The sequence below is a fragment of the Cylas formicarius genome, unplaced genomic scaffold, assembly GCF_029955315.1.
Source record: "Cylas formicarius isolate icCylForm1 unplaced genomic scaffold, icCylForm1.1 PGA_scaffold_4__25_contigs__length_36172078, whole genome shotgun sequence".
NCBI lineage: Eukaryota > Metazoa > Arthropoda > Insecta > Coleoptera > Brentidae > Cylas > Cylas formicarius.
Window position 1 is genome coordinate 32,462,962 of NW_026844334.1, and position 72,089 is coordinate 32,535,050.

Sequence of the window (72,089 nt, forward strand, 5' to 3'; positions counted from 1 at the left end):
AACAATAATATCGTGTCCTATGGACTTCACAGTATTTGTGTGCAGATGATGCTGAAAAGGTATAGTTAAACAGTTAAATTATAACTATTTACAAATCTTCTGGATTCCTTCTGCGTCGGATGTTTCTAACTCAAACTGTTTCAGTTTCACTATGAAAAAGTCAACTGGATAATTGACGGGACATCAGCAAGTTTGATTTATAAATTGCGGTAAACGGCATTTGACTTAAAAAGTATACCAATCGTGTTGCATGCTATACTTTTTCTATTACCATTAGTTTTTGGGTACATGTATGCAAAACAACACGAATATATTCACTGACATGACTGTCCGAATTAACAAACGTCAAGCCGTTCTATATATATCTCCGAAAATATTCGATTGTCCCAATATCGCGAAAATGTCCGAAATGGCTCGTATCCGCGGGAAACGAAAGTCACGTGGTAAATTGACGCTTTTAGAGAAAGTAGTAGGAAAAAGTTATTTATTTCAAAAGGAAACACTCAATTTTTATAAATTCATCTTATTTGGCGTTGAAAGAAATGTTGACCTTGCATAAATTTTTCTGTTACAAAAAATGTAAAAATATCCATTGCAAAAATGCTAACGGCGAAACATTGTAATAGAATATCATAGTTCGATAAATAGTTAACTGATGGCTAGTGCTTAAGTTATTATCACAAAAGTTTTTTCTACTCCAAAATACCTAATTATACACCGATAAAGCGGGCGGAAAGTGTCATCTTGCCATGTGAGTTTCCACGGATCCGAGCTGCTCGGACATTTCAGGGATATTACAGCACGGGTTTTGGAGGAATCGGATGTTTTCGGAGATTTTACGACACGGCTTGAAGTTTGACGTTTGTCAATTCTGACGGTTACGTCAGTGACTGTATTCCTGTTGTTTTGCCAAAAAGTGCCCAAAAAATAACGGTCGTAGAAAAAGTAAGCTATGCAACACATTTGGCAAAGTTTTCAAGTCACTCGCTTATTAAACACTCGCTCCGCTAGTGCCAAATTCCGTTTACCGCACTTGTTGCATAATATGCTATTAAGTTGTTTAATGTCTAAGCATGGAACAAATCAAAATCAAATCAATTAAAACAATTGCTGAACAACATCCAAATAGACAAAACTCGATTAGAAACATTGTTTTAAATTATAAATTTACGGCAAAAATCTGGAACAAATTCATTTAAAAATCAGATATGGGGTTTCAAGAAAAATGCTCATACACGTCCATCATAATTTTTTCTTGCGCATCTTTTGCAGTAAATAGAAAATATACAGGTTACGGCAAAAAAAAGAAGGCGATACCAAGATTTTTTTTTAGTGCAACACCATTTTTGAAAATCCGTTTTTGAATTTTATTAGCAAAAGAATAAAAAACATGTCAAAGAAATTATTTTATCAGATGTTGAAAAAAACGCCCACCATTAATATCTTGACATTATGCTAATAAATTTAAAATCCCTAAACCAAACCAAAACACTACCAAGGATATTTTAACTAATTTGCCTATTTCGTATCTAATTCTAAATGTGACATCATCTAAATTTAGTGATTTTACCTTATCTACTTTTAATTTTAAATATTCCCAAAATGACAAATCCAGTGAGGTAATAGCTGAGATCTTTTATATTTTGTTAACGCGCTTGTGGAGCAAAATGGGGCTGAACTCCATCCTGCTGAAAGCAGATCTGTCTATCTGGCATGTCATATCAATAAACTGTTTACCATACTATATCTTTCCTACGAACACGAACACATTCACTGACATGACTGTCAGAACTGACAAACATCAAAATTCAAGCCGTAGCTAAAATATCTCGGAAAACATTCTCTTATTTTCAAACCCGTGTGACAATATCCCGAAAATATCGGAAGTGACTATCAGCAATAGGAAACGAAGCTTTCCATACGCTAGATGTGTAAAATGTTTTTTTTTAAGAATATTTTGCAAATTCCGAAATCTAATGGGTTACAAAACAATACAATACAATTTGTGGACTGCATATTGAACAACATTATTTTTTGTTTTCAGTATTTAAAGATTATCAACTATATAGACAGATAGACAGAGTGGTTATACAATTCGTACTAAGCACAGAACCAAGTTATTTTACTGTTTATTAGTCACTGCTTGAGTTAATTTTAAATTTTATGAAATGGTTGATTCTTAAATTCAAATTAGTTAGTCTTGCATTTGGAATATTACAGTTTGTGTGGGTTTGTGCAAGCATTTGTGTTTTTTTAAGCAAATCTCACCGCTGATTCTATATACAATTGATTTTGAAATACTCGGACACCATTAAATAAATCTATATCACACAAGGTTCAATTATGGTTTTATTGCACACAGTTTTGCATTTTGAAGTCATAACTTGTTTGTAATATTTGTATACTAATTTTGCAATTTTATTAGAGATATATTCAATCCGCTCTTGCCATATTAAATTTGAATCTATTAGTTATATTAAATGTATTTTCTGACAGTCAATGCCAACTTTTTTCATGTTTCAGAATCTCTTCGGACTATAGCCGGTATTATCTGCAAAACAGATTATGTCTGCCTGTTCCTTGGATATTAGGCTAAATAGCTCATTAACGTCCACAGCAATGTTTCCAGGGGAACACCAAGACGCATCATTCGAAAGCTACTGAGAGCATTGTTAATTTTTACACTCGAAGTTCTATTTCAAATGTAATCTCAGTTTTTCCATTTAGTGAACCCCTGTGTCAAATTCTTTCCCCAGGTCGAGAAAAATTCCCTTGCATATAACAATTTTTTACATGGTTCGTTAGGCAGACTACAGCGTCCTCCGTACTAGTTTCCTCTAAAGGCATATTGAAATAAAATTATTCTTATCAAGATATTCATTTAAGGGTAATTTAATACATTTTTCATTATTTTTGATAAGTTGCTGTTTGTAGCTATAGATCTATAATTGTTGGTTATTTTTTATCTCCTAGTCTTAAATATTAAATTTGCTAGAGCGGTAGGAGAATAAGACGCGGAATCTTGTTTTATTCTATTTATTAGAATTTTCATTTCATTTACTTTCATTTCGACACTTACATCACTGAAATATTTACTAAAAGTTTCAGTCATTTCCACATCAGAACTTCATTCATGACGCTCTCATCAATTACCCGACACAAGACTGTTCCTCGTGATTTCTTTTTTATTTGTTGTTTTTGTTTATCAGTTTCCATATTTTGTGGGAGTCAAACTTTTGTGAATAGTAATCATTTTTCGTTTTCCTTATCCAAGTACTCAGCCGATCGTAAAGGTTTTTGTATATTTGCTTGATTTACCCAATACCAGTATGTTTGCATGCTTTTTAATAACTTAATAACTCCATGTTTTTTATTGTTTCTACAAAAAAATCAACAACAAACATCGACATCTTGTGATTGTAACAGGAGCTCCCAACTTTCGTATCTTCAATTTTTTAGCTTTCCTCCCACATGATAACCTCATTGGAAGCCCGACAAGCAGATATAGAGCTGTTAATAGCAGTCTAGGTGGTCATACTCTTTACTAAAATGTTACACCATTTGTTTATAATGCGTTTGTTTCTATGCGAAAAAAAAAATGGCGATAATACTCACTTTTGCACACTATATATATATTGTACCGTTTGTCTTAATTGAGTACAGTTAAATGATATTGTCTTATTGATTTTTGTTTGTCATTTATAAACTCTATTTAATTTGTAAATCTCAAACCTTGTCCACTATTTAGTTTTGATATGTACTACAAATTGGCAAGACTTAAATTACGCAGTTGCACATTGCAGATTATTTTTATATTAAATTTTTATAAAAATTTTAGGCCGTTGTCTTTAAATTTTTTGACTTGAATGCTGTGGCGTAACTTAGATTTCCTCTATAATTTTCTGTTTTTCCACAAATTACCATATCATAGTTGATTGTGTTCTGAAAAAATGCTCGTGAAGAGTCGTCAATGATTGTTGGCACTTGCTATGAGAAATGGTGGAGGTTTAAGGCATAATTTGTTAATGTATAAATGAGCCCCTTACATATGCTGTTTTATCATCTATACTACTCTATACCATCTGCATCTGTAAATGAAGGAGCACTTGGGATTCAGCATTACATCAAGCCTAATACCCAAACAAGAGGTGACGACATTCTCACAGAATGTTCTACTGTCTGAATTGGTGTTAAGAATACTTGTGGAAACGTTCATTTTCTCTCATGGGTATAAACAGAAATTGTTTGGCTGCTGTTTCATTTGGATAGCTCAATAGTGTATTAGCTAGCTAACAGGTTTCTGTCTCATGAAAATTGTTTCCGGGAGTTTTCCTTTATCTGTTCTTGGATAACTGACGTAGCCAGACCAACAGAGGGCTCTGCTAATATAAAGTTTAGTCGGACAGCTTTCTTGGCTAGGGAATCGGCGGAATGATTTCCGCTGGAATCCGCAAGTCCTTTAATCATCCAGCCAAGGATGATGACATTGGCAAGGTGCTATTCTAGTGCTAGTTCTGAGGTGGTCTATGAAGTACCAGAACTGCCAAAGTGATAATTTTTTGTTAACCACATTTTCGTAACCCCCCTTCGTTTTTAACATTCAAGCCGCGTTATCCATAAGCTTAACGAAGAAGTAAAATAATATAGATTTTTTTAAAATTATTAACTTACCTTTTTTTACATCAAGATAAGCAAAAATAAAGTCACATATAAATGAAGGAATAAAAATAAATGTGAAATATTTGTCCATTTTATGTTTCATTTTGGGCAGACATATAGTTTGTTGGACTGAAGTAAGCTTAGAGTACGTAAGTACTTAGCCCAGTATAATGTTGCGAGATAGTTAGATCTTAAATCTGCGATTGAGATCGATGAACCTTTTTAATGCTTTTCAAAAAATCCAAAATATGTGCTAATTGTTTATTGCAGAAAATGGCTATCATTTTAATCATCACCTTTGGAAATATGGCATTGTTGACATTTGGGTTGTTGTTACATACTTACTGACATAAAAGGACTCCATAGATATTTTTGATAATGGTAAATGCCATAATAAAAATATCTATATGCGAGGTAATCGATTCTTCGTGCGTAATATCTAACTTTCATTTGTGTATTATTAAAATAAAAGGGTAAGAAAGAAGTATTAGGGAAACAAGCAGTCCAAGATATTTAAAAAAAAAATGAAGTAAATCTGTCAGAGAAAATACTGGAAATTATTCTAGAGTATCTGAAATGACCAACCACTAGGTGGCGCAATTGCTACCTTGAATGCTAAAACACGGATTCTACTAAAAAATTTATTGTTCACCATAGTTCTAGTAAGTAATGTTTTAAAACTGACACAGGATCACATTTTTTTTGCTTAATGCTGTTAGTGCTATCGCGTCGAGGAAAGTAGTTGGGTATTCGAACTTTTTCTTTATAAATGTCCATATTCCTAAAAAGTTTAATGGATTTTAATAAACTCGGCGTAGTCAAAAAGAACTTTTCCAAAGTTGCTGTGTGAAGCAGTTGTGATTGAGTACCTTGCCACTAGGTAGCTCTTTCTGACATATTTGCATAAATTTGTATTATTTATTAGAAAGTGAAATAAGGGTCCTACAACCCTGCGAAAACCGCATCTGAATATCTTTATTATACGTTGCAAAATGAAGGGCAACGCTGAAATAAAGTTGGAATCGTTATTAACTTAGACTATCAAATGATGTTTAAAATAAAACTACCTTATTATTTTTTACGTTTCTTTCAAAGTTCCCTGCGCTGACATTACTGTTGTGTTTTGACATGCTCAACCGTTTTCAGTATTACCACTTTATTGTCGAAACTAATTCTATTAACTTTACATTGCCATGCAACAAATTTTATTCATGCTTTTCTTGTTTAAAAGTATCATAATAAATTACCTACTTAAGCAATTCAATAATTGATAAAATTTGATATTTTTCAAGAAGTTATCTCTTTTAGTTAGTTGAATAAGCCTAATTATTCATGAAAAAATTATTTGAAGACGGGCAATATATATCTAATCGTAATGTCAGCCACTGGCATTGTAAGAAAAATAAAGGATAAAAGCAACATTTTACAAACTTACTGGGACACCCTGTAAGTTTTAGAAAAATGTCAGTTATTTGCGTATTTTTGAAAAGATAAACTGGTTTCATAATCCATAAATACGCAGAGCGTTGCATAAAAAATACTTTTTTTTATAACTCAGAAACAGTAAATATGTAACAAATCTACACCACTGCATTTTATTTTACCTATTAGATCAGTTTAAGGACAACAAAGATACGAGCCGCAAACCCGAAAAGCGCAACTTTCCAACAAATATTTTGCAGTGTTTTCTAAAGCGTGTCAGAGGCTTAATAAATTTTTAATAAGCCAATTTTTCAAAAATATATTTCCGAACTCAAACACTCATTTACAGAAATTCCTACTGGCTACATAAATATTCATTTTTATAAACATTTATTGGAAATTTATTTCTGCATTTTTCAAAAAATTATTATATTATTAGAATGCCTATAATTTATTTTTCACATAGCCATAAATAAGTAGTAAATTATTATTATATCATATTACTTTTACAATTTTTGTCTCGCAACACAAAAGGCCATATTTATATTCATATTCATATTTACTCTGGCTAGGTAAACACATTTTCAAAAATTTAAGTTATGAATAACGTCGTTCGATATACAAGAGAGGCAAATCGTGATCGATTTTCGAATTAGATATAACATGGCGGCAATGCGCAGTTTGCCGTTGCACTCCTGGCCGGGATCCCAACGTCATCTTCCGCATTTTCCAGGGAGTTTTGCTGTTTTCGTCGGTTCAGCTCGACGTTCGCTTCCTGTATGGCTTCCCACAATTTCGCTTCCGACATAATTTGCCGCGAGAGGTCCTCCACTGCCGGTTCGGCACTTAATTCCAGTAAACTGTTGATCGAATCCTCGATTTCTATACCATCGGAGGTGAGCGCCGGAAGATTTGATCGCTTCTTCCCACATCCTGCAAAAATAATAATTGTAATAATAATAATAATAATAATAATAATATAAATAATAATAATAATATTAATAATAATAATATTTATTGATAATTAAGCTTCATTCGGAAATATGTCAACTCTATAATCTATCTATTATACACCTTTTTGCCACAGAAAATACATTCAGGGTGACTTAACGATAGAGTAAAGTTGGCTTCAAAAGTTTGTTGTTAGGGCATACAATTTAAAATTTTAAATTAAATTTTAATTTTTTTTTTAATTGGTTTTGAAATAAAAAATACAAATTTTATTATTATTTACATTATACATTATTGTTATGCTTATTTCAAATAAACGAATACATTTGGATCATTTTAAAACGAAAAATCTCGATTTTCTATAATGGCAGACCATATAGATTATTATTATTTCTGAAAGATCCTACAAACACCTAAACCTTTTTTTAAGTGTGTCATATACTTATTTTTAATACTTTGCGATATGTTTCAACTTTTCCAATATTTATCCTTCTTTCTATCTAAGACGTTTGATATAAGATTTGTTGGTCATGACAAAACTGTTGGCCAACAAGATTCTGTTAAGATTAAAAAATGAATAGGAGTAAGAACTTTGTTGGAACCGCAAATAAAGCAACAGACAGCTATTGGCAATCTTGGTGAAAATAACGCCCAACTTTTAAATTCACAGAAAAAGTAAATGTTATTAATTTTCTATTACTACAAATAACTACAAATTAACAAATTATTTAATTAATATCAATTTTTACACCTTTTGTTTTTACCGTTTTCTCATAATTGTTGAAACCAATGAGATAATGAACTCTGCTCTATCGTTGGCTCACCCTGTACATTTTGTGATGACAAATAGACAGATTTGTGATAATAGATTTAGTACTACAAGAAAAGCTGTAGTAAAAAAAAATAAAACAAAAATAAAAAGAGAAGAAAGTAATTAAATCAATTATGTAACTATTAAAAGTTAAACGAAATCATGAAGCAAACGTTCAATAAATCCTCGATAATAACTAGCACGCCACCATTTATCTAACGACTAAATACGTGGATTCCAATTTGTCATTTTATCTAAACTATTCTAAAAAGTGTATGTAAACCAGGCAAAAATTTAAAAGTTGTGATTTCTAAATTTTCACCAAAAATATCATTGTTTTTTTTGCAGCCAAGTGTAAATTTAATAATAATAATAATAATAATAATAATAATAATAATAATAATAATTATAATAACAATAATAATAATAATGGCAATAATAATAATAATAATAATAATAGTGTATTTGCGGTGAGTATTTATATAATTAGCATCCACATCCAATAACCAATTTGACAAGCAAAAAGGAGGCAGAAATTCAAATTAAAAAAGATTATAGTTCAGCCCCCAAGGTAAACTATATATAATGTCTATTAATGTTGACTGACGATACCAATTACGCAAAAAGACAAAACAGAGTCACTCGTACGATGCAAATTTAAAAAAAAACTGTATATAAAAAACAAAAGAAGTCACTCATAACATTAACTTAAAAGAAACTGTTTATATTTTGTTTATATTATGTTTTTAAATATTTTTAAACAAAATATAAATATCATAAGTAAAACGCCTTTCATAGTGGCAGCGAAATCTTAAATTAAGCGTGTGCACATCTGGATATCGAATTTTATTTGTTAGATACGATGACCGATCTGTAGTAATACTTTTATGAAACAACTCAGCTGCTTGTAAAGTTCTGCGCTTCTCCATAGATGGCCATTTCGTTTCTTCTCTACAGCGAATGCCACAAATGAATTGAAGTTATGCTTTCTGGACGCGCTGTATTCTCTGGTTGTCTATACTAAGGAGACAGGGGCCATATACAACATCCACAAAGTTAAAATAAATAAGAAAAAAAGAATCCGTAAGTCTAATCTTATCACTTCTAAACCAAAGATGTTGATGGAGAAAAGATTGGAATATGCCATTTGGATACATTTGTGGAGATGAAATTAAAAACTCAGAATCAAAAATTAGCCCAAGATTCCTGCTCTGGTTGGAATAACATCATCGTTACCGATTTTGTTTTTAATAATTCCACACACTCAATCATTTTGTGTCCCGAATAATAAAAATTTTGGCTTAGATGCATTGTTTAAGGTAGCTTATTAATATATATGCAAATATTAAAATAATAACTTGCGCAAAATTGACAAATTGACCCCTATGGTACTCCACAAATTTGTTTAGTTAGCGGCGACACACCAACATATGTCTCTACATACTGAAATCTATTTTTATTTTTTATCTTAAAATCGAAAATAGATAGAACAATAAAATATTTCGGAAGGATTGCTATTTTGAAAAGCACCTAACTGCAGGTTAATTGGATGGAATTGAATTGGCCCTTTCAATCTTCCTAACTAAATTTATAAAAAAATCATACGCAATAACAATAGGCTGTTGAGTGAATGCCAAGATTTGTACATGTAGCGCAAGCGTGGATATCCATTGAACACATATCACACTTTTGAATGTCATAAAAATTTTGAAAATCCGTGGATTACTTTACAAGATTCCTATAAGAAATATTCAAATCTTAAAGTTTTTGAACTATACTAGTAAGTGTTTGTCGGAATGTTAAGATTCAACAATTAAAGCATATGAACTTTGGTTTGTGGTTAGTAACGATTCTTCTTATTCTGTGAATGCATATTAATTATAACCCGTGACGTCACATGATACCTATAACGTAACAGCATTGTGACTACATCGGTCTGACATTAATTTTCAAATTTTGACGTAACGGTAGTCTTCAACTAGCATAACGAATAATCCAACAAAAACATGTTGTTTTAACCCCTGAAATTAGGTTTTGGTGTTGTTTTCTTTATATTATCCTTATCCAATGTAACATAAACATTTAGTTCTGAAATATCGTGCCAAAAATTTCTATTATTTTGTATCGTATCCGACAATGAATGTACTGGATGTCCAGAAGTTGTACAAAAATTTTAGTCCATTTAATGTCCAGAGAGTTTCCTGGATTGCAGCATTACGAATAATCCAACAAAAACATGTTGTTGGAATTAGGTTTTGGTGTTGTTTTCTTTATATTATCCTTATCCAATGTAACATAAACATTAAGTTCAGAAATATCGCGCCAAAATTTTCTATTATTTTGTATTATATCCGACAGTGAATATACTGGATACCCAGAAGTTGTACAAAATGATAGTTTTGGTTAGTTTTAGTTAGTTAGTGTTTCAAAGAAACGTCCACAGGGTCATGCCTCTAAAATTCCTCGTCTCTACGGACTCCCTGAGATTCACCAACCAGGATTACCCCTTCGACCTATTATCGGCACCATTGGTTCTCCAACATATTCTCTAGCAAAATATCCATATCATATTAAAACCCTTAAAACATTACATTAGATGGGCAGGATATTCTGGTTAGTTTCGACCTAGAATCTCTCTTTACTTAAGTCCCTATTCCTAAAACACTGAACTTTATTTCAGATATATTAAAATCTGAGAATCTGGAACCAAACCGTCTCATCTTAATTGAAAAATGCTTGTCTGGGATATATTTTTCTTATAACGGTCAAATTTTTGAAGAATCGTTTAAGGATTCTGCATTACCCCAGTCATAGCGAGTATATTTATAGTCTTTGAACTAACCAAAATTATAGAAAATCTACGTTGATGATATTTTTGCTATTTGGCCTCATGGTCGACAATCCTTACTAGATTTTATTTGCCATTTAAACTCTATATACTCTATCATACGTTTTGCAATTGAACTAGTAACTAATAATAACCTCCCATTCTAAGATATTTTTATCAATAGAAAAACAGACCTAACATTGGGTAATTCAGAAAAGCATGTCACATCACCATCCGGCCCAAAAATCATCGGTTATTAATTTTCTTGTCTACAGAGCCTTAACACTATCTCAGTTCGAGTCACTGAACGCAGAATAATAACTTCCACAGCTCTCCATGCATATACGGCAAAGTTTACATTGGAGGGACAGGGCGAAAAATATCAATTATGCTCAAAGAACACGAATGCCTCTTAAGACTAAGACAAATAAACTCATCAGCAGTTGTCGAATACAATTACGAAACCGAACAAAAAATTTTATTCGATAAAAATAAAATTCTTCCGTGTAATTATTTCTTCTGCCAACGAAACAAACAACCCTAACCGCGACTCAGGTCTTTCCTATTTCCAATATGAGAATCAGTCATCCGGGACGGTGCTCATGCAATTTGCTATGTATGTGTGCAATCTGGGATAAAACTTACAGTTTGCAAAAAAAAATATAAAGCACATTTACATTACTATTTATTCTATATTATTTGCAATATGGATATACGATTGTTCTGCTTTTTCTATATGTTTAACAGAATTTGCCCACCTTTGTGGAGGGATGTTAAAAACTTCGGTTTCTATAGGTTTGAGGACATTGGAGTAAATACAGGGAAAAACATTGTTACGACGAATGGCAAATTTCAGTTGGTGCCAAACATGTTCAATGGGATTAAATATACAGTGGTAATGCGGAAGCCTTAATACTGTATGCCTTATATTTTTTGCATAATTATCACAGGCATGAACTGTAAGTGTTTTTGTTCGGGCTTAATAGCCGTCGTTGAGTGGAATTTCTTCATGACGTTTCGCTAGCACGAGCGGCTAGCTTCTTTTGAGGAGCTTCCATCTCCGATGTTGGATGCAGACTGACGCGCTCCCGGCCGTAAGTTGTATTTATGCCTGGTGAGTCGTGGAGAGGAGTGGGCGGGGCATTTTAATGCATGAGTGGTTGTGACTACCGGGGCTATCCTTGTGTTTCTTAAGATGGGGTTCCAAATTTGTTTGAGCTGCAGTGTCTCTTCTTTTCTATTGAAATTATTTGTATGTTTATGAATTTCTATTGCTTCTCGTACGAGGCGGGCATGATAGCCCGAAGTGGGCGCAAGAAGCCTGGCTTCCCCAACAAGAATGTTGTGATCCCCTTCACTGAGCGCGTTTTCCGCTACTGCCGATTTGTCCGTTTGTCCCAGTCTGCAGTTTCTCTGATGCTTCTTTATCCTGGTTGCGACAGATCTTTTTGTCGTTCCAACGTACACCTTTCCAAACGTGCATGGTATGCGGTAGACTCCGGCGGCTGACAGTGGATCTCTCTTGTCCTTGGCTGATTTTAGCGTTTGTTGTATTTTCATTGTTAGTTTAAATATTGTGTGAATATTATGCTTTTTCAATATTTTTCCGATCCTGTCTGTCACTCGAGGAATAAAAGGTAGATAAGCACTCGCAACCGTTAGTTGTTCACCCGGGTCTTGTCGTGAAGCAGTTCTGGGCCTCATAGCCTTATCGATATCAAATATCCTGTATCCATTTGATTGGAAGGCTTCTTTGAGGTGATCTAGTTCTGCTTCCAGGTGTTGTGGATCACAAATCCTCCAGGCACATTCTGTTAAGGTTGTAATGATTCCTCTTTTTTGGCTTGCGTGATGGTTGGATAAGGCATGTAGGTACCTGTCTGTGTGAGTCGGCTTGCGGTACAATATGTGGCTTAGTTTCCCATTGCATCTTTTTATTAGAACGTCCAGAAACGCTATTAGCGGATTTGTTCTGTCTCCATGGTAAATTTTATACTTGGATGTTGAGCGTTTAGGTGGTCCAGGAAACGATCAAGTCTGTCTCTTCCATGACTCCAAATTACAAAGGTGTCATCCACGTATCGGAGCCATTTTGATGGTTTATATTCAGACGAGCTAATCGCTTTCTGCTCGAATTTCTCCATAAAGTAGTTGGCTATCACCGGGCTAAGTAGGCTTCCCATAGCTACCCCATCCGTCTGTTCGTAGAAGTCCCCATCCCATAAGAAGTAACTGCCCGTTAGGCAAGACTGGAAAACCTTGACAATGTCATCTGGGAAAATTCTTGCGATCAGGTCTAAAGATTCTTTCACCGGGACCTTTGTGAATAAGGACACAACATCAAAACTGACAAGGGTGTCATCTGGCTGAAGAATTATGTCCTGAATTTTGCTGATAAAGTGTGTTGAGTCCTTGATATACGACTCCGAATTTCCTACGTGGGGTTGGGGCAATGATACGAGGTGTTTGGCTAGGCTGTACGTGGGTGATCCAGGTGCACTTACTGGTAAATTTTACGCCGTATTATATCTTGATCACTTTCATCTACACTCGAGATAATGTCAGCATCGCTGAAATGAGATTATTCACAATTTTCCATACAGTTGATGTTGGAATTTTCGTCAATGTAGCCGTTTCTTCTAAAGATGTTTGCTTGCTGACACCACGTTCAATGAGAGTCAAATAAATATTGTTTATAACTTCCTTAGTCTCAATAGAATAGTGTTTTCTGCTTTTGGGCGAGAGCATCTCCTGAGATACGCTAAACGCGCACATATTTTGCATAATTCGCACACGATTCAACACACGCTGTATTAGACACGAAATAAGAATGATTACTAATAAACTTAAACTAAGTAGTATTCCAAACCAAAGAATATTAAACACAAGTAGGTATAAAATTATTTTCTATTACGGACCAAAATTTTACTTGAATTTAAATACCGAAACTTTAGGTAATAATCTTGTTGCATTGTATGTTAATGACCACCCTTGGATAATCCCATTCAAAAGCAATTGGTCACTTTCTTATATTTATGAACAGACCATACTTGTCTCCGACTGCCCTTCAGTAATATTTAGCACAGCAACTTCCAATCTGGGTGCTCGACTTCGTATCAAAACTTTTTTTTCGAAACTTCCAGACTCATGTAGCCTTTGATGAAATCTGATAAATATCTGTGATAATAGGGTCTGCCCATATAGCCATTAGATAATATAGTAGATATTAGTAAATATTAGATAATATTTCGATATTTTCGTAGAGCACATGCACATGCCTCTACATTTCACCTAATAACCTGCACTTTGCGCCATTTCCTTTCTAAACGGCGATTTCTAGATATCTCGTTTTATAGTTGCTTCATAAGTCCTTGTTTTATCGGCATAGAGAGGGCAACTATATCTCTAGTAGCTATGTAAATCTACCTCCTATGATATACTTGTGTATAAACATGAAAAACTTAAAAGTAATTTCCGTTTGCACGCCTGTACATAAAATAAGAAGTGAAAGCAGCTCACTATGCTTAATAAAAATTATTACCTATTATGTAGAAGACAAAATTTTCTAAATAAAATATAGACTGAAAACATATTATTTGTTGTATAAGATTGTCCTCAAATTTAGAAGAATGATGTGGGTGGACAAGTTCCCCTTTATGAAAAAATAAAAAAAAAATCCGAACGTGAGTTTTTATAATATCATAAAAAATATAACAAAAAAAATAAAAACATTAATTTTTCCGTCACATTTATAGCTCCGTAACTCCCTAATTTTTGACTTTCGACCGAAAGTTTATATAGTGAACTACACTTTATTTTAAACACCCTGCATATGCAAAATTGAAATATATTCATAAGCTGACACAAAACATCTGACAAAATGTAACAACATCAGAGCAATGGAAGGAAGGGGTTGTTGTACCAATCCACAAAAAGCAATTTACCAACTACAGAGAAATCGCGCTTCTCACAACAACTTATAACGAAAGCCCTACTGGAAAGAACCGAACTAGATACTGAAGAATTACTTAGGGACTATCAATCAAATATTGGCCAGATTTTCAACTTCAAACAGATAATGAAAAAATGATAGGAATATGATCGAGAGTTCAAACGCTTCAAACATGCATTTGATAGAGTATGTAGAACGAAACTGTGGACAGCAATGCAAGAACATGTTTTCCACAAAAAACTGGTCGGTCTGATAAGAATGTGTATGGAAGAAGCACAGTGTATAGTTAGGATAAAACAACAATACTCAGAGCCATTCGCGATAAATAATAGTTCAAAGCAGGGAGAAACACTTTCACCACAACTCTTCACAAATAGCTCTGGAACATATAATCAGAAGAGAAAGTCCCAATCTACTACTGTTCTTTGCAGATGATGTAGATCTGACAGGAAGTAGCATAATAAAAATGAGGAAAACTTTCATTGGATTCGAGAAGGAAGCAGAAAAAACGAAATCAACGAAAACAAAACCAAATATATGTACCACAACCGGAAGGTCCAGAAAAGAGATAGAATTGATAGGATATAACTATCGGGACCAAAATTTTGGAGGAGTTAAGGAATTGAAATATCTCGGAATAGCCACGACATCGGATCCCAGGAAATAAACAAGAGAATACATGCAGGAAGAAGATGTTTATACGCCCTTTAAGACCTTAGATTGAAAAAACTCACCAGGCTAACCATGATAGGCAGATTATAATCCAAAAAAACGTCTTTCTCTAATTTGGGCATTGTACTCATGTGGACCACTGTGTAACATTCGCAAAATAGTTAAAATCGTATCGTATAAGTACCTCAAAATTCCTCCTGGGTCCGTTTTTGCTTAGTCCAAATCATCCTGTTGGCTTCTTCAGAGCTTGACTGAAACTGGCTTGTATTTTACTCTCTTTACTTTTGCTTTTACTTTCACTTTACTTTACTCTTTACACACACTCATCAGCTGTTGCCAAACACACTCATGAAACCGGGCATAAAATTTTATTTCATAAAACTAAAATTCTAGCATGTAATCAGTTCTTCTACCAACGAAAAATCCGAGAGTCTATAGAAATCTATAAACAACTTAACAATCTTAATCGCGACTCAGGTCTCTATCTGTCACCAATTTGGGAATCAGTCATCCGAGACGGTGTTTATGCCCCTCATTAGCTTCCTCCCCCATCTCAAGCAATATATAAGCAGGTACAGAGTAAAATACGAGCCAGTTTCAGTCAAGCTCTGAAGAAGCCAACAGGATGATTGGCGAAACGTCAGCAATTTCGACTAAGCAAAAACCGAAGTAGGAGGAATCCAGAAGTTTTGTAAAAAGCAATGCAGTAGCCTATGGAAGTTTCTTAAAAAAAAAAAATACCTCAAAATATCGTCAAACTAACGAAAATAAAGACATTTTGCTCCCTAAAAAACGATTCACGGCTTATTTTTTTCAAAAATAACTTACACACCCTGTATAATAGACAAAAAGGGTAAATACGAAAATTATAGTTCTCGGGTACAAGAATTTTTCCAATCGTATGCATGGTTTTTGACAATTTTTTTTTTCTGGAACTCAAAATAATATAAAAAAAATTCTAAATTTTTAAAAATACTTGCACTTATGCAGGTCGAGCTTTACTTTCCTGTCAAATTTCAATAGCTGCAATTTTTAGAGACTTATTTTGATTCAGAGCTTCGTTCGAAAAAAAAAACATTTTTTTATTGATTTATCTGTCTCGTGTAATAAAAGGGAGAAATAGACAAAAAAATGGAGAGAGTCATTCTGTACCTGTCATTACCGACATATAAAATTTTTATACGAGCGTACTTTTGAAAAATTCGCTTTTCCTAGCGTGTTGGAAACTGGAATTTTGTAGTCATCGTTTAGGGTCGATGTCGAATGGAGTCCCAAACAAAGCAAGAAACGGTAGACCAAGAAAAAAGAAGAAAATGTTGGATATTTGGATGTTATGTTGCGGAATATGGTGTAAAAAATCGCAATACATAAAATAAATACTAGCAATACATCTTGAGTTGAAATTATAGATATTTTAACTTACCAGTGAATGCATTGCAAAATGGTCTTTTTCTTGGTCCATGGATAATGTGCTCCTTGGAATTAAATGGCACTACCTAAATTTAACAAGAAACGTACATAAAACGATTGAAATATACAATTACCGTTGATATTTAAATAACGTAATTTTCTTCAAACCCCATAAAAATTAATTTTTATTATTGTGTAAAAAGGATCTGAAGATAATCGTATAATAGCAAAAGCTAAATAAAATAAATTATTTGCAAAAAGGAAAAGTGGATATCACCAGCCAGTCATCCCAAACGGTATTGTACCATCGCTAAAATTAGTTACTTACTTTTCTTGGAAACGGTAATGCTTCTGCTTCCAATTTAAAAACGGAAACCGAACACCAGACACAAATGCACAAAATTGTAATCGATAATACTGATTTCATATCCAAAACTCTGAAAAGAAAAATTTTAATAAAAATAATGTTTTAACTGTTTGGCCAAAATACAAGCCAATACAAATACGAGGAAACAAAGTCTAGTTTACTATAAAACTATACAACTTTTACAGTCAAAGTTCTCGGCTAGTTTGGTGAATATCCATTGAATTTGGATTTTAGTATGAACCTAATAGTAAGTAATACATAATAATCAATTAAGTGTAAAAATTAATCAGTACTCTCGCATCAACGTGTGTGTTTAGGTTAGTGAAAAATAGACACAACCAACTTTAGTGGATATTATAAGATATTTGATGCTATATTTAGGAGGGATTAAGAACTAGGCAAGTAAGAACAGTAAATGTAAAATTGCTAAAAATGTCGAAATTGTTAGAAATAAATATTTGTTGTAATAAAATTTACTGCGCCTAATCCTAAATACGTTTTTTTTAAGTTTCATGTAATTTGAATCTTTCATATATTTATGTAGGAAAAAGTTATGATCTATTGCGTTATATTAGTTTTACGGAAATTAGATCTTGTATTTTGTAGTTGTATTCTTGGCATTTGCAAAATTTTGTTCATTTGTTCATTAACCTAAAAATGTTTTAGTTCTAGTGCATGTTTAAACATTGAAAAAATCATTTTTCTTTGCTAGTTGATTTCGAAAATAAATTTTCAGATTTGTTGCTGTTTTCTAATGGACTATTCAGAGAGGATCGCTTGATTACTTTACATATTAACCAACGAATTGCAAGCCTTTTTCGATAGTATGGAATATTTGAAGCTCTTTTAGTTCACCCCTGATATCCTATTAAATTATTTCCCTATTTATTATCGAATTTTTGAATTCTTAGTTCCAAATAAATATTTGGTAATAGGTAACTTGTTAAGTTTAATTTAATTATAATCTTTCACACATTTACTCAAAAGGAACTTATGTAGATTACATTTCTACTAAGACATTTTTCAATTACAAGGCACAAGAAAAACACACAAAATGTTCATGGCAATTCCAAAAGTTTGGACTCAACCAACATGTGTGTTTAGATTAGTAAAAAAATGTCTGCTCAAGGAACAATAATGTAAATGTTCCTACATAAAAATGTTTTCATTCGTTATAGGAGATCGATTATTTTGTATATCCATTATATGCTCATTATGAACCTATATAATATTGGTTCTCAAATACTGTGGTTGCCTTCCAAACTAACCAATCAAAAATTGTACTGAGGTGGCTTTTACTTGATGAAAATCCATTTAACATAATAAATAAGAACTAAAAGTTCAGATTTTCAGATCTGAACTTTTAGTTCTTATTTATTTCGTCAAACTTTTCTTTAACCCGTGGTCTAAACATAAAAAATAATGATTGACAATCCCACAATAAAAATAGCTATAAATAGATTTTCACGAAATTATATATATTCACATGACAATTGTTTCGACAACACCGTATCTTTGTCAAATGCAATATTTATAAACTACCTGCTACTATATGTACCGAAAAATCACAATCAAATCTTAATTAATGTTGTGAGAATTTAAGTTTAATAATGGAGAGGTATTTAAATGTAATTTGATCGTTAAGCAATACATTTGAATCAGTCATTTTGTTAATCTCCATGACTTCCAATAAATTCAATTTTCTACTTTTTGTGGCTGTATGTAAAATATCAAAATTGTGGCCAAAAATGTGTTTTTCTGTGTTTAAGTGTGTAGTATAATTAGAATCTAGACTATTGTTTTTAAACGCTCTTTTATGTACGTTAATGCGTTTGTTAAAGGATCTACCTGTATGTCCAATATAAATTTGAGAACAAGATCCGCATTTCAACCTGCAGACACTTCATTTTTGAGATTTTGGACATTTCGTTTTATTGTTTTTTAAAAATTTTCCTATTGTTAGTTTTGAAAACTATTTTTAAACCACATTTTGATAAATGTTTTGAAACTTTTTCACTGGGTTCTCCCATGTATGTAATTGTTTTAATTTGTTCGTGTTATGGAAAATGGAAATGGAAATGGAAAAATCTAATTTGTTTTGCGTTTTCGTAATAGTTAAGTCTAAAAAATTGATAGAGTTATCCTATTCAATCTCGATAGTGAATTTTAATGTAATTTAAAAAAGAATTCGATTGTAAAACAAAGCAATGAAAGACATCATCCACGTATCTATACCACCATAGAAAACTTTTACTTAAAGATGTGTTCTAGTATGATATTTTCCAAATTATCCATAAAAATCTCGGCTAACAAAGGACTAAGTGGGTTTCTTATAATCAAACCTTCTTTAGAGATGTAAATCTGTCTATTAAATTTAAAATAATTTTGCTCTAAAGATACTATTAAGCAGTCTAATAAAGCTTGTTTCACCAATGGGTCGAGCTTTACATTCCTTACAAAATGGAAATGGAAATAAAAAAATCTAATTTGTTTTGCGTTTTCGTAATAGTTAAGTCTAAAAAATTGATAGAGTTATCCTATTCAACCTGGATAGTGAATTTTAATGTAATTTAAAAAAGAATTCAATTGTAAAACAAAGCAATCAAAGACATCATCCACGTATCTATACCACCATAGAAAACTTTTACTTAAAGACGTGTTCTAGTATGATATTTTCCAAATTATCCATAAAAATTTCGGTTAACAAAGGACTAAGTGGGTTTCCCATAATCAAACCTTCTTTAGAGATGTAAATCTGTCCATTAAATTTAAAATAATTTTGGTCCAAAGATACTATTAAGCAATCTGATAAAGCTTGTTTCACCAATGGGTTAACGTGTTCCCGGGGGTTAACCTTAGTGGACAGTATAGGATATCTAAAGCTACGTTAGTAGATACATGCTTTAATATTAAATTAAACCAGATATTAGGAGAGTTTCATTAAGAACAGTAAATGTAAAATTAACTTCGAAGTGCTTAAAGTATCGAGACTGTTGCAAATAAATGCTCAACAAAAACTTATGTACCATTGTATTACAGTAGTTTCTATGAAATAAAACCTCTCAGCGGCTATAATATGTATAATTTGTAATGGTTCTAATAAAATAACTTCGAATATAGGCTACCAAATAAAAGTTTACAAATTTAAAAATACAATGTGTTCTTGGCTATTCAATAAAATTTAAATGTAATGTAAGCAGCAAATAATAATCAATGAGCTGTGAAGATTAATCAGTATTTCTTGACAAATATGTGTTTCGATATATAGATATAAGAAATAAGGTCTTTCAGTGGCCATAATTACTACAATTCTTCGAATATAGGCTACCATGTAAACTATAAAAGATTTTTAGAGGAAAAACAATGATCTTGGCTGGTTTGAAAAATATCCATTTCGATAAAATACAAACCTAATAGTAAGTAGAGTAAGTAGCAAATAATAATCAATAAGCTGTAAAAATTAATTTTTAATTAATTAATAAATTTGTTTAGGTTAGTAAATCTCTTTATCTTTTTATAAATCTACATCTACATCCGCGCCAGCCGTGGCGGATATATGCCAGAAATCATATTTAAAATGTAATGCCACAAGATTATCTTTCTGATAAATAAAATTCATGTCAATCGAATAATCCATCGTTGTTTTATTGCAACTTAAAGTTCTATACATCGAGAAAAGCACCCCTTACATTGTAGAAATAATTTATTGTAATTAGTTAGATCATTCTCATTTGCTAGTCGACTTCGAAAATAAATTTTAAAATTCAATACATCGATTGCTTTACATACTAACCAACCGACTTCCTTTATACAGGGCGTTTTCTAATTGAATGTCAATAATCAATCACGCTATTTTTGGGGCCATTTTAAAATGGAAACTTCATATGAGCATATGTCTTAAATGTCTTAACTTTTGAGGTACAGGTCGTTAAAGTTGTATTGTGTAATATTTTTTAATAGCTGTAAAACCACTACAGATATTTTAATGAAATTTGGCAAACATGTGCTATGTATCAAAGGGGATTATCTAGTGTACCGCAATTTTTTTTAAATATACCAGTGGCGGGCGTACGGAATTTCACCGGTCTATTCTGTTAAAATAAAAATTATTCAAACAATCTACAATCATTTCTAAAGAAATTTAATTTCTGGATTTTTTTCATTCCGAATCTCCATTTCCTGCATGGTTATAACAATATCATTAATACGACATCGTGCTGTATACTTATATTACGTTGTAGCTCTAAATGCACTAACATTTTTCGGGAAAGGCTGCTTAGCAACTCGGAGAAATCCAGCAGACCTTTTTATGATCTCTCTATTCCTGATATCTGTTTTCATTTTGTTTTTCCAAGTGAGAGACTGCTATACAGATTGACAACTTTGCTGCTTGGAAAGTGATGTACAGAGAATTAAATCTTATAAATCCAAATTAAAATAGAGCTACTTTGAAATGAAAAGCGGAAAGTGTATCAGTTTTTTGGATTTGTTGTCGTCGGCATTTATATTATGTTACATCGTTCAACAGTTACTCTCGAGAGATGAAAATCCAAAGACTTTGAATCAGACGATCTAAGTGGTCAGTTCTAAAGTCCCGTACCTCGTAAATAGGACCAAAAGCATATCAAATTAACTAAAGCTATCTAGGAAATTATTTGTATTCAGTATTGGGACATCTTAAGGAATGTGATATTGATTTCTTTCAGAAATCTAAAAACGCAATAATATATCTGGGGGCTTTATTTGAAATAAGCGTTGTGAGATTCTTATGTGACACCCTGTATAATAGCAAATATTTTCATCGCATGCAGCACTTTGAAACAAATTGAATATTGAGCTATAGGTGTATACGAAAAATCAATCAGACAACTAAATTCAAATTAAAATCGAGCTACTTTGAAATGAAAATCGAAAAGTGTATCGGACGTCTGCTAGATTTAAAAAGTGTCGCGGTGCGACGTCGACGGCTGTCTCCCGATTTTATCTCAAACAAAAACCGTTTTTTAATATGTCCCTCCCGAGTGCCACTAAATTGGTATATGAAGGCACCCCACTGCAGATAAATTTTATATATTCCGTGACTTTTAGCTCCGCACAATTACTTATTATTAGAATGAGTACGAGGGCCTTCGCTTGTAGAACTAAGTGGCATTCACCCCCGCATTCCACGCAGCCGGGCGCAGAGAGTGTTTCATTGTAACAAAATCGCAGGGGGTGCAGACGGCCAATAAAGTAGGACCATTTATCACTGTTAATAATTCTCTTCTTTGCTTTGATTTCGAGCATTTTAAAGCTTGTCGTTACAAGGTTATTTTAATTCGACCGGTTTTATCTCGTTTTAAATAATACGATGGCGTCTATATTTAATTGCTAGGGGTGATGTACGATCCTACTCGCGTTTGAATGGGACCAAGGAAAAATATTCACACAATGCCCACATTTTTAAACTAATATTTATTTATTTGAAGTACTCTAAAAAAAGCGACGAAGATAATTTACTGCTCCGTGGAAGAGTAAAAATCGTAAAATAAATAAGACAGGGTTATACAATTTTCACATGAAAAAAAAAAACAATAGCTTATAATTCGCAGGTTTCGGGTTTGACAACTGTAAGAGGCAATATAAATTACAAATAGCATTTTTTTTACTTTTTTCCATCCCATCCCATCCATCCATCCTAAGCAAAAAAATGGTTTTAAATTAAACTATTTTGAAAATTAAAGGAATAGTGGATAGACATGGAAAAAATCGACAACTTACTTTAAAGTAATCTTTATTTTATTGAAATAAGCAGCAGAAGCAATTAAAATAATTTACTACTCCATGGTGGGGTCAAAACCGTAAGAAAAATAATTCAGACAGAATTTTTACATGAAAAAAAAAAGATATGCTTATAATTTGAAGCCGTTTGAATAAGTGTTTATTTGCCGGTTCCGGTTTTGACAGCTTTAAGCTTATAGCAATTTTCTGTTTTTTTTTGTATCCCCAAGCAAAAAAAGGTTTTAAATTAGATAAATTATTTTGAAAGTAAAAGAGAATGAGGATATGCATGACAAAAAAACTCAATATAAAAAAGGCTTAAATAAATACTCATTTATTTAAAATAACCATAGCAAAAGCAACTAAGATAATTTATCGCTCTATGGTACAGTCAAAACAGCAAGATAAGCTCATCATTTGAAGCAGTTTTATTAAGCTCTGATTTGTAAGTGTGACAATTTTAAGTACCAATGTAAATAATAAATAGCAATTTCCTGGTTTTTTGTATCCCCAAGCAAAAAAAGGTCTTAAATTTGATAAACTATTTTGAAAATGACAGAGAATGTGGACGAGCATGAAAAAAAAAACACAGTATAATAGCCACTGTAAACTAATATTCATTAATTTGAAATAACTCTAACAAAAGCAACTAAGATCATATAGGTTCTATGGTAGAGTCAAAAACACTTTTTACATGAAAAAAAAGCTTATAGTTTGAAGCAGAATAAGTTATGATTTGCAGCTGGTAGTCTTGACAATTTGAAGTAGAAATATAAATGATAAATATTAATTTTCTGGTTTTTCATATCCACAAGCATGAATGGTTTTAAATTTGATAAACTATTTTGCAAATGTAGGAGTTTGAAATGTTATTTAGGATTTATATACTGGGCGTCCCAATAAAGGCAATAAGCTACGGTATTGGGGAAACGGATGTTAATACAAATTTGAAAGAAAAATTGTTAAGTAAATCGGCCAAGGGAAAATGCTGGAAATTATTTTTGCGGACCTCATTGGCATTTTGAATTTTAAAATCAGTTTTTTGCAAAATTTTCTTATATTATTGATACTGTTTTAAAGCTTAAAAAAAATCAACGAATTTTTATTAAATGCTTTTTACTTGTTTTTCTTAAAGGACAGTGCTCAAATTTTTGTGGAAATAAATGTCGATAACTCCAAAATGGCATAATAGATTTTAATAAACTTCAACCAGTTACAAAGGGCTTTTCCTAAGTCGGACAATTTGCTATGAGTTAGATGGTTGCCACCAGATGACGTTTTCTGATACAATGGCAAAAAAAATCTAACCAAAAACTAATAAGACCCTAATAATTCAGTGAAAACCGCATCTCAATATATTTATCCTAACTCAAAATATGAATAAAAGAATTTAAACCTAAAAAAAAATTGAATTTTGGTTAGTTTTGGTTAATTCTCCAATCTAGTGGTCATTATTGAAATAAAAGTTCGTTATATATCTTAGTTTATATTACTATGTTAGATATCCTATCTGTTTGCCAACATTGGGTAATATCCCTTCTTTTATAAAAAAAAATAGGGTTAGCCTCTCATCAATATTGTTAAAGCCTAATTAAGTTAAATAATATACTTACTAACCATAGTAGTATATTAAGCAACAAGTGTGGAAAACATGCATTTGAGCCCTGCGCAGCGAGCCTTTAATAAACGAATGACTTAAAAAGTTTACTAAATATGTTGCAGACTATACTTTTTCTACGACTGTTAGTTCTTGGGGATATGTTTGCAAAACAACATGTATACATTCACGGATATGACCGTCAGAATTGGCAAACGACAAAATTCAAACCGTGCAGTAATATCTTCGAAAATATGCGATTGCTTCGAAACCCGTGCGGTAATATCCCGGAAATTTCCGAAGTGACTTTCATCTGTGGGAAACGAAACTGACGTGGTTAAATGGCACTTTCCGCACACTAAATCGGTATAAAATTAGTTATTACGGTAAAATATATCTATCTGAAACAACGCCATACGCTTCGTTCACATATATAATCAAAATTTTTTATTATCAACGGTTTTACATAGTTAGAGGTTAAATTTACCTAACCTTTGAGTTTTTTTGTTAAAATTGTGTTTATTGCATTAAAAATGTCTTATTCCACTTGCCTATTTTAGATATTACTACACCAACTTTTTAGATGTCTTGTTTATTAAACACTCGCTCCGGTTGTAGTCAATAAACACGTCTGCCGTCTACCATACATGTTGCGTAATATATTATTCTCGAGATTGTTCTTAATTTGTAAAAATAGTAATAATAATAATAATAATCATAATAATAATAATAATAATAATAAAATATGTATTATATTAATCTGAGCATCAAAATAGTCCATAAAAAAATATAAAATACAGTATGTCCACCGAGGGAGTATACAAAAGAGAGACAAATGAAAGTTCCGGAAAAAGGTTAATTAAAGTTTTTTCTTGCTATAAAAATAAGATTGCAATATCTAACGTCTGTTTGTTTTGCACAGGGTAGGAAAAAAATACAAAAATATAAAATTTGCTCTAGAGCAAAATGGTCCATTGTACAGCATAAACACAAAACGACAAATACAAATTTCAAATGATAGTTTTTCATATAAAAATTCGAAATTTTTTCTACTCAAAACGAAAACATTTCTAACTCTATTTGATTGCACTTTTCATAATTTAATTTTAATTAGTCGATTAATGTAAACCATATGCAAAATAAAGTGCCAGCGCGTTCGTGGATCGGCAATACAAATTGTAAAGAACAACGTCAACTTGCACAAGCTAATAATGTTCTCATACGAGTCAATTTTTAGTACAAATGGCACCATTTGAATGAGAATTGAAATGAAATTATAATGCACTTTTTTCATAATACATGTAGCGGACAATTTTATTTGCACATATTTATCTGACACGTTTGAAAAATTGCCTCTTTAGTATCGCCAAAATATGTATCTTCAACACGATCGGTGTCCCGCTTGTCATACTGCAGATGTGAATGAAAAAATGGCTCGCTGGGAAAGTGACGGATATACTGCAATAGTCAAATGTTATAACCGATGTGTTTCTTTGAGGACGTCTTAAACAACTGACATATGAAAGACCAATTGAAAATGTCCAAGAAGTTTTGAAGCACAAAATGCTAGAAGTTGGTTAAAAAATGTATTTCCAAATGCTTTGTCCAATTTCAATTTGCAAAATGTTTTCCGCTGAATACAATAATTATCATCTAACCCCTATGAGTCTGCCAATTTCCATTATAAATATTCCCTGTTCTAAGGTCAACATGTTTCTTATTTTGACAAATAGTCAAAATTATGAAAAGTGCAATCACATACAAAATAGCTGATACTGGTTTTGGTTATATATACTAGGTTCAAAGTCAATTTTTAAATTTTGTTGTGAATTCCTTTTAAAATTCCTCTACCTTTTTATTAATAGTAATAATTAATTAATTAATAGTATAAATATACTTTTTAAATATTAGTTTTCATACATACAACACAACAAAGCCATTATTTTAAAGGTAGATCACTCATGCTAAAATATATGCAAGATGTATGCAACAGAATTTGAATTTAAGGAAATAAGGAAAAGGAATTAAAAATTTTACTTCAAGTTCAAGATTATACCCAGGTCATTAGCCGTCAATATAGTCAGTCCAGTCAGAGCAGTCGTGCACGTGTAGTGATGTAATCAAAAATTATCCGCATATATTAGCTAAGAAATTTTTATCTTGACGCGGAAAATTCCTGTGTCAATTTAGATGATACATCCCAATATACCGTTAAACTTACCACTAGAAAACACAAATACTACATATACATCTATACATATAGAACTACACCGAGAACTTCTAGATAGTGATTTTGTACAAAGGATAAATTTCTGCATTGTTATAAATGCAGCAATAGAGACCGATCTAAATTTTTTAAAGCTACTTTTCGTATTAATGGTTAATCGTCACAACATGCATTGTTATTCAACAGTTGGGGTATATTCTTTTCGCGAACCACTTAACGGGCTTAGCTATTTAAACCTTTAACAGAATGATTTACTTCTTCAAGAAGTTGATAATATTGAGATCATCCAAGAAGTGTGGTTTTAGCAAGATGAGTTCCGCATTACCACGGAGAAGTCCGACAATTTTTAAATAATTATTACCCCCAGAAACGGATCGGTAGAGGTGGATTCATTGGATGGCCTTTTCGATCACGTGACTCAACACCCATAAATTTCTTTTTGCGGGGATAGTTAAGGACCGTGTTTATATGAATTCCCCTACAACATTAGCAGACAAGGAAAATAGGATTCGGGATGCTTGCGGCAAAATAACATTGCTTATGCTAAGGAACGTACAAGAAAATTTACTAAAAAACTAAACATTTGTATCCAACTAGTAGGGCATATTTTGGAGTTTCGAATTTAGCCGTTATTTTTACCATACTGTCTGCTCTTTTATCTACGGCTTTAATAAAGTTCTTTCTCCTGATATTTTTTTTAACTTTGCCTAACAGTTTTGTCATGGCCAACTAATATTATAATATTAGAAACAAAGGTAAATATTGGAAACATTAAAATACATAGTTTTAAGTATGAAATACTTAATAAAAGTTGTAGGTTTTTGTAAGATCTTTCAGAAGAAATAAAAATACATGGTGTACCATTTAATAAAATCGAGATTTTTCATTTTTAAATGATCAAAATAGATTCGTTTATTATGAACACTCTGTACTATCTAATTCAAATTGCGATACATATATCTTTTACGGCTTTTTCGAATGACGCTAATATCAAATATGAAAAATATTGTGAATAAAGTGTGAAACCTAGTATGTTTTAGGCAAACGAAAGTATTAAAAAATATATATATTGAAAGTTTTAAAAAATGTTTTAATTTGGTAAACTTTTTTGAGTCACCGTGTAAACTTAAAAAAATAATCGTCAGGTATTGCGAACGTTATTTTTAAAGCAAGCAAAAACTTTTATAAACAATGACTTTTCTTTGAATCTTGCCTACTCCCCCTTGTGGACATACTGTATATTTGTAACAAATATTTAACTGGAAAAATAATGTTTATTAACATTTAGTAACATTCTCGCAGGCTTTAAGAACTGCTTTTCTTTTTTTTCTTTAATTTTATATTCATTAACAAATAAAGGAGGCAAGTGGTAAAATATCTTCTTAAGAGATACTGCAAAGAAGAAAGGATAAGCAATTCGTTGACGGCATTGAATACGAAATGTCAAATTTTTGTGAAGATTTTTGTAGATTAAATTATTTTGAAAATCAAGCTAAATAATATTCTCTTGCTCAACGCCCTATTACGCATACGTATTCCCAAAATAAATTTAAAGCACAAGTTTTGGACTTTTATAATCTTCAAAAATGTGCAAAAACTATAAATAAACAATATCAAAGAATTACCAAGCACAACTTTAGCCTTACTATTGAGTACTGTGTGGATAAAGGAATTTTAAAATAGAATAATGAAGTTAGACCCAAATTTTTAGCGGTATGCCAAAAATTCAAATATTTATATTAATTAAGCGACCCATAAATCCCACAGCGACATGGCACGAAAGCGAGGATGAGAATTTTGAAAAAGAGCGCAGCGAGTATTTTGGGAAAAATTGCAACGCAATTGCACTTCGATTTAGCAACGTCGATTTAAATAATACTGACCTTTATCGAAGTCGCTACTGCAGATTAAAAAAGAAATATGCAGAATTTTTTGACGAAACTTTAAACTGGTAAATAAATTGAAAGTAATAGGGCTTTATATAGCACTTGACTACCCCAACCCTTACTTCACTGCGCGCTCAATCCGCTAGACCGTGTGTCAGGAACAGAACAGCGTTAAGTGGAGAAAACAGCTCCCATGTTAGACGGCTATCGATATTAAACATGGCTCTTTTTGTTACTAATCGATAGATAATTAAGTTGTCGACTTCATGACGACAAAAAGGCAAAGACTCTGGATATGTACCGTGCGTCTTTTTTTATTTAAATCAGAAACTTTAATTATTGTTAGATCGTCTGGCCAAGTCAGTAATTTTAATTAGAACTGCACCTCGTTTCTAGGTAATTGCAGCGCAAAAGCAAGATTCATAAGAAATGAACAGAGGTTACTCCGAAGTTAGTTACAGTACTAGCTATTTTTACAAAAGTTATTTATATTATACGTGATGTTTTAAAGCAACGAGGCGAGGTTGATTTTTTACTAATGGTTTGGCCGAATGAATAGGGATCCTCCTCTGTTTATTGAAATGTGTATTCTGTAACAGAATGTAGATATCAATATCAAGTTGGCGCTAACGTTTGGTTAACAATTATCAATGATCATTTAATTGGGCAACATTTTCTAACTTTAACCGGCGAGTTCTATTTTCATTTTCAAGAAGAAGAATAACTTTCTTTGCCAGAAAATATACCCCTGTTAACTAGAGTAGATATATCGCAAGGCGGACATTTGTAGCACTTATAAAAATCGTATTTTTGTGTCGCCTTAAGTGTTTTGCGTATCAATTCAATAAATTATTTTTAAAATGTACGTGTTTAGAAGATAATTGATAAATATTGGTACAAGCGTCCAAGTAAGTAATTTTTTAAAATATTTTTTTAATATTTCTATTACGAATAAATGGCAGGAGATAAGAAATTTTGCAATAAACCCGTCTATCGAAATTTATTTTTTTCCATGTCATTGCCTAAGATTTTCATTCATTCTATCTTTTTCTTCTTTATTTAAATTTCATTAGAAGAACGACTAGTAATACTTCAGAAATATTTCGCTGTTCTATATATTTTAGTTATTAAGATAAAAATTAAAAACACCATTTTTCCGCCATGTTTGTGGAGCGATATGTCATGCATTATTATAATAAATTAACCTTTAACCCCAAAGTTTTTCGAATAAATAAAATTTATACCCAGGTTATTGGACCATATTTGTTTTAGAGAAATTAAAATATTTTTTTTATAAATCTGGTAACACATTTTAATGTTTCAAGCTTGACAGTATAATTTTTTTACACAGACCGTTACTACTTAATATGATAGGCATTCAAAGCGAAAAGCTCTGGAGCTCTGGATAGCAACTGTAGGTTACTGAATATTAACAATATTTTTTTTTGCATAGTCAAACCTACCCATTTTTTCTACTCACTTCTGTAAAAAAAAATAAATATACATAAATCTAGTTTGCGGAAAGTGTCATTCCACCACGGATCCGAGTCACTTCGGTCATTTCCGGGATAGTACAGCACGGGTTTGGGAGCAATCGGATGTTTTCGGAGATTTTACACCACGGCTTGAATTTTGACGTTTGTTAATTCTTTTTGTTTGTTAAATGGCGTTTACCGCATTTTTTTCATAATATACTATTTTCCAAAGAAAATAAGAAGCATATAAATCGGACAATGTTAAAAAATAAATAGTACTATAATAGTGTAGTACTATATAGTATAGTATAATTCCATTAATTATTTCATTAAAAAATTTGTTTCTATTGCGAATTTCAATATTGTGGTATTCCCTTTGGAATTCACCAAAATTTTTGGAATTCTCACTGATAATATGTAAAGAAATAGAAAACTGAACAAGTGATAAAGGATCTGCGGAACAATTTTCTTGCTTAAAATAGTTTCTTAGTTTCAATTGTATTGGTTTTTGTTGCATAAAAATGGTTTTCAAGAAACAATTGGCCCTACTAGTATTAGTGATAAGGTATATATTTTATTCGTTAAAAAAATAATTGGAAAGAAGTGAGCAAAATGATAGATTGTTGTGATGTCGTATATTATTTTTCACGAATTTATCAATAAATGATCGCTCACATTGCCTTCAATAATTTCTGACAGTGGTGTTAATGAGAAAGATAAAAGTAATCAAACCATATCGCTATACAGTGTGTTGTTGTCGAAGGAAAAAAGGTGTAGAAGGAACCTATATGATTTAAAATTTTCAAACGATTTAACTTATAAGATATTTTTAAATGTTTAGCAAAAAACACATTTTATTGTATTTTAGTTGATATGTGGAAGCATTTTCACAATGTGACTGCTATCATTTAATTATAAAATTCTTATTACAGGCTACTTAGTGTTCAAATTTCAAAGTTTAATAAACTCGTATTTGGGTTTTGAATTTGTAGATAAATCGCCATATGCAAATGTTTAAGATGTTTGAATAAAAATGAAATATGTCAGCAGCAGCTCTCCTGTGGCCATATTGTTTCTACAAGACGGTATAGCAATAACAATTTTGCAATTTGTTGGGAAGACTAAATATGAAATTTAGTGGTAATTGGAGTTGCACATTTCATACCGCTGAAACTTTTATTTCTAAAATAAGCAAAGCTTGACCAAAAGTAAGTAGCCAAACCACGTTTGTTGTGCGCTATGCATAAAATTTTTTGTTGATTTAAATTTACATTTGTAATAGAGCGTATCATTTTAAAATTTCCAATCATTTATAGATGCTACATTTCTTTCTATACTTTTTTTGAGTAATAATTGTACTCTTGAAATTTTAGGCGCATACATACCAATTTTTGAATGTATTTCATGTATAACTCCACTAACAAGCTTCTGCTTCTGTGGATTTTTAAAATATTTAGTTCTATTTTTTTTTAATTATTGGTTTGTATTTATCTTATAAAATAAACATTATTATTATTACTATTATCATTACTATTACTATTAGGAAATTGATAAACTCTTAACGGAAATTGCGAATCAAAATATCAGATATACAGGGCAGGCATAAAGAATAGACAATCCTTAAACTGTAGATACTAACCACAATATTATGATATTATGATTGAGCCCCTTGAGATGACATTCAAGAAATTCAAATTTATTTGGACATTGCTCATAGAGTGTACTGGTTTCACCATGTTTGTTCGATAATAGAAACATGATGAAAATCAGAATTTTCATAGAAAAGTACTTTTGTTTTGACTCAATTGCATGTAAAAGATATTTGTCCTGTTTTTAAATAAATATTTAAAAGATAAAAAAGCATGGAAAACAATAAACAATGAATATTTAACAAAATGAAATCAAAGATCATATCGTAAATATAAAGTAATTCTTCCTTTTTTTCTTTTCTTTTTATTTTTGGGGTTCCTACCTATTTTTTTTATAATTGTTTTGTGATTTTTTCGAGCGTCATTTAAAAATGCCTCTGCTTCAAATAATTTTTGTTTTCAGGGTGAAATGTTATCGGTTTTTTAAGCGATAGGGAATCCTTTTTAAGTCTAGAGCTTTTGTAAATGGATGTTGTACTGACAAAATAAATGATTTGATTTGAAATGTTATAATTTAATAATATTTTGGTGTCTAGTCTTTTCAGTCCAAAAACTCTGAACGTCTTTTCAGAAATCGTGACTTATATTTCAGAAACTGTTGTTTAGAAATTCTGATTGAAGTCACAAGTCCTGACTTATTCATTCAAAATTTGTTTCATTATACCAAGGCATGTATTTTATTTCTGCTGGCGTTTCATTGCTTTCGTATAATACTTAGTGCAAATGGACTCTTTCAATAAAAGGGCAATATGAGTTTAAGGCAAGAAAATGCTAATGCAAATATCAAGAACAAATAAGCTTGGCAAATGTTAGAATTTTTTTTTTATCCCTATAGGAATTTTCACTTTAAGCTTTAAAATGCAGAAATGTTATTTAAATATATTATATAATATTGTTTAAATGTCAAATTCAATTACATCTTTGCTGGGTTATTCGTTAGTTATTTTGTATCTTTAAAGTAAAGGTTAAGGTCAAAGGTGAAACTGCTGTGATAACCAGCATTATTGAAAACTATTATGCTGTCTGATGGTATATTTAGAAGAAGAGAATTTTTTACTCAATTTTCAAAAAGTGCACTTGTTTCGTGTGTCGGGCCAAGTCTCGTCTAAATAATATATATTCATTTTTCTACACAAACTTTTCTACAAAAATCTGCGACTGAGACTGTTGCAATGATTTCACACTTTCCTGCTAATCCACTCTGCATCACCATTCCTATACGCTGTAATTATGCCTCACATCTGTCTCTCCTTTTTAGTGAATCATTATCAAGGAATCGAAGCAATATGGATCTTGAAATGCTAGTTAACTCTACTGTCCTCCAAATGGCAGCTTCCGTGCTCTTTGACGTTTTTAGAAGACAGATTTTTTAGTTGCTATGTTAAATAGTTTTTAAATTTAAGTAGATAGATATTAATATGGATCTCAAAAATCGCAAACATCTTTTTCTGCATTGGTATAAGCTTCGTTAGCCTATTTCTTGCAAATTGCACTCTTTCTTTACTTTGACTTGAGAAAAACTTTTGAAAAATACGTGAGATATTTTCATAGGTTGGATTTTTATGGTAGCAGTTTAATGGCAGATCTTCATCAGATGTATCATCAACTACTGGTTCAGATTGTGAATCAGATTAACTGAAGGAGACCTTTTTTTTCGCAACTTTACGCTTCTTGGTTTGTAATCCACTAGGTCCATGTTCATCGAAAACTTGAGTAATTTTTTGTCTTGACAGATTAACTGACTGCTCTAATTCTTCCTTATTCGGCTTTGACGTAATTACACCCTCATTTCCTTTACCGGAAGAAGCCGCAAATTGTTTGTTTTGTCAAGGGAACTATGTCATTAGGATAAACATGAGATGACTTATTTTACTCTTTATCAGAATTTGTATTATCGTAAATTCTTCGTCTGTGCAAATATTTCTTCTTGTGGCGTTACATTAAACTCTCTAAAATCTCTTTTTCCAGATTGCACTTAACTTAAATATCATAATATGTTACTGCACGTTTTTTCGTTCTCAAGAAGATTCTCATTTCTTCGTTGTAGAAGTTGTTTAATGCACCGATGAAGGTCTTGTCAGGGGGCTGAAGTTTATGCGTCGTTTGTGGTGGTAAACATAATATGATTTTCTTTGACTTTGATAATTACATCTAGATTTCTAGTGTGAGTGTATTGACCGTCTAATATCAGCATTATTGGATTGGTTGCTAAAGGTTTAACTGTTTCCAGGAAGTCGTTAAACCATTTTGTAAATAAATCTGTTTGAATTCACCCCGATGAGCGAAAAGCAAATATTGATCCTGGAAGTGCTCTCTTTTTCAGTTGGTCATGGGTGGCATAAAAGCATATAAGAGTCTTGTCTTGTCTTGTCTTTTTTGCTTCTAAGAGATACCACTTCGCGCATCTTGATTTCATAACAGGCAACCCCGACTCATCTACGTTACATATTTGTTGAGATCCATAATTTCTCTCCACCATAGTATTCTCGAAAAATTAAGAGACATTTTTACCATTAAAACCAACAGCTCTTGCTAGGCAAGTTCCAGTGGCCTTTCGTTAACTCAATGTAGCCTTATGCCTGTTGATAAATGAAGAAAATCAATCTTTTCCAGCAGATTCATGTAAAAGGGGAAATGAATGTAGTATACTGTTCAATTAAACAAGTTGAAATACTAAAGATCAGACATAATTTCCTGTCAGTATCTAAATATCGAACTAACTTTCTAAACCAACCTTCTAACTCCTCTGGCAAAATTGATGTTTCTGTTATTAGCAATTGCTGGAGGCCTTTCAATTTTAAAGAGGCGAAAAAGTGTTTTTTTGCTGCCGCCAAATAACCCATTATTTCTAACTGATTCAATGGCGTTTTCCATATTTTTCTCAATTCATTGTTTTCGTTTTTTCTGTAAGGAAATAGGCATTATTTCTGGAAATGAAAATGATCTCCTTCTTTACGCTTAGCAGGTAATATGTAATAGCAATAGGACGGGTGATATGGAATATTCGAGGCTGGATAAAATGTAAACAAAGCAAGTTCCCCATTTTTTATTATGAAAAATATCGAAGCAGATAGTTAAGTTACCTTGTTATGCCTATCATATACTAGTAAAACGATTTTCTTCCAGTACATATTCAAATGACACTTTTTTTTTGGTTCAAGACCTGAACATAACAAATAATGACAGTAACACTAAATAAATAAATAATTGATTTTTTAAAGTTCTTGCTAAACTGGCTTGGTTTATTGCTCGGTTTGTTAGGGCAAAAGGCCTTCAGTCTATTATGATAGACCACGCAAGTCCTGACCATTTCTGATGTGGCTGAAGTTAGATTTGGGGTCGGATTCGGATTTGCAAATATTACAGTAGACCAGTTCGTTATTTATCTTAATTAAAAAAATCATATTCCTGTGGACATGGTGCATAAGTAAGCTCGAAAATATTGTAAGGGAACTCCCAAAAACCATATTCAATATTGCTATACAGAAAATAACCCCCGCCATTGTCCCAGAGACTCAAATAGACCATTGAAGAGCTACGTAGGAGACCTTCAAAATGATGTATTACTCAACCATATTGAAACCGTCGGCAATATATAAAACTACTCCGAATTATGAAATACCAAAAAGCAATCTCAAAAAAATCTGACGTTGTCCAAGATATTGAATTAAACAAGTGGCAAAATATTCTCGAAATTCGTAGAAAAATTGTCAAAATATACGCAACATTTTTCAACATTGTCATTACAGAGTGCGTTAACAAGGATTTGCAAATATTACAGCGGACCAGTTCGTTGTTTACCTTAATTAAAAAAAAAACAATTCCTGTGGAAATGTCGGTACATTAAGCACGGAAATATTGTAAGGGAACTCCCAAAAACCATATTCAATCTTGAAATTAGAAAATAACCCCTTTTCCGCTCGCATCATCCTGTAATAATCAATAATAGTTTCATTAATATTTCGCAATCTCAAAAAAATCTGACGTAACAGATGTTCAACAATACCATTGGAGAGGTACTTCGGGGAGCTTCAAACCCAACCCCCTTGAAACAGTTATTGAATTAGACAATTAAAGAGCCACTTAGAAGAGCTTCAAAATTATATATTACTCAACCATCTCGAAACGGTCGGGAAGATATAAAACTACCCCCAATGATGAAATACCCATATATTTGTTATACTTATTTCGCAATCTCAAAAAAAGCTGACGCCGTTCCAAATATTGAATTAGACTATTGAAGAGGCACTTAGGAGAGCTTCAAAATGATACTACTCATCCACCTTGAAGCGGTCGGAAAGATATAAAACTATCCCCAATAATGAAATAACCAAATGTTCGTTATTTTAAAATATGGCGTTGTTCCAGAGATTCAACCGGACCATTAAAGAGTCACTTGGGAGAGCTTCAAAATGATGTATTACTCAACCATCTTCAAGCAGTCGGGAAGATATAAAAGTACCCCAATAATAAAATAATTAAATATTCGTTTTATTTATTTGGGAATCTCCAAAAAATCTGACGTCCCAGATATTGAATTGGACCATTGAAGAGCCACTTAGGAGAGCTTCAAAATGATGATCATTTTGGAGTTTTCTTAAGTGGCTCTTTAATGGCCTAATTTAATATCTGGGACGTAAGATTTTTTTGAGATTGCGAAATAAATACAACGAATTCTTGGGTATTTCATTATCTGGAGCAACGTCAGATTTTGAGATTGCGAAATAAATATAACCAAGATTTGGTTATTTCATTATTGAGGGTAGTTTTATATATTTCCGACGGTTTCAAGGTGTTTGTGATCATTTTGAAGCTCTCCTAAGTAACTCTTTAATGGTCCGCTTGAATCTCTGGGACAACGTCAGTTTTTTTTGAGATTCCGAAATAAATAAAACGAACATTTGATTATTTCATTATTGGGAGTAGTTTTATATCTTCCCGACCGTTTCGAGATGGTTGAGTAATACATCATTTTGAAGCTCTTCTAAGTGGCTCTTTAATTGTCTAATTCAATAACTGTTTCAAGGGGGTTGGGTTTGAAGCTCCCCGAAGTACCTCTCCAATGGTATTGTTGAACATCTGTTACGTCAGATTTTTTTGAGATTGCGAAATATTAATGAAACTATTATTGATTATTACAGGATGATGCGAGCGGAAAAGGGGTTATTTTCTAATTTCAAGATTGAATATGGTTTTTGGGAGTTCCCTTACAATATTTCCGTGCTTAATGTACCGACATTTCCACAGGAATTGTTTTTTTTAATTAAGGTAAACAACGAACTGGTCCGCTGTAATATTTGCAAATCCTTGTTAACGCACTCTGTAATGACAATGTTGAAAAATGTTGCGTATATTTTGACAATTTTTCTACGAATTTCGAGAATATTTTGCCACGTGTCGACAAGATTGAATTCGCGACAAGTAAATTAGGTAGTAGGAGGCTGCTTAATCAAAAAAGTATATATTTTAATCAATAAAAATATTTCTCGAACAAAGATTTTGTAGGTCGTCGACACGTTGTACGGAGGGTTAAGGAGGTCAATATCCGATTTATAATTAAAATATTAAAGAAAAAATCAGTTGCCTTCGATATTTTTAATATTATATGTAGGCGACTTCTACAGATTAGGTATTGCATTTTAAATTTCATGCTAGTCCGCAGGTACATCACAGCAACCATGATCGGAGTGTAAACGGCTAATTAATCCCAGCTTAGACTTATATCGGACCTAGATCGCCTTAATTGCGACATGCAGGGAGATTAAACTTGTTATCTTTTGATGGGACTGTCATGCATGTACTAATGATGTATTTCAATTATTATTGTTTCGTGTATGTCGATTTAAATGTTTTGTATTGCTTGTGACGTAAGCCCGTTCACCACGAGTGACATCGTCGCGTGCGATTTGATACCTACGTATAGAAAACGTGCATGAACATAGGATACAAATTAAAATGCAATAAATTGCATTTTAACTTTTTTTAACTAAGAAAAAACGTTTTCTAAATTCTGACGAATCAAATGTTTCCAAATTGGTATTTATACTTAAAATGGCGCCCTGCTGTAAATTTGACATTTTGAGTTACTGTTTTTATGTCAAAAATTAGGCATTTCAATTATATACGTGAATGCCAAGTTTGCACTATGCTAAATGCAAGGGTACCAAAAATAAAAGGGGGCGCTCTATATTGTTCGAGGGCGGGCGGAGCTAAAATCGGACTGACTGATTCCTATATTGGTGAAAGGTTCGGAAATTCTCGGATTTTTTGTGGATAGAAGAATTGATTACGTGCAAGAATTTTACTTTTATCGAATAACATATGTTGTAGTATTAATTTAAAACTTATTCTTGAATAGCGCCATCTAACGTGCGCAAGTTTAAACCTTTACTATTTATTAGTTTTACTGTGTAACATCAGAGGGAAGGCAACTAGGGATTCTCATGGTATAAGGTTAGGAGTTTGAGTTTTTTTCGGGGGTTTTCCATGCGGGATGGGGATCGAATCCGCAATGAAAAGTTATTGAAATAAAATTCCCCAGAAGTAGGGTACAATTTTTGTATGGTTAGTAGTTCTCGATATATCTATACGGTTTCATGATTGTGTTCGGCAACTGCTAGTGGGTCTATTTGTTGTAATCTTCAGACTCTTTCATGTTCTTTGAGCCTAGTTGATATTTTTCGTCCAGCCTCTTCAATGTATTCTTTGCCGCATATGACAGATCGAAGATGTATTTTTAAACAAGTGGTAAATCTGGTGCTGTTTTGAAATCCAGGAAGGACAAAAGTGGCAAGTGTTGGGTTGATTTCGGACTCATTGTCTTTGGAAGTTATGGTCTGTTCATAGATATCAGAAAGTGACCAATTGCTTTTAAATGGGATTATCGAAAGGTGGTCATTAACATACAATGCAACAAGATATTACCTAAAGTTTCGGAATTTAAATTCACGTAAAATTGTGGTCCGTAATAGAAAATAATGTTATACCTACATGTGTTTAATATTCTTTGGTTTAGTATACTACTTAGTTTAAAATTATTAGCAATCATTCTTATTTCGTGTGTAATACAGCGTGTGTTGAATCATGTGCGAATTATGCAAAATATGTGCGATTCTAGTATCTCAGGAGATGCTCCCGCCCAAATATAGAAAACACTATTCTAGTGAGACTAAGGAAGTTATAAACAATTTTTATTTGAGTCTCATTGAACGTGGTGCCAGCAAGCAAGCATCTTTAGAAGAAACGGCCACATTGACGAAAATTCCAACATCAGCTGTATGGAAAATTGTGAATAATCCCATTTCAGCGAGGAAAAAAAGAAGCGATGCTGACATTTTCTCGTGTGTGGATGAAAGTGATCAAGATATAATACGGCGTAAAATTTGCCAGTTATACGAAGAACAAAGCGTGCCTACATTAGATATCTTAATTAGGAGGCTTGAAAAACATGAAACCGGTGTTAAATGTAGCAGAACTACCTTATGGAAGTGTATTCAACACATGGGTTTTAGATTTAAAAAAAAATGGAAAAAGGCAAGTTTTAATGGAATCTTTTAGAATTAAGAAAAGGCGACTGAAATATCTAGAAAAAATAGGATTTACAGAGAACAACAAAGGCCAATTATTGATTTGGATGAAACGTAGTTCGACACTCATGATACCTCGGAAAAGAGTTGGGTTGACTCAACCGATAAGTGTAAAACAAACGCGCCATCAAAAAGAGGTAAAAGAATAACTATTTTGCATGCTGGCTTAAAGATGGTTGGATTCCAAATGGACTTTCTGTGTCTGCGAAAAATATTAAAGATTCTTCTCTGGATTACCATGAAGACACCACCGCCGTTTTATTTGAAAGTTGGGTTAAAAACAAACTAGTTCCAAACATTCCTCCTAATAGCGTCATTGTAATGGACAATGCAAGTTACCACAGTAGACAGTTGACTAAAACCAAACCAAAGCTACATGTATAATAACGACATTTATTTTCACGAAGATTATACCAAAAACCAATTAAGTGAGGTCCTAAAAAGCTTGAACCTACAAAAGGAATACGTCTGTGATAATTATGCAAAAAATCTAGGGCATACAGTTTTAAGGCTTCCACCTTACCACTGTATATTTAATGCCATTGAACATGTTTGGCACCAACTGAAATCTGCCATTCGTGGTAACAATGTCTTCCTCTTGTTAAATCCAATGTCCTCAAATTTATAGAAACCGAAGTTTTTAACGTCCCTCCACAAAGTTGGGCAAATTCTGTTAAACATATAGAAAAAGCAGAACAATCGTATATCCATATTGCAAATAATATAGAACAAATAATAGTTAAAACAGGCGATGATAGCGATAGTGATACTGATATAGTATGTGAATAATTTTAAATAATTTAAGTAGGTAATAAAAATAATTTGTAATTTTATTTTAGATGTAAACATTGTTTAGTATTTTTGCTAACAAAATCCCAAATAATTAAATTCTAAGCAAAGTACGGACCTGTTCGGCCATATTTCATTCTTACAGCTTGCCCGGGCCTTTCCTTAATTCGTATCAGTTAGTCACTTTCTTATATCTATGAACAGACTTTACTTTATGATGGAACGCTTAATATATCTAATGTGGAAATTGTTAGAGAGAAGAGCAGCAAAGTGTTTTAATTTTGGGCAACCAAACAATCTTAACCAAAACGAGAATCAGTCACCTGAGACAATGTGTCAAATAATATATAAGCAGATTCAGAGTACAATGCGAGTCAGTTTAAACTAAGCACTGAAGAAGCGAACATAGTGATTGGCGAAACGTCAGCAAGTTTGATTTATAGGCAACCGACGCCGGAGGAATCTAGAAAATTTGTGAATAGTAAAAGGTTTTCTGTTCGAAAAATATTAATAATTTCTCTTTTTCATTTCAATAATTTTAAATACTATAGCAAGTTATTAAGAATGAAATCAATTTTGCGAATTCCTATCCATCTGATTTGAAAAATTAACTAGGATTTTGATTTTTTTGGAGGAACACAATTTTTATGTCGGGTAGGTGCGCACTTTTGATTTTAGAATTACTAGTGCCGATTTGCCCTCTGGTACAAACTTGAAATTCATTGCTAATATAAAGTTATTAATGCCTTCGCTTTTAAATATACAACGGGAACAAAATATTAGTTAGAAAAAAAAAAGAAATAAAATTCAAAACTCTACCGATAGCGCTTTTGCCGCATCGAGTGGGGTAAATATATTTGCGAATTCTTGCCCCTTTTAAAGAAAAAATATTAAAAAAAATATCTCGAAAATGTTTTAAACATAATGAATTGAAAAAAAAAAAAAATAAGAACTAGTTTGATATGTAACAAAAGACAGACTCTTAATTCAAATCAGTGGAAGTCTTAAAAACTAAGAAAAAGTTTCAAAAATATAATACAGAACAAACTATTTTGATGTCTTAGGTACTTAATGCAAATGTAAAGTGAAAGTTGAAGTATTAAAGTGTAAAGTGTAATTTAAACAGGTAGAAAAACTAACCAAATCTTTAAATCTAGCAGAAGTGCGTTGCAATAGCTTGGACAGTTTTGGGCTTGGACTTCTTCGGTTTCCATAGTTGCTGTAATACGAATAACATAAAGTCGCAAGAAGAATTTTATTTTCCCCTGAACTTTTACTACAGCAAAGTCACCGGGATTCAACTGACTGAGTGAAAATCACTTTAAGAAAAATTGAAATCGTTGCTACTATCGTGAAGGGTTATTTCTGATTCTGAATCAGGGGAGTACTGGTTTTCTATTTTCTTTCATTTATTTTCTTTTCCACTAAACATTTTTTGTTGTCTTATTTTCTCTTTCATAAAAAACGTTTCTCTTGATACTTTCATTCCTTTTTTTTCATTAAACTTTATTTTTCTTCTCCACTTCTAAAATTTTCAATTGTTTGTTATTGCGAGTTGAGGTAAGAAGTGTCGACTGTAAGCCTTTTTTTTCTCGTTTTCTTTTTGTAGAGTACTAGTAATGGTAATGTGACGTTTCGCCAATCATCCTATTGGCTTCTTCAGAGCATGACTGAAACTGGCTCCCATTTTACTCTGTACGTGCTTATATATTGTTTGAGTGGGGCGGAGCTAAATGAGGGTCATAAACACCGTCTCGAATGACTGATTCCCATATTGGTGACAGGTAGAGACCTGAGTCGCGGTTAAGATTGTTAGGTTGTTTGTAGATTTCTATAGACTCTCGAATTTTTCGTTGGTAGAAGAACTGATTACATGCAAGAATTTTAGTTTTATCGAATAAATTTTTTTGTCCGCTTTAGTGATTGTGTTCGGCAACAGCTGATGAGTTTAGTTGTCTTAGTCGTAAGACTCTTTAGTGTTCTTTGAGCCTAGTTGATATTTTTCGTCCGGTTTTTCCAATGTATTCTGTGCGGCATATGCATGGCATGCTGTAAACTCTTGGCATCTCAAACGGAATTTTATCTTTGATGGACCGAAAATGTTGAGGGATTTTTGGACAAATGGTAAATCTTGTTTTGACGTTATAAGTATTTAGAACTTTTGATATGTGGTCAGTGATGTTTTGAATGTAAGGAAGGACCACAGTGGCAAGTGTGGCATTGCTTTCGTCTTCATTGCTATTGGAAGGTTGTGGTGAAGTGTATTTTTTGATGGAACGCTGTGATAATGCTGGAATAATGTGAAAATTATTAGAGAGAAGAGCAGAGGTAAAGTGTTTTAATTCTGGGTTCAGTGACTCGGGCTGAGATAGTTTTACGACTCTGTAAACAAGAGAGTTGATAAACGATGATGTTTGGGCCGGATGGTGATGTGATGTGTATCGGTCTGTGTGTGTAAGTTTTCTATAAACACAATGACCCAATGTTAGGTCTGATTTTCTATTGATAAGAATATCTAAGAATGGAAGGTTATTATTAGCTTCCAACTCAATGGTAAAATGTATGTTAGGGTGTATAGAGTTTAAATGTCTAAGAAAATCAGCTAGGGTTTCTTGACCATGGGGCCAAATAACAAAAGTATCATCGATGTAGCGTTTCCATAATTTTGGTTTTAGATAAAAGGTGTTGAGAGCTTTCTTCTCAAAGGATAGTAGAGAACCCATAGCGGTTCGCCACGTTTGTTCAAAAATTTGAACTTTATAAGAAAAACATGTTCCCGACAAGCATTTTTCAATAAAGGTGAGAAGGTTTGGTTCCAGATTCTCGGACTTTAATATATCTGAAATGAAGTCGAGAGTTTCAGGAATACGAACTTTGGTAAAGGGGGATTTTACGTCGAAACCAACTAGAACATCTTTTAATTGCTCAATGAAGTGAAAGGAATTAAGTATGAAACTGTCAGTTTTCCCTGTAAGGGGTTTTAATAAGGAAGCTAGATATTTTGCTAGAGAATATGTTGGAAAACCAATGGTGCTGACAATAGTTCGAAGGAGTGAATCTTTGGGAGTCCGTAGAGACGAGGAACTTTAGAGTCATGAGGAGTAACAGATTTTTTCACGGAGTCTGATAGAGATCAAGCCTTAATAACAGATTTAAGGTTGCGATCCAAAGATGATCTTTTTTAAGTTGACGATATGATCCGTCTGTAACAACATCTTGAATCTTTTTCTGATATTCATTTGTGTCCATGACTACCGTAGCATTTCCTTTACCTGCTTTTAGGATTGCGAAAAATGCTTGTCGGGAACATATTTTTCTTATAATGGTCAAATTTTTGAACAAACGTCGGGAACAGCTATGGGTTCTTCACTATCACCAGTCATAGCGAATGTATTTATGGAAGCCTTTGAGAAGAAAGCTCTCCACACCTTTCATCTAAAACCAAAATTATGGAAACGCTACGTCGATGATACTTTTGTTATTTGGCCTCATGGTCCAGAAACCCTAGTAGATTTTCATAGACATTTAAACTCTATACATCCTAACATACGTTTTACCATTGAGTTGTAAACTAATAATAACCTTTCATTCTTAGATATTTTTATCAATAGAAAATCAGACCTAACATTGGGTCATTGTGTTTACAGAAAACATACGCACACAGATACCTTAATGCATTGTCACATCACCATCCGGCCCAAAAATCATCAGTTATCGACTCTCTTGTTTTCTTCTTCTTTAAGTGCCGTCAGTGCTATTCGTATTCGTGACACAGCCGACCGAAATAGTTGGTTTGTGGTGCACCCGAACCAGTCACGTAAGTTTCTCATCCATGAGTGACGCCTTCTTCCTACACTTCTCTTTCCTAGAATTTTTCCTTGTAATATCAGTTGGAGTAGTTGGTACTTTTCTCCTCTCATGACGTGTCCAAGGTACTGAAGTTTACGCTTTTTTACCGTAATGATAATTTCTTTTTCCTATTTTATTCTTTTCAGGATTTCCATGTTGGTCACTTTATCGGTCCATTTTACCTTAAGTATTCTACGGTACAACCACATTTCGAACGCCTCCAGTTTCCTTATGCCCAGTTTCTTCAGAGTCCAAGCCTCTACACCATAGTACAGTACCGACAAAACATAGCATCGCACCATTCTGATTTTTAAATCCAAGCTGAGATCGCTGCCACAGAGCACTCTTTTCATTTTCACAAATGTTGTTCTCGCCTGTCCTATTCTAGTTTTGATTTCTTCAGAGCAGTCGTTATTTTTATTTTCAATTGTACCTAAGTATTTATAACTGTCAACTTTTTCTATGGAGTGGTTATTTATATGAATTTGTGAATTGTTTTGTGCTCTTTTTGATATTATCATAAATTTTGTCTTTTTTACGTTTAGTGACAGTCCGAACTCTTCACTCGATGTATTAACTTTGTCTACTGCAATCTGTAATTCGTTTAGGTTGGTAGCTATCAGGATCGTATCATCCGCATATCTTATATTGTTGATAAGTTTAGTCCTTTCGTTTTATCGTCCAATGCTCGTTTCATTATTTCCTCTGAGTAAAGGTTAAATAACATCGGTGATAGCACGCACCCCTGCCTAAGGCCTTGACGGATTTCTATTTCTTCGGTGTTATTCCCTTCTATTTTTACCACTGCTTTTTGATTAAAATAAAGATTCGTAACAATTTTTATATCTCTGGTGTCTAAGTTCTTCTCTTTCAGAAGCTGGATAAGTTGTTCGTGTCGGACCCTATCGAAGGCTTTGTTGTAATCAACGAAACATATATAAAGATCCTGATCCATATCCATACATCGTTGGGCGAGAACGTTCAGGGCAAATATTGCTTCTCTTGTGCCTAAGCCACCTCGGAAACCGAATTGGGTCTCGCTGATATCTTGTTCTAATGTTTTGTATATCCTGTGATGTATCACTTTCAGAAATATTTTTAGCGTATGACTCATTAGACTGATTGTTCGAAAGTCTATGCATTGCCTTGCATTATGTTTTTTTGGGATAGTGACGAACGCTGATAGCAACCATTCCTTGGGTATAATACCTGTTTTGTATATGGTGTTGAACAGATCTGTTAGACTGTGTATGTTTTCCTCTTCTATCAATTTGAGAATTTCAGAGGGTAACTCATCACGCCCTGCAGCTTTTCCATCTTTTGTGTTTTTCTTGTTCTGTTACTATTCTGTTTATATCTCTCTCATCATCGAATAATTCTGTTATGTAATTCTTCCATGTTCTTAGTTTTTCTTCCATTTCCATAATAATTTTGCCATTCTGGTCAGTGAGTAATGACGGTTGTCTTTTTTTCTGTAACCCTGCCAGTTCTTTTACTTTCTTGTGGACATTGAAGCTGTCGTGCTTTTCTTGAAGGGCTTCTATTTCGTCGCATTTTCTTTTGGAGAATACCTCCTTTGCTTCTCTTATCCGTGATCGGATTTCTTTCTGAATATTCTTATATGCTTCGTTGTTGTCTTTTACACCACGTCGTTCGTTCATCAAATTCAAAATTTCTGGAGTCATCCATTCCTGTTTTTTCCCTATTTTCTGTTTTGTCAGAATGGTCTTGCTCGGCTCAATTAATGCATTTTTTAAATCTTTCCATTGTTTGTCCGTGTTTTCTTCCGCTGTTATTTGATTGTTTTTGAGGGTTCTGAGGTTGTCGTTGATCTTATTTTGTAGCCTTTGTCTTGTTTCTTGGATTTTTAGACCCGATACGTCTATACAATTTGTTGTTGGTATTACTCGTTGTTTTTTAAGTGTTATTAAAAACCGGGCTATTAGTGGATTATGGTCCGATGAGACATCTGCCCCTGGGTAGGTTTTAACTGATTTGATTACATTCCTATATCTGTGGTCTATCAAGATGTAGTCAATTTGGTTCCTGACTATATTTTGTTTGTTGTCTTGCGGAGATTTCCAGGTGTACAAACGGCAGTTTGGAAGTTTGAGGAACGTATTCGATATAATAAAATCGTTTTCTTGGCAAAATTGCAGCAGTCTATCACCTCTTTCGTTTCTCCTACCAAGTCCATATTCTCCCACATATTTGTCAAATCTACCTCTGCCAATCTTGGCATTGAAGTCTCCTAATACTAGTGTTATGTCCCTTGATTTTAGAGATTGTATGATGTTATTAATCTCGTTGTAGAATTCCTCAATGTCTTCGTCAGATTTATCTGCTGTCGGGGCGTACGTTGGAATTATGTTTAATTTATAATGATACGTTTGAAGTTGGAGTAACATGGCACGGTCTGATATAGGGGTAAAGTTTATTACTGATTTATTGATTTCTCTGGATACCACGATCGCAACTCCATATCTATGGTGGGTGTCATCACTTCCTGAGTAATAAATGGTGCCGTTGGCTATTGATTGTTGTCCAGAATTCGGCCATCTAGTGTCACTGATTCCTAGGATGCTTAGATCTAACCTTTGCATCTCCTGGATAACATTATGTATTTTTCCAGGTTCATATAAACTGCCTACATTCTATGTGCCAATTCTCATAGCTGACCCGGGGATTCTTCGCACCCTCTGATCATTTAAGATCTGCCGGGGACTGAGGGCCGTTTGTTTGTTATTCTCAGCCATGATGATTTGTACTAGGGAGAATCGATATGATCTTTAATGCAGTGGGCTCCCCTTGCCTTCTGAATTCTCATGCCGTTGACCGTGTTGGTTCATCCGCCTTTTGGACCGATTTCTCAATCCATCTCTTGTTTATAGAACCTTAAAACCCAGAATTAAAACACTTTACCTCTGCTCTTCTTTCTAATAATTGCCACATTAAAGATATTAAGCGTTCCATCAAAAAATACACTTCACCACAACCTTCCAATAGCAATGAGGCCGAAAGCAATCCTACCCTTGCCACTGTGGTCCTTCGTTACATTCAAAACATCACTGACCACATATCAAAATTTCGAAAGAAGTATAACGTCAAAATCAGATTTACCACTTGTCCCAAAAACTCTCAACATCTTCGGTCCGTCAAAGACAGAATTTCGTTTGAGATGCCAGGAGTTTACAGAATTCCATGCATATGCGGCAAAGAATACATTGGAGCGACCAGACGAAAAATATCAACTAGACTCAAAGAAACGAAAGAGCCTTAAGACAAGACTAAGACAAACAAACTCATCAGCTGTTGCCGAACACACTCATGAAACCGGACATAAAATTTTATTCTATAAAACTAAAATTCTGTAATCAGTTCTTCTACCAACGAAAAATTCGAGAGTCTATAGAAATCTATAAACAGCCTAACAATCTTAACCGCGACTCAGGTCTCTACCTGTCACCAATATGTTAATCAGTCAGCCCCCCTCAAACAATATATAAGCAGGTACAGAGTAAAATGTGAGCCAGTTTCAGTCAAGCTTTGAAGAAGCCAACTGGATGATTGGCAAAACGTGAGCAAGTTCGACTCAGCAAAAACAGACGCAGGAGGAGTCCAGAACTTTTATAAAAAGTACCTATTAACTTCGATTACGTGGAAACTGGTGTTCCAAAAATCGAACAGATTTTAGCGCGAGTCCGTGCAAACGCAAGTCGAGTGCTTTACAATGCTCTCCAGTAAAAACGTCTCTAAAACGGACCAAACGGCATTGTCGGATTTCAGTCTTTTTCGAAGAATAGATTTATTATAGCCCAAATAACTTCGTATTTCAAATATCCCCATAAGAAAAAATCTAATAAACTTCCATCATGTGCAAACCATAGCTTATAACACAAATTGTCACACAATTCCGATACTTCGTTTTCCAAACATAAATATGTATTACCAGATAAATTTTGGATGAAGAAAAAGGACATAATTAGTTGTGGTCGATTCATTTCTGGTTCTCATTAGTTCAGTATATATATCATCTCCTTATATTATGAATATCCGTGATTATTTTAATAGGATTTAATTAATAACAATTTATACCTAAAGTATCATATAAAAATTCAAAATAGAAGTTGTTTAAAAAAATATGTAAAATTTATTTATTAAGTTATTAAATATCGTTGTAAGAAATACAAAATGTCCGCTTCGCTACAAATTAAAAAATTTCCGATAGTATTTAAAATCGTTAGAAAAAAACACAAGCAAACTATTAATATTTTTGGAACAAAAGACTTTTATTTCTAAACGACTTTTCTTAATAAAATTTTTCTCAGTTCTTTGAAATAAGGGTATAACTTTACACTTTTACTATTTTTGTATTTTTTGTCCTTTCTTGTATGCTGTTTGACTTGAAACGGTTCAATTTAATTGTACTTTTTTTTATAGGGAAGTCAACATACTTTCTGTAACTTAGTCTTTGACATTCCGTGTGGATTTAGACAATTCAATTTACTTATTTATGCAGGGTGAAAAAATATTAGCACCTACTTAAAAAGTAGTTTAAGCTAGGTGGCTGCTGGCTGCTAGGGAGGGATAAGTTATTGATCCTTATGAAGAAAAAGTATTTCTGACCAGCTGTGAATGTAGATATTAAACTTCATGTAGGTAACGGTTCTCCTAAAAATACTATAGTTTTCAAATATCGCAAGAGATAATTAAGTATATGTAAGTTTCACTAAAGGTTACATCGAATTTGGTGTAGAATCTCAGATAAAGGAAATTTAGTATGATAAAATAAAATAAAAATAAAATAAAAAAATTATTTCTAAGATATAAATTATCCTTCGTTAATGGCGTATATCAAGCTTGGAAAATTTTGCTATGTTAATTCTCGAAACTCGAGACACAATATAACGAGTTCTATAGAGAATAGAGAAATGACAACATAAAGTTTTCAAAGAAACTTCAAGAGGCTAGTGTAATATTATTTACAAATCTTGCCTCATCCTGTTGGCTTCTTTATATCTAAACTGAAACTTTCTCGAATTTTATTCCATACCTGATTATACAAGGTGTGTTCAAGAAGTAATGTGACTTTTAAATTTTGCAAAGAAGTATTAATTTAGTTATCAAAATTAATGTTGTCCCCTTCAAAGTATTCCCCTCCATATATAATATACTTATGCAAATCGTCCAAGCACTTCTGAAGAGCACTTTCTGGTATAGGTGAGTTCTTCTTATCTCCTCAGTCTTTTCTTTCATGGGTTTCTTGAGTTTTGGCAACAGGAAGATCTCGGAGGGGGCCATATCTGGTGGATATGGCAGCTGAGGCATGATTGTGGTTTGGTTTTTGACCAAAAAGTCAGACACAAGCAACGATGAATGAGCAGGTCGCATGGGCAATTCCGGACGTTTTATACGTATTGCTTCTCGAACACGACGCATAAATTCAAGGCGATACTCTATATTGGCCGTATGACCTTATAGTAAGAACTTTTGATATACGCCACGATAAGCAAAACCTTGACATTTGATCGAACTTGACGTGCTTGTTTGACGACTGGGCTTTGGTGTCTTCGACATCACCATATACTTATGATTCGTAACCAGTTATGACCTTTTTAAGCATATCAGATTCATCATTGACCTCGTTTAATAGCTCTTGGCCAATGTTCCTTAGACGATCCTGTCAAATTTAAGTTCAGTTCAGTAGTTTCGGAACAAATTTCACGTTTCATTAGTCAATAGAGATACCGACGCCTTCAGTCACTTTTCTACTATTGATTCGATGATTATTCAAGACCATTTGTTTTGTTTTCATGAGTTATTGACATGCTGGGACGTCCAGAGCGAGGTTCGGCATCGGCGTCTTCTCCTTGGAACAGCTTATAAACATTTTTTTTATCAAAGTAAAAAAAAACATTTCAAGTGTTTTGCAGCACTGTATTCCATTTTTTTTTACACAAAATTTTATGCAAATTCTTTGTTCCATTTTTTTTGACAGCAGAAAATCGCTGAGCACACAAAACACGTCTAACGGTTCTATCTCACAAAAAAAGTAAAAGTGCTGGCTGAAACTGTGAACATATTTTCATATAACGAAAAAAATCGAAGGTCGAATGTACGAAGCCACCTGTCTTTTTGACCACACCTCGTATATTGTTGAATATGGTCTCTTGGTGAAGACCTGAGTCGCTGTCAAAAATTGTTATAGATTTCTACGGTTTCTTGGATTTTTCGTTGGTAGTTCCGACAAATGAGACGAGACAATGTTCATGCTCCTCCTTTAGCTACGCCTCCTTAAATAGTATATAAGCAGGTACAAAGTGAAATGTGAGGTAGTTTCAGTTAAGCTCTGAAGAAGCCAATAGGATGATTGGCGAAATATTAGCAAGTTTGATTTATAAACAACCGAAGCAGGAAGAATCCAGAAGTAAATAGACATGCAAACTTTGATAGGTTATTTATTTACTATTTATTTATTAATTATAATATTTTACTTAAAAACTATCGAAAAAAAAAGCAGGACAACGAAGTCAGGAGAAGAGTTCTTAATTTGATACGCGAATTATAAACTTGATCCAGTATACTTCCTTTTAAAAAATATTTATTTGCGGAAAATGGACACAAAACGATTAACAAGAACACTTTGCTGATGTTAATGATTACAATGTTTTAATGGTTTTTATATATTACAAATAGCATGCTCAAGCGTTATTGTCATTGTGTCAGTCCGTGTTAGTTTACAGGTATTACTCCTCCCTCCTCAGTTTTTTCAACGTCCTCGTTGATGAGGTTTTCCATGACTCTTAAAGGGATGCGTCTTTTGATGCGATACAGGTCCTCCTGAAATATCAGTGGCTCCATAAGATCTTTTTGAATCCTTTGAGGATTTTCCAAATGTCGAGTTTGATCTTGATGCATATTTATACTGATTTATTATTGCATCACACTGGTTTTGAATGATGTAACATTCTTGGAGAGAAACCTTCTGAAATTGAAAACAATTTTCATAAAAGATATCCGAAGTTTTAGTGTAGAAAAGTAGCACATTCTTATATGTCACAGTATGCAATTGAAAGTTGTATCGGGCTGTGGAAAATTGGAAGTCAGTTGGCAAGTGGCAGCTGTTTACGATGGTCTAGAATTATCCACTTAGATTTTTTTTATAACAATTTTTTATAACAAAACTGGCCCCGAGGCCTTACAAAAACAGTAACAGAAAGAAATTACAAAATATACAATTATTACACCATAGATCGTCACAATAATATTTGCTCGGGCTAACCTGTATTTTGGAATCGTTTTTAGGGTAATGCATTCTTAAATATTGCCAGATTTCTTCTACTTCTTGGGTTCCTAATGTCTCAAGATCTAATGTTTCGAGATGTACAAAAGAGACAGTTCTTAACAGCTTTTCCGAATATCGATTAAGGTTAGTTATTTCGAAATATTGGCTTTGCAATAGAATTTCAGTTTTCATTTCTATAAATTTAGAAAGAATCTTTTCTGTATTTAAATTTAAAACTTTTATATTTTCGTTAAATTTAATTGCAATATTTCCTGCCAATGAACTTAGGTCGTTAATTTTTTGAATCGATTTAAGCAGATTCTGCTTCAGTAGTAGCAAATTTTGAGTAATTGTTTCTAGGTCAGTATTGTTTAGATTGCCGGTAATAAATTTGATACCACTTTCTATGAAGTTCATTATACCTGTTTCTTACAATTAACATTGCGTATTTCACAAACATTCAACTTTGCATACGTTGCATAGTTGTGAAACTTTTAGCATGTGATTTAGGTTGGTCAGGGATAAATTATTATTTTGTGAATATACTATAGAACCAATAAATAAAAGATTACTATACAGCTTAGTAAATGTGAACATAATGTTAGTTAAATTAATGGTATATATGTTTTATGATAATGGTCTATTATTAGGGAAGACGAGACGTCTTCTTTAGAATATCTATTATTCGGTAGCTTCTTGGCGAGAAGTGCTTGGCAGGAGTTCATTTGATTCTGATGGTTCACGATCAGGAGGCTGGAAAGAAGGTTTCTTTCTAAGTCGTTTGATTTTTCTAGTACGTTACGTTTCTGTCCTTGGAGGAGCCGATTCTGATATACCTCCGTTAATTTTGTGGGTATATACTGGGCTTTCATTTTATTCCTGAATGTATTTTTCCAATAGACAACTTGGGCGGAGTGTAGATCGGGGGGTCTTTCAGAGTGCTTATTGTGTTTTCGTGTGTTTTGATTTTGTTTTTGGTAGGTGTTTTTGTGGATAAATTGATGTAAGGGAATTAATTAACTTTTTCATTTCTCGTTATACTGTTCCAAAATTGTCAAGTTATTGTCAATGTTTGGTTCGTTTAAATAGGGACCGTAGAGTACAGAAAAATGAGAATAACCGGTTGTGGAATAAATACTTTGGTTATAGATCAATACGGCCGAAGTCATTAAATTTTACAGTTTCATCTGCTTTTTGCATTTTTAGAATACCCAACTATTCTAGTAGCGTGGAATGTAATTGTTCTATTGGACTGTTAAAAGAGGAATGAAAATTCTTTGAATAAATTATTTTTAAATTCTGGACCTTGATCAGAAACAATTTTTGTATTCGAAAAAGAGTCTGTAATTGTTAGAAATTGACAATTTAAAGTGAAGTCAAATTGACGACTGCTTAATAAATCATTACTTCTAAGAAAATCAAAGACAAGCGTGTGAAGACATTTGATGTTTTGATCAAGTTTGACATTACACTAATTGGTCTAAATATCATTATTATTATATGACATAATTTTATCTCATTTACCATGATTAAAGTTAAAGACATTGATGATACACTTTTTTGTTTTATTATTACATTAGAGATAAGCAACCCTATTTTAGCAGCCATTTTTTCTCCTATGTTGATTGATTGTTGAAAATATTAGCCACTTATCAGTTATTAAAATATAATCACCTTTTTTTTTTAAGGATGTTTTCGTTAAGTCGGCTCTTATTTTTATTTGTAACTTCATTAATTAGTTCATGAGTTAATAATATTATAATTATATTATAATAATTAATTATAATTATAATAAATTATAATTACAATATAATAATAATATTTTCAATTATTTCGCTAAGTTTTATTTTCAGTACGTAATGCCGATGTGGATTTTTTTTCCATTTTTTTTCTAGTTTTTATAGAAGTAACTATTCCGTGCTTGTATTTTCCTTGTCAAAGTTAACTCTCTTTTTGGCCCCTCTGTTTCGTAAGCACGATCAAAAGAATCATCTCTCGCAAAAAATAAACTGAATTTTGTTTATTAGGGTTGTTGTTAACAAATATTGTCAACCCTTATGCTTGCAGCTATAGAAAAAAGTAATTGGTTAACTGATAAAAACCCTGAAGATATTATGGCAAATTTTCTACACAGAAGTATGTCTAATACAAAAATTTATAATCGGTTACAGTCAAATTGGAAAATTTCCTTTGACATCCTATTTCATCTGGTCGTAAACCCGCCCACAAGATTTTCCAAGCCAACGTGGAGCAATGATTATAAACGGTAGTTTACTGAAGCGAAATTAACTTATCAGCAATAAAGAGTAATGAAGGTGGTTGCACACAATGTGGGAGATGGAAAATATGAAATATGATGGCAAAGGCGTACCTGGCTTGCCAGGATATCGGACCTGCGCGAAACGTCTCGGGATGCGCGGGGGTGTGGCTTCCGATCCGTAACTACCCTCCAATCGGTGCAGGGCGATGTGCCACCGCCACCGCATTATCCTTTAATATCATTATTAGGCCATGACTATAAGCGACGTCACCGCAAAAATGATACGCATGAAGCGTTCGCAGACATAGCGGCAGGGCGTCCATTTAAATGAAATGGCTACGCTATAACTTTATTGTGTTTATTTATTTTCAATGGTTAGGCCGTTTTACAAACTTAACATAATAAAGAGATACGAATTGAGTTTCACAGTTTTATGAGCATATTCAACATAAAAAAGTACATATTTATTGCATGCACAAAATACTTCTCCTAATTTGATAAAAATGCGTTTCATTGAAGCGGATATTTGTACAAACTGGATTAACCATGTTGCTACTGCATCAAAATTGTTATAATATTGTACTTTAGATCATATTATTAAACCCATTATAATTGCCGATATGTATCTGCATATAGAATAATATTTAGATAAATATTTATTAGAATCTTGCAAAAAAAACGAAACAAGTACAATATTATCATATGTATCTCACAATATTGATGAAATTTTAACAAATAGATATAATATTGTCTATTATGTAATTTCATTACATAGTATATACAATAGTGCGTAAATAATACTCCCAACATCTAAATCTATAACAACAAAAATATGTACATTATGGTCATTCAAATAGAGATTGATATCTTACATTTTTATGCCATAAAAAGGATTTACAAGCTTGAATATATTTTCTGGAATTAGTAATATTTTTTATATCTTCTGGTAAAATATTACCAGTACCTGAATATTTCTGTTTGTTTTGCCACGTGTCGAATAGTGATGGTCTGGCTTTTAAGTTCAATAAACAGTTTATATATGTAATGAAAAATATAGGTCCTAAGGTTTAATATCATTAGAAGCATGATTACAATCATGTCGTGTTTTGTATAATTTGTTTGCTGCTGTACAATTGATACACTTTTTGTTCACTGCTGTACATGCATCACTTTTATGCTCACCTGCACAAATTTTACAAAAAAATTGTTTCGTACACCTGTCACCTTGGCATTTGAAACATCTTAATATCGATCTTCGTAAACTGCATATATCTCCCACCGGATAAAAATTTTCTTGTTGTGCATCATTTTACGGAAAAGTCCACCAGAACATTCTAAAAATACTGTGGTTTTATTTCCATTATTCATTTTTTTCAAATATGTAATTTTCATGATATCATCCTCAAGAATTCAGTTATTTTGTTTCCTAATGCTTTCTATTTCAGCAGCAGTTAAATGCCCTTGAACTCCTCCAATCTTTATTTTAGGTACTCTCATTTTTGTTGGTTTTACTTCATAGCTGTTTTCTAATTCCTTCGCAGCTTCTTTTAATATATCTAATTCTCGCTTTGTTCTAGTTTATCTATCTATCTAGTTTATTCTTTATTCCTTTTGAGTTTTTTTAGGGTTTTCAATTCTTTTTGGTTGTATCATTAGCGTTGGCGTGTTTTCTCTACCTCCATTTCCTTGTAGCGGTTTACTTTTTTACAATTTCCGTATAGGAGTTGGAATGCAAGATGTTTGATTTTTTGATTCATCTATTATTTGCATCATGCGAGGCAATTTTGTACATATTTTTTTACAGTCAGGGTATGCATCTATCTTCCGACCTAGTAAGATTGACACACTCTCTGTGCATTTTTCTCGCGAATGCACTTTAGTTTTCTTTTTTTGCAGTTTGAAAATTATAGCTTAACTAATAAACTATATCTTGATATAAAATTCAACTAAAATAAGGGCAAAGTTCCCATATTGTTTTCGATTTTGTAGGAGTATTATAAACACACGTGCACTCACCAATCGATATTTTATATCTATATATAAATCTGCACATTAAAATAAATCAGGTGTAGATATAGACAGTAAACGGCTAAAATATGGAACAAATATATTTAAAATTTAGGCATTGGATTTCAAGAAAAATGCGTGCTAGCATCATAATTTCTTTATGCACATTATTGGCATATGCGGGCTGAGTCAAAAAATAGATATCGATACGAAGTTGCTTTTTTTTAATGGAATATCAATTTTTTAAATACATTTTCGAATTCTGTGTCAAATTTCACGCATAGTTCATGTAGAACACCCTATATCCATACCTTACTTTTTATGAGCAAAAGAATAAAAGATAGAAATTTAATTTTGTAGATGGTACCAGTAAAATTCTTAAATTTTCACAATTACATTTCTCTCAGTGAAGAAAGTGAATCTAAGTGGAACCCAAAGAATTCAAATTTTAATTTGTATTGAATATGGAAGAAGCAGAGCATGTAACAGATCGTCCAATTCGTCAAAAAAACTAATGAGAACACAAGATTAAACATTTTATTAGAAGTGGAAGATAATCCGCATTGTACATCTTCTGAAGTAGCTTCAAATAATGATGTAAGTCAACGTATATTAAAATAATCCCATGATCCCGACCGCAAACTACTTTTCTGAAACTAGAATCAAAATGTGAAACTTAAAACCATTTTTTTTATCGTTAGATACTATTTAGTAATGAAGCCAAGTTTTTTTTAAATGGTACCGTAAATAAACAAAATTGTAGGCATTAGAGAACCAATAATCCCCGATAGATAAGAGAAAATCATACACAACTTGCAATGACCTGCAAGATCTTCCGATATCAACCAATGGATTTTGTCTGAGGATATTTAAAACAGAGTTATGATGATATAAAATTTATAATTAGATTCGAAATAAGGCAAATTAATGAAAATTTATTAATTAATGTTTCGGGAGGGTTATTAAAGCCATTAATAAAGTATCAAGAAGTTAATGACACGCATTTTTAACGCCTAAAAATAATTTTTTCGACATGCCCTGTTTTTTTTATGGATTTTGTAATGGTATTTCTGGATATTTTCTTCTGGATATATTCTTCTTGAGCTCTCGTTTTGTCATATGCAATAAAAATGTATTCTCCTGCTCGTGAAAAGTAAAAGGTAATTATAAAATAGGTGACTTGTGGGTGAAATTAAACCCATAATTCCAAAATAGATTTTAAAATGGAAAAAGGAACTTGGTATCGACATCTTTTTTTTATCCGCCCTGTACATTTTCTATTTACTGCAAAAAGTGGGCAAGAAAATTTATGATAGACATGTGCGAGCACTTTCCTTGAAATTTTTGTGACTTTTAAAGTTTCCTACAAACTATATCTAACAACTGCCAAAGCAAAATACATTTTTTTGAATCAAACTTCTCCGGCGATTCCAATTCTTTTAGTTTTACCATGTATGACTCTGAAGAAGTAGGTTGTACTTGGCGTCATTTGCGTCCTAATGCTTACGGTGGGCAAAGTTATTTCCTTGTGCTTGGTTGCATCGTGTCGCTGTGAGCAAAGTATTTGTGACTAAAAAACCTAACCCGGAGCAATTTCCTATATTCATTCTGATATCAACAATGCTAGGAATACTTAAACAATAATTAACAATGAGTCAACAAACCTTAAATATACAAGTATGTCTTATGCACTATTTTCTGGTGAAAATAAAATGTTACTATACCCAAACAACAAATTTCTTTGAAAAATAATAATATTCCCATAAATGCTGTTGATTCTACTGTGGAATAGTTGTAGGCTTGCTTGAAACATATATATATCTCAAAAAATCATAGAATTTGGTTTAACATTTTACTCATGGGCTTATTTCCACCAAGCAAAGCGAAGTTTTAGTGACGTCATCAGAGCCGTTTACATAATAATTTAAAAAATGATAATGTGTCTCCAATTCCAAAACATCATACTAAAAGACGTTTTTATTTACTTATATTAGCGTATGCGCTGATTACCACTTACTCTTTCATTTTGAAAATATTTTCTCAAATTTAAAAGCGGGATCCAAAAAGGCAGGATATTGCCTTTTATTATTCATATTGCCACATAAATTCCGCACAAAAAAGTCTGGAAACCGACAGCTGTAAATCCAAACCATTTAAAATCGCTTAAAATTATAAGCCTTTAGGTAAATAGATAATTGCTACAGACAATGTGTCCTTTAATTAATTTAACAGCAAAAATGTATACTCTGACCACTTCTAATAATTTTCTTTGACAGTAGTTCGGGGAGTTTCATAATCACTACTTCGAGTAATTCTATCCGAAATATGCAGTGGAAATGAACCCAAAACTTAAATAACGCTTTTCAGCTTGACAGATTGTTCAAATTAATAATAAAACCATCGAACAGGAATGTTATGCCAGGCTTGGTTTTCATGGAGCAAAAAAGAATAGTCTTAACTATTCCATTCAAAAGGTGTATATACTCTTCCAGATAATTATTTCCTAAACTAAACTTATTATCTCTGTTTATTTTATCCTCAATCGTGTATATAAAAAAACACATAGCAGATTACTCCGAATCCAAAAACGATCAATATGATTTTAGATAGCAACTGTCCTATAGTTAGATAAACTCTGCAATAGGCTTCCACCTGTGGTTAAATAAATAAGAGTAAATACTCTCTTTGAAAATGTACCTAAAAATTATTTGCTAAATAAGTCGTTTCATCATACCATAGGTGACTAAATTGCAATATCTTGGACTTCTCGCCTTAAAATGCTTATTTAATTTATTTCTTTCTTGTTCATCTATCATCATCATCATCATATTGTTTGTTTCATATTTTTATGTAAACATTTTGTAAAATTTCAGCACTCAAATTGTCCTTTATTTTGTGAAAAGTGACTAACATAAATCTAAGTGGAGTCTCTGGGTTTCTAAAGATTCCATATTAAGCCGACTCAGGTCACCATTGATGAAAGAGCAAAGGCACAATACAATAATTTAAATACAGTTGTAGTTAAATCTGCACTAAATCTAGAAATTCTACATTTCTAACGTGCAGGAAGAACATTTATATGGTTCGTGAAAAAGATATCCATTAATACTCCAGGCTGCCTAACTTCCATTGATCTCTCTAAAGGATTGGAATTTATTTTATATTCAACCTTAAAAGTTGACATTTAAATGTAAACCATCCAAGTTTGACCAACAAAAAATGGCATGTAAATGAGGCTAAAGTGAATGGCAGTTAATGATATATCGGTAAAAATGCCTTAAAACTAACAGCAATGAGCCCACAATGCGTTATTTTATTGCATATTGCTAGAGAAGGATATTTCTGATTTATTCCATTTAATGAATTAAGATAATTAAACTAACTTGTGACGCGATTTTTAGTAATAGTTCTTGTATCATATTTCGGCTGAAACACTTGTATTATATATTAACATTCCCAAATCATGATATGAACAAAAGCTTCATATTGCAGAATTAAAAAAAATATATTTTGATTAAAAAAGTAACCATAAATTTTGCCTAATTTGAATTGTTAATTCTACCGGATTTGAGCCCTGAAATCAGACAATTTGTGTCGAATGAACATATACCGATTTGTTTCTAACATTCTATAACAAATGTCAAATTTCAAGGGTTTAAGTATAATTAAATCTAATGCCAAAATGAATATAAGAATCAGAAAAAATATTGGGCATTGATTAAATATTCCTGCCCAACAATCATAGTATTTTCGGAAGATTGTTGCTCAATCCTTCCATTTCACATTCTTGGGCAATTCTGTAAGTTACGCTTCCAATGCATGATCTTCCAGAATATGTTTTCACAGGCTTAATTTGTCAATATTGTGTCTGGTAAATATATGTTCTCCAACTCTTCTTGACGACATTCAGATTATGCCATATGAATGATGATGGGTGATGGAAAATAATAATAACACAGTTTGTTTCGAAAATATTTTTTTATTTAAAAGTAAATCTACACTACTCCTTACTCTTTTCAACAATCTCTTGCTTGTCTACAGATCAGCGTCATCTATTTATTTGCTAAATATTTTAACAAATTGAAGTTTGAAACTGGTGTATTCCCACTACTTTAACTGCTTGTCGGAATATTTGTATACTATTTCTTCCCCTTCCCTTCTTTTATCTATTAAAAATTTCAAAAGTGTTCTTAAGTTATATTAAAATCACTTCCTTATCAACAAAACAAAATAAAAAAAAATTTCTTTGAATATAAAAATAAAAATATATTTTGGTTGGTGTCGATATATTTTGTAGTTAGATGTATATCTTTCTAGTCTCTTTTTTTATTGCATGTTCCTGTGTGTGAAGTAAATAAATCTATCTATAAGCTTTGCAAACTTTTATATCAAGCCAAAAGGATATTTTAGACTATCGCATCATGTGATTCTGAAACGCAATCGCTTATACCAGGGATTTCAAAACAAATGCCCAAAATTTGAAGGGATTGATTAAAATAAAGAGTAGTTTGTTATTAAAACAGTGGGTCAAAAACCAACCAATTACGTCGCAATTTTTCATCTTAAAAGCGAAAATAGATCCAAAGAAAAGAAGTATGACATTAATAAAAACACACTGTCCGCATATTTTCCTATTTTTTTCAAGTGAGTGAGGGTTGAATTAGGCTACTCCCTCTAACTAAATTTAAGGAAATACATATGCTGTGCCATATTATTTTATTTCAGAAATCTTTTTGTCCCCTGCAATTTTTTCATAAAACATGCAGTGTCCACCTGAGAATAATAAAAGTGAGGTATTCCATATCGAAAATTTTTTTTTAAATAATTTAATTGGGTATTGTCAGACAGTTACAATTTAAACCAAGATTTATCAATTAACTTGTAAACAATTGCATTTTAAAAATTTCTGAAACTAATTGATATATTCTTAGATAAATTATGACCTTCTTTAAAACACAACATATAAGAAAGACCCCTAAGGCTGAACAAAAATACGGTTTTTATAATAAATAAAATACCTGTCATTTCTGCACTACAGTAATTCACCATTATTTAATTAAACCCTTTTTTTGAACAATTGAGTGATTATACAATACATTTTTTATTAAATTGGTCATATTTTGCATTCAAACAAACTGAGCATTGCCATACAAAGCAATGGTATGAAACTCCTTAAGAAGTGATAGCATCTTAATGCTTTTTTTTATCTAATAATTTATATCTCGTTATGCATTGCGTTAGATTTTTTTTATTTGGAAACGGTTAGTAATATGAACAAAATGTGGGAAATAAAATGGCTTCTAGACAAAGAAGTAATAAAAACAATATTTATTTTATATCACTGCATAAGTTATTCCTTTAATTTAATCAAGATGAATGATAAGGGTAGTATAATTCATTACTCATTTAAAAGAAAATATTTTGAACGAACCCTCTATTTTAAACGAGTAATCACGCCCTTAAGTTCTTCGCAATTGTTTGAAACTCTCTCCATATACATGTTAAATATATAACCCATACGACTGTTAGTAGTAAAATATTTTACGAATGCAAATCACATATTAATTTTATTTTGGTTTAATATGTTATTCATTAATGCTTTTTTATTCTTTTCGCAATGATAAAATAAACATAACACGTTCCACATTTATAGAACAGATTCCAGATAATATAGAATAATAAATAAATTATTTGTAACTTCAAATACCATTGATACATTATACTACGTATTTTTATCTGTTCGTTTGTTATTTGAGCCTTATTTTATAATATACACGAAATAAAACAATGTTTAAAATTAGATTAATTATCTTTTATTCCTTCTACACCACTAAATGTGATCATTATTTTTATTTTACATTATTTTCTTGATTTATTTTGTACTCCGACTATCTCGAAATTTTAGCAGTAATTCAAAATTAAATTTGGACTTCTTAAAATGAGCCGCTTTTACTATGCTGCTCAAAATATTATAATTACCCGAAACTAACCATTTCTGGCATGTTGGGTTTGTCCAGTTCATTAAACTTAAACCGTCATCGGAGAGAATCGAAACCAACAAATACAGACGTAGAGGGATGACCGACCCTCGGATGCTGCAGGGGATAATCTCTGCGGGGGTGTGTCCACAAAACGTGATCCCACCCCTGTTGCGGTTGGAGGGGTTACAATGATGATCACCGGAACAAGAGTATCTTCTGTCAGTAATATCATTAGCCAAGATAACAGAGTAATTCAGAAAAGTTCAGCAGCTTCATTTGTGTTAATTCAGTTCAGTGAAACGGGTTATCAAAATCAAAAAATCGGGCAAAAATCGTATATTCTCAAAGTGGGGTTTTGTGACGTGAGAACAAAATATTTGTGACTGAAATTGTGAAAAATTATGAGTTTGGTAAGTTTTTCTGTGGATGGATGCGTTGACTACTAGTTATAGGTTTTCACTTGTTACCTGGATGCCCAAACTTTTTGGTGCTGTAGTTAAATGTTGAAAGTATCTGCGTATGCTCGTATGTGGATTGAAATAACACATTTTAAAAGTTGAGCGCTATGCAAAATAAAATGAATTGTCTGGCGCAATAATTTTTATATGAATTTAATGTTTGTTCAAATTTTCTTGCTGTATTAAGTATTCAATAGTTTCAATTTTTTTGGTTTTGGTTTTTGAACCATAGTTTCATAAATACTAGGAATACTGCAAAGAAAAGATAAAACAGAAAATAGAAAATATTACAACTTTTTGAGATATAATATCCGGAAACAAAATAGCAGACTTAAGTAGCTCTATAGATCTCAGAACGACAAGGTCGCATCTCTAGATCGCTTGGTTTACTTGACTGGCAATAGTTTGATCCGCATCCGAAAAAAAGAGGCAAACATTCATAACCTTCCTACATTTTTTACTGATAACAATAAAACTATATCGGATATGAATTTGGCTGCATCTGCTTTTAATGATTTGTTTATACAGTCTATTAAGTGACCAACATAGGTATTTGATTTAAAATTTAACGTAAATTTAGGAAACGGGATTAGTGGAACATTGCTTTCAGACCGTATTCGAATGATGAAACCAGGGAAATAATTTTATCTTTTTTTTTTTTTCAAAGAAACTTCCACAGGCTACTGTAATACTTCTAGATTCCTCCTGCGTCGGTTTTTGCTGAGTCGAAATTGCTGACGTTTCGCCAATCATCCTGTTGACTTCTTCAGTTTCAGTTTCAATCAAGCTCTGAAGAAGCCAACAGGATGATTGGCGAAACGTTAGCAATTTCGACTCAGCAAAAACTGACACAGGAGGAATCCAGAAGTTTTGTAAAAAGTATAATTTTATCTGTTTCTAAAAAGCATTCAGCAGGTTTTGATGAAATACCGTGCTCCCTTATGTTGATTTACTTGTCGATCCATTAACCTATCTTATTAATGAATCCTTCTCAGTTGGTACATTTCCAGCTATATTAAAAAAAAACATAATACAACCGATATACAAAAAGGGTAATTTACACGAAATCTCTAACTATAGAGGAATAGTGTTGTCAATATTCTCAAAAATTTTGGAGAATGCTTTCTATAAGAGGCTGTTGGAATTTTTAGAGAAAGTAAACTTTTTCAGTAATAACCAGTTTGGATTTCGTAGGAGAGTATCAACACATGATGCAATTGTTGCTCTATACAATAAAATACTAAGTAGTTTAGATAATAATAAACCAACAACTTTCCTAAAAGATCGTGTGCAAAAAATTGTTTTAAAACAAAATGATAAAAAAAAAATTTCTAGTGATGAGATGACCTCCAGGAGCGTTCCGCAGGGAAGTATATTGGTGCCTCTATTATTTATTATCTTTATTAATGACATAGTTTCCTCTGGATCAGATAATAACTATCTATCCCTATTTGCGGATGATACAGATGTGGTTTCCTGCGGTGCCAACATGGAGGATCTCTCTAAGAACTCTAATGAGGCGGTGGCAGATATTGTTGATTATTGTAACAGAAACAGTCTTATATTAAATCATGATAAAACTAAATTGATTCATTTCTCACTAAGAGGCATAGATAAGAGCATCTTAGTTAAGGGCAATAATAAAATGATCGAGGAGAGGCGGGTTGCGAAATTTCTGGGAGTTTATTTCGATTCTGATCTTTCTTGGTCTCATCAGGTGAACTATATTCTCCAAAAATTATCCACACACTATTTTGTCATTTGGCAACTTAGAAGAAGGGTGGATTATAGTCATTTATTGCTATATTATTATTCGTATATTCAGTCCTGTTTAAATTATGCTACTACTTATTGGGGTAATTGCTCCCGATCGTATAAAATGTTTTTGTTATGAAAAAGGATTATTCGTACAATGCATTAAACCAAAAAATTAGTCCTGCAGAAATATATTTATTGAAACGCAAATTTTGACATTTCCCAGTCTATACATATTGAATTCGGTAACGATGGTTGAATCTAATTATAATGAGTATATATGTACACGTGCAACCAATGAACATTATAGTTTCAGACAGAATATTCCAAAACATAAATTAAATTCGGTAGTGAATAGCTCAATCGTCCTTCCTATAAAACTTTTTAATAAATTACCACCTGGGATGAGACGAATTTCAGGCTGCGGTCAGTTTAAGGCTGAGGTGAAACGGTTGCTTATCCAGAAGGCATTTTATAAATAAGGTATATTATTATTACTATTATTATTATTATCAATCATCAGCAGATATAACGAGAATATCATTAAAATCCAAAAACTCCAATAATTGCAATAATAGTTTCAGTTTCACTCTCAGTTCAGTGTCTAGGGGAATACCTTCAAGCAGGGTAAAACCATAGGTTGCCATTTTCTAGAGGTCATTGTAAAAACGCTTCTCTTTTTCTAGACGAAAAAAAGTTTTTTTTGCTAAATATCCGTTACCGCAGAATGGCTCACTAGCGTTTCACATAGCAGTACTCCGTTGCTTAAAAATAATTTATATTATATGTGATGACAAATATATATGTACAAAAAAAAAATGAAAATATTTCATTTTATCTTATCACCTACTTATATTTTTTAAAATTAATTTTATTATTTTAACAGATGGTTATAAGTTAAAACCACTGGTAGATAAAGGGTTTTTTAATTGATTAAATTGTTTAAAAAATAGTGTGCTGTGGTGCTGAAATTTATTTGTAAAAATTTGGAGTACGCCAGTTCAATGCAAAAATAAGATGATATTCCAATTGATTGGTTTTTATAATGAATTAAATACTTCAATATATACATATATAAATAAATGAATAAATTTATATATATATATATATATATATATATATATATATATATATATATATATATATATATATATATATATATATATATATATATATATATATATATATATATATATATATATATATATATATATACATAAGAATACAAAAAAGGCAATAAAATAATTAATAAAATTTAAACCATGACGACCTCTATGTTAGATTTAGCTTGATCTATATACTCAGCAACAGCAATTAATTACTCATTACTTTCATTTTAAAGAAATTATATATATTTTTAATTTTAGATGTGGTTCCAGTAGATTGTTGCCAAATATATTGAAATAAATATGATTGGTCTGCATTTTTTAAAAATATTTTCATGATTTTTGTAAACATGGACGCACTGATGCGGAACCCCTTAAACCATGGTGGATAATGATTCCGATAGTTGATTCTTGCGATAGCTCGAGTTACCTGTTTTTGCAATGTAAAAATTGCAAAAGACAACGAAAAGCTGTCCCACAAATTTCACCGTACCTCAAATGAGATTTAGAAAGAAGGATACACTATGATTAGATATTTCACATCAATCAAAATATATTTTCTTGTAGGTATTTCATTAATGACCTATATAGAATAGTTACATGTAATATTTTCTCGGTGATTTAAAACCATTGTAAAAATTATAATTATATTTCAAATTTGTAAGTTTCAATTAATAATAATGATTTAGGTGAACCTACCTGAAGGAATGTATTACAGTTTCTATTATCCAAAATCAAAATTTTCCAACAATTTATTGTAACCCACTTGACAACTTCAAAAGATTTAAGACATGTTATATTATCAGAGAGAAATGTAAAAAAGGATATTTGAGTAAGCCTCCAAGCTGTCCGGTCGTAACATAGAAATGAATTAATTATTTGCATCGATAACGGACATAATCAATCATCTACAGAAAAATACATTTTAAAATCATTTTTGTGTTAATGCATATTATTTAAATATTAAAATTAGTTCACCTAAAAAAAATTCCTAAATTTCCCGGAAGAATTTTTCTATACTCTGTCTACTGCTGGCAGGGTGGATCCAGTGCTTCTGATCATTCATACCATAGCCGAGGATCATACTCAAATTAGACTAACTGAACAATCTCCGTGCATCCTTTGATGGTGTGAACTGGGAACCTTTTTTAAAAATAGAATGGATTCATCCCTTGCTACAAAACAATTCTCATTCGTGTTGTTTTGCAAAACTGCACAAATGAAATAACGGTCGTAGAGAAAGTATAGTATGCGACATGTTTGGTATATTTATTAAGTCACTCGTTGATTAAGAACTCGCTCCGCTCGTGCCAAATCAATTCGTGACTCAAATGCCGTTCACCACACTTGTATAATATACTATTAGAATGTTTACATGTTTTAGATTTGCGTCATGTTTAAAGTAAGATGTATTATTATTATTAATTAGGGCAAATGGTATTCTGGTAATATTTGGTACTTACTTTGGGCTCTGTTTGAAACCTTTAACCTTTAACACTGCAGTAGATCTGGCTAACGAGCACAAGAATTTAGCAAAAATAAATAATGTGGGACCGTTCAGCATTGATTTTTTTCATCTCATCTAAAAATTAATTTCAAGCAAATTTTAATACTACTACTAATACTTGCTGCCAATGATTGAAATGAGCAGTTTAAAATGCATACAAGTAAACCCCTAAAACCCTGTATGTGTACCAAACATCACTGAAATAACGTTTGCAGAAGCGATAACAGTGACAGTCCAAAAAACTGTAACCACATTTCCGTCAAAGAAACTTCCACAGGCTACTGTAATACTTTTTACAAAACTTCTGGATTCCTCCTGCGTCGGTTTTTGCTGAGTCGAACTTGCTGACGTTTCGCCGATCATCCTGTTGACTTCTTCAGTACTTGACTGAAACTGGATCGCATTTTACTTTGTAGCTGCTTATATATTGTTTGAGGCGGGCGGAACTAATGCATAAACACGGCCTCGGGTGACTAATTCCCATATTGGTAACCTGAGTCGCGGCTAAGATTGTTAATTTGTTCATAGATTTCTATAGACTCTCGGCTTTTTCGTTGGTAGAAGAACTAATTACATGCAAGAATTTTAGTTTTATCCAATAAAATTTTATGTCCGGTTTCATCAGTGTGCTCGCCAACAGTTGATGAGTTTATTTGTCTTAGTCGTAAGGTTATTTCGTGTTCTTTGAGTCTAGTTGATATTTTTCGTACGATCTCTCCAATGTATTCTTTGCCGCATATGCATGGAATGCTGTAAACTCCTGGCATCTCAAATCGTATTTTATCTTTGACGGACCGAAGATGTTGAGATATTTTTGGACAACAATCACGAAACCGGAAATAAAATTTTATTTGATAAAACTTTCATGTAATCAATTCTTCTACCAATGAAAAATCCGAGAGTCTATAGAAATCTATAAACAACCTAACAATCTTAAACTTATAGTGTAAATTTTGCATACATACACACAATAATCCCCGATAAACGATGGAACAAAAAGCTTCGAAGATTTTCAGTATTTTTTCTTCTTTTTTAACATTTTGAATTTGTTTTCAGATTCCAACCATAATGTAATTTAGATCAAGAAGAATGCTACACAACTACAACTATTCGAACTCTCTGAGTAGACTTCTGGGGTACAATCATCTCGAAGATCCAAATGGAAATGATGGCGACCACACAATGTCCACCATTTGCGAGGATTCTTCACAGGAAGACGAATCCAGGTGCAGAAGCGCATCGTCCGTCACAAATAAGTCGTTCACGATAGCAGCAATACTCGGGCTCAAAAATAACGATAACGGCAATATTTGTAATAACATTAGCTACAGTGTTTATCTATAAACGCTCATTCGGGTTGTAAATTCTAGGTAGCTCGCCCGCTGATCTAAGAGTGGTAAATCTGAGCGTCCACCCTAATTTAAATGACCATTCTCCACTGTTGACCAACTGCACGCGACTGCAAATACCTCTTCATTGTCATGGTGCCAACGTACCACCAGGTCACTATTCTGTGACAAGTCGTGGTTGTTCTCCTTCAAAGCAATCAGGTAATGAAACAATTTATCTACGTCAAAAGTTCACTTCACGAGGGTTGACATATTTTTTGACATTTAATAATAATTCACTAATGTCGACGACCAAATCATTTCCCACAAGTGAGGAACTGTATGCAAGCGTATAATTGGTGGCATAGCCCCTAGCGTGTTTTCATTGGTTTGTACCGTGTAACTAAAGGAGAGCGGAAAAAATGCAAGCGGAAAACCTCAATATATGCACATTTAAATTCATAAAATTTTGAGAATTCATGCTTTGAGATTCAACGAAAAATGCAAAAATGCATTTTTGTTATATGGAAAATTACGAATCTTAGTGTTATTTATTTTTTTTTTTAAGCGATACCCTGTTGAATTCTGCAATCCTGGTTTACCCACTAAAGCATCCTCAATCAACAGCATCGGTTGCTAGAGCCCTTAGCTGTGAATCTCTATTGCATACACACATCCCTCGTCTAATCAAAGTATTTTTCCCGTCTAAGTCAGATATTTCCCACGCTTTGAATTTTGACGTTTATCGATTCTGACGGTCATGTCAGTGAATATATTCGTGCTGTCTTGCGAAAAAAAAACTGTATACAACAATATGCTACCTTGTGGTACAACTAACTCAACGGATATATTCGGAATACACATTATCCAAGGTAGGAACAACTTTGCTTTGATAAAGACAACATGTTTTCCTTTTTATTAGGTCCTGATCACTACGTTTATTTCTTTTCTTCAATTTTCTACTATTAATAATATCCTTTATCGATGATAGCGGCGTTTTTGTAAGTAGACTTGTTGAATAAGTAATTTACTGATTAAAGTTTCATACACATTTTTAAAATTCAAAGTGGCAACTTCGCCCTCTGGCGCACATTTCAGAACCTCAAAAACAATTTTTAGGAACATCCATTTGCCCAATATTGTGCCTTGTTGCCCTTACTTGGACACTCGGTACGCCTACGATAATTATTGTAATTATTCCTGTATTAAAAAAGACTGTAGGTCTCAAATCACAAACTATAGGGATATTTCCCTCATCTGCAATTTCTGCAAAGTTTTAGTCCCCCAACAACATGTTTTTTTTAATGGAAGATTCACCATCCTCAATTTAAAGACTATGTATTTCTGAGGTTATTGATGAAGGTTCTGAAATGGACGTCATACATCTTGATTTTTCAAAAGCGTTTGATCGCCTAGATCGCAATGTTCTACTCCACAAGCTCAGTGCTTTTGAATTTTCCGAATCGCTTGTTACTTTGTTTTTCTACTAATGTCTGTAAAATACCTAATTACACACCGATCTAGCATGCGGGAAGCGTCACTTTACCACGTCAGTTTCGTTTCTCACGGATCCGAGCCACTTCGGACATTTCCGGGATTTGGGAGCAATCGGATATTTTCGGAGATATTCCCACGCTTTCAATTTTGACGTTTGTCAATTCTAACGGTCAGCTCAGTGAATGCATTCGTATTGTTTCCCGAAAATGTACCCAAAAACTAACGGTCGTAGAAAATGCATGCAACACGCTCGGTAAACTTTTTAACTCACTCGTTTATTAAACACTCGCTCCGCTCGTGTCAAATAATCTCGTGAGTCAAATGCGGTTTACCGCACTTGTTGCATAATATACTATGCTGGTGTCTTTTAAATATGCCAATATGTTCTTCAAAAATAGGTTTTATTTTATGGTTTGCAAACCATACATTTGACATTCACTGATTATGTGAACGACGGTTAAATTTACCTCACACATATCACATTCAGGAGGAAGTTCACTGTTAAGGAGATGTTTTTGGGTTAGAATTGTGTCTCCTGCAAACACTCTAAAAGCTCTCACTTGTTCTAGTCTGCGTAGATCTGGGATCTCATACTTTGCTGTTAAAGCTGGTATTGTTTTTCGAAGCAATGTCTCAATTGCTTTCTTCTTGGTAACAGATTGTTTGCAGTTGTCACCTCATCATCATCATCATCTATCAGTTCTCGTGGTAGGTTAACTTCAATTTTTTCGAGATACTCTCTATATCTCACTGCTTCTTCTTCAACTGGAGTAGGCATTAATATCGGAGAATGGGAATTCATTGTTCGGGCTTTTTAGATATATTTTTATAGTTGTTATGTATGTTGTCATTGCTACTTTTCTTCCAAGGTTTAGTAGCATCAATCCAGATCCACAGTAGAGGCTCTGGACTGGTGTTATAGAAAAAGCACCCAGGCAATATCTAATTGCCAAATTTTGAATACGTTCTAGTAGAACTAACAAACTTTTTCTGAATAAACGATACATCCATAGTCAATTTTTGACAGAATGAGGGCTTTCTAGACTTAACAATAACTAAATTGCCGAACAAATTACATTTTGCAATTTATCATAAAAACACGTGGACACTGTAATACATAATAACTCAAATCACTTTGGCACACACAAAATGGCTGATTATCTTTATTTTATCCACAGACTAATTAATATGTCACCTTTCACAGAAAATTTTGAAAAATAGTTAAATTAAAATTTTAACAATGACCCCCCTTTGATAGATAAGATTATAAATAAAAGAGTTTCAAATAACTCTAAACTCTACTCATCCCACATTAAACACCGAACCCGAAATTTATAATTAAGAGAACCTTGAAAGAAAGCTTCTATCTAAATTTTGTCTCAAGATTGCTTTTAAAACGGAAAACACCATAGAAATATAAAAAAAAACCTTAATGACGAAAAATTCAAAAATCCGGAGTCTCCAAGTTAAAATGGTTATCACGTCCAAAAATGTGTATCGTACAAACATTTAAGAAATTTAAAAATAAAAGTTCGGACGCCAACCATGTCATTAATTTAAATTCAAAAATGTAGTTTGATGTTTGACAGTAATTTTGATATTGTGCATAATGCATCATAAAACAAAAAACTACATTTGTTGAATACTATATATATTGAAAAAATTAGATAATCTAATCTATTACTTAATGAACAATTGGATTAGAATGCGTCTCCATTGTTAAATTGAAATTCATAAAGCTGCAATAGCGGTGTAATTAAGAATATAGCTCTACTACTATCTCTGTATATATGTAGACGTTGTGTTGCTGCTGTAATAAATTTGTTGATCTTTTTTTTATTTAAACAATTTACAAAATACTTACATAACATTCAAAAAATACATACAATTTTTTTTATTAGTGATCCAAAAGCTTTATTAAATTAATTGAATTAACACATGAATATCATCAACACTTTTATGCAAGAAGTAATTTATTATTGCTTTCATGGCCTGACAATCTGTTTGGATGATTTCGAAGCTATAGTGGGCGTCTTTGCAGTTAGAAATGACGTTATAGTAGTTACTTCCGATTTGAGGCCTGCGGCAGACGCCTTTAGGTATTTTATCCACATCTTACATTGAGTAGATCTGGCATCGTGTGAACATTTAGTCTCTTGATACTTAGGCTGATTTCGCGACAAACTGGCAACACCTGCTAACTTCCTAAGGTGATATATTCCTTTGTGTTTAACTGAACAAACAAATCCAATAAATGAACCAACAGTTTAATAGCTAGCAACATAGCTGAGATGACGACATACCTCGATCGCGGGGGCATATTGAAATCAGCTACCCTCATAATGCTGGTTCTCTTTACAGTGGTCGATATCTCTCTCGGCTTTAACATAGAATCTAAGTACCTTCTCTCGACTCCTAACACACCGACTCCTACATTGAGATCCACGAGAAGCTCTTCAGGTGCCGTATAAGCGATTTCTAGATATCTCGTTCTTTCATCATTTTCAGGTATGATTCTGAAAACATATCATCGTGTCACTGTACAACAGTGAAAACTTTGTATTAACATACGGTTCCACGTCTTTAATCCCAATGGAGAGCATCCTGTAGTCGTGGTCTACCAAAGTGAGTTCCTGTATAGCGGGTGACCGATGTAGTAGTTTCTTTTTGCTTGTCAAAGTAACACCTGTGAGTATTCTTTCTTCTTGTGTTGTTGGTGTGAAGTGTTGGGTTGAAACATTTTGAACTGGATTGAACCAATTTGTTCTGAGCATCCTATTGAGCTCTTTTTCTGCAAACGATTTATTAAGGTGGCAAATTTTATGTTTCCTACAACATGCCGACGAGTGTTAAGTTTTTCCTGAACAGTGCTATCCACACAACCTTGGTAGCCATAGGAATGAACATTTCAAATAGCGTTCTGTCTTGTTCGGCAAGCGAAATGTTTTCTTGATTACTCATGTGATGAAAAGCATTCGCATCTCCGAGTCCCAACAAAATGGCGGCGTAATCTCTC

At 32.6% G+C, this 72,089-nt stretch overlaps 3 protein-coding genes across 3 annotated transcripts in view; all 3 read right to left on the bottom strand.

The window, feature by feature from the left end:
• Positions 1-6,483: 6,483 nt before the first annotated feature.
• Positions 6,484-28,657, bottom strand: LOC132700948 (cardioactive peptide). The gene is made up of 4 exons (XM_060668547.1): positions 28,539-28,657; positions 17,033-17,141; positions 16,718-16,790; positions 6,484-7,014 (listed from the first exon to the last, which is right to left on the bottom strand). Exons 2-4 carry the CDS (start codon positions 17,129-17,131, stop codon positions 6,734-6,736), a joined length of 453 nt encoding a protein of 150 aa, XP_060524530.1. The 5' UTR covers positions 17,132-17,141; positions 28,539-28,657; the 3' UTR covers positions 6,484-6,733.
• A 16,527-nt stretch (positions 28,658-45,184) lies between these two features.
• LOC132701434 (craniofacial development protein 2-like) lies at positions 45,185-46,645 on the bottom strand. Its single transcript, XM_060669315.1, has 2 exons — positions 46,586-46,645; positions 45,185-46,495 (listed from the first exon to the last, which is right to left on the bottom strand). The coding sequence occupies exons 1-2, from the start codon at positions 46,643-46,645 to the stop codon at positions 45,185-45,187; spliced, it is 1,371 nt and encodes a 456-aa protein (XP_060525298.1).
• A 24,413-nt stretch (positions 46,646-71,058) lies between these two features.
• The window catches only part of LOC132701435 (uncharacterized), a 15,679-nt gene continuing 14,648 nt past the window's right edge, over positions 71,059-72,089 (bottom strand). Inside the window, exons 4-7 of the mRNA XM_060669317.1 lie at positions 71,914-72,089; positions 71,645-71,864; positions 71,377-71,589; positions 71,059-71,278 (exon numbers count right to left, since the gene is read on the bottom strand). The exon at positions 71,914-72,089 is cut by the window's right edge and continues 119 nt beyond it. Of these exons, the coding sequence (XP_060525300.1) occupies positions 71,059-71,278; positions 71,377-71,589; positions 71,645-71,864; positions 71,914-72,089 (829 nt within the window). The remainder of the gene's footprint in view (positions 71,279-71,376; positions 71,590-71,644; positions 71,865-71,913) is intronic.

What these genes read in the sequence shown, in the direction of transcription:
- LOC132700948 (XM_060668547.1), bottom strand. Translation starts at nt 17,131, where the DNA reads ATGAAATCAGTATTATCGATTACAATTTTGTGCATTTGTGTCTGGTGT. An exon ending in CATTACCGTTTCCAAGAAAA is followed by an intron (nt 16,791 to 17,032) that starts GTAAGTAACTAA and finishes TGTTAAATTTAG; the next exon opens with GTAGTGCCATTTAATTCCAA. An exon ending in ATTTTGCAATGCATTCACTG is followed by an intron (nt 7,015 to 16,717) that starts GTAAGTTAAAAT and finishes TTATTTTTGCAG; the next exon opens with GATGTGGGAAGAAGCGATCA.
- LOC132701434 (XM_060669315.1), bottom strand. Translation starts at nt 46,645, where the DNA reads ATGGCTGAGAATAACAAACAAACGGCCCTCAGTCCCCGGCAGATCTTA. An exon ending in AGATCTTAAATGATCAGAGG is followed by an intron (nt 46,496 to 46,585) that starts GTGCGAAGAATC and finishes AATGTTATCCAG; the next exon opens with GAGATGCAAAGGTTAGATCT.